This window comes from Porites lutea, chromosome 4 (assembly GCF_958299795.1).
Source record: "Porites lutea chromosome 4, jaPorLute2.1, whole genome shotgun sequence".
In the NCBI taxonomy this organism is placed as follows: Eukaryota; Metazoa; Cnidaria; class Anthozoa; order Scleractinia; family Poritidae; genus Porites; species Porites lutea.
The window spans coordinates 45,622,471-45,693,837 of record NC_133204.1 but is presented as its reverse complement, the minus strand read 5'-3'; the positions used below and the strand labels follow the sequence as shown (position 1 = coordinate 45,693,837).

General features: G+C 38.8%; 4 protein-coding genes and 1 non-coding gene across 9 annotated transcripts in view; 4 read left to right on the top strand and 1 right to left on the bottom strand.

Moving 5' to 3' along the window:
• The first annotated feature begins 10,169 nt into the window (after positions 1-10,169).
• LOC140933794 (beta-4C adrenergic receptor-like) lies at positions 10,170-11,261 on the top strand. The gene has a single exon (XM_073383444.1). The coding sequence runs from the start codon at positions 10,221-10,223 to the stop codon at positions 11,232-11,234; it is 1,014 nt and encodes a 337-aa protein (XP_073239545.1). The 5' UTR covers positions 10,170-10,220; the 3' UTR covers positions 11,235-11,261.
• An 11,489-nt stretch (positions 11,262-22,750) lies between these two features.
• LOC140933792 (histamine H2 receptor-like) lies at positions 22,751-46,933 on the top strand. 5 transcript variants are annotated; one of them, XM_073383441.1, is made up of 4 exons: positions 23,055-23,369; positions 25,587-25,763; positions 39,394-39,643; positions 45,253-46,933. In XM_073383441.1, the coding sequence occupies exons 3-4, from the start codon at positions 39,415-39,417 to the stop codon at positions 46,083-46,085; spliced, it is 1,062 nt and encodes a 353-aa protein (XP_073239542.1). In that variant the 5' UTR covers positions 23,055-23,369; positions 25,587-25,763; positions 39,394-39,414; the 3' UTR covers positions 46,086-46,933. The 5 variants fall into 5 exon arrangements, with proteins under 5 accessions (XP_073239543.1, XP_073239542.1, XP_073239541.1 ...); XM_073383442.1 differs by lacking the exons at positions 23,055-23,369; positions 25,587-25,763 and adding an exon at positions 22,751-22,889; XM_073383440.1 differs by lacking the exon at positions 25,587-25,763 and having other exon boundaries at positions 23,056-23,369; positions 45,253-46,932.
• A 2,634-nt stretch (positions 46,934-49,567) lies between these two features.
• Positions 49,568-55,344, bottom strand: LOC140933791 (metal transporter CNNM4-like). Its single transcript, XM_073383438.1, has 3 exons — positions 53,885-55,344; positions 51,730-51,864; positions 49,568-50,618 (listed from the first exon to the last, which is right to left on the bottom strand). The coding sequence occupies exons 1-3, from the start codon at positions 55,341-55,343 to the stop codon at positions 50,095-50,097; spliced, it is 2,118 nt and encodes a 705-aa protein (XP_073239539.1). The 5' UTR covers position 55,344; the 3' UTR covers positions 49,568-50,094.
• A 117-nt stretch (positions 55,345-55,461) lies between these two features.
• On the top strand, positions 55,462-55,559 carry Trnai-gau (transfer RNA isoleucine (anticodon GAU)). The gene is made up of 2 exons: positions 55,462-55,498; positions 55,524-55,559. It is a non-coding gene; the product is annotated as a tRNA-Ile (tRNA).
• An 8,962-nt stretch (positions 55,560-64,521) lies between these two features.
• LOC140933789 (catenin alpha-2-like) overlaps positions 64,522-71,367 on the top strand; it is a 21,476-nt gene continuing 14,630 nt past the window's right edge. The window contains exons 1-9 of the mRNA XM_073383436.1: positions 64,522-64,752; positions 67,232-67,421; positions 67,704-67,870; positions 68,163-68,282; positions 68,639-68,728; positions 69,544-69,717; positions 70,415-70,618; positions 71,032-71,121; positions 71,223-71,367. The exon at positions 71,223-71,367 is cut by the window's right edge and continues 8 nt beyond it. Of these exons, the coding sequence (XP_073239537.1) occupies positions 64,624-64,752; positions 67,232-67,421; positions 67,704-67,870; positions 68,163-68,282; positions 68,639-68,728; positions 69,544-69,717; positions 70,415-70,618; positions 71,032-71,121; positions 71,223-71,367 (1,309 nt within the window). The 5' untranslated portion in view covers positions 64,522-64,623. The remainder of the gene's footprint in view (positions 64,753-67,231; positions 67,422-67,703; positions 67,871-68,162; positions 68,283-68,638; positions 68,729-69,543; positions 69,718-70,414; positions 70,619-71,031; positions 71,122-71,222) is intronic.

Sequence of the window (71,367 nt, the reverse complement as noted above, 5' to 3'; positions counted from 1 at the left end):
TTTTAACGATTTTTTAGCTCAACAACTAATGACTTAGTGACACTGAGTAGGTTTTGGCGGATATCCATCAGCAAAAGGAAATTGAATTCTAATTGCTCATTCAACAAAACAGTCATTAAGTAAGTTTTAAAAAAGCGTACATAACAACTCAAACTTCCATTTTAACCCCACGACCACAAGGATAATTCAAGGACTGTAAATGGACTTGGATTGACGCTTGTCAAAGTTGGTCCAACTTTTTCAAGTTTTTTAAAATGCTCTGTCTGCAAATTATTATAGTTAGTTCTCCCTGATAACATTTGTTAGTTATCGTCTCCATATCTAGTGTATGGGTAAGGTTATATTAAAAGTAATGACTTCAGCACAGAATAGCGTTGTGCTCAGACAAACAAACTAAAATTAACATTGGCGAATTCCTCACTTTTGTCTGACTTTTGTCATTTAAATGTGATGTTTGTCTGTCGTTTTCCAGAAAAAACCCTGCAAATTAGTCACTCTGACGTCATTCGCGCGCTGACTTATATATCCTGGGTTCCAGAGGATATTTTTTTCTTAACGATATTAATGGTTCGCAGCGAAGCCGCGTCAACGAAGCGCGAAGCGCCGAGAGAAAAAAATAACGTCTTGTCTCCGTCTGGAGAGCCTTATCAAACGGTAAGCACGGTTTATTTCATATTAGGTATTTTGAGAACGGACCTCTGGAGCCAGAGTAGCACTGACCGTAGACCTGTCAGGAAAAAAACCGCCACAAAGGCTTGTGAAACAAAAACCGCCAAAAGGCGATTTTAACCGGGCGGTCAGTTTTCGTGGAGGAGAGGGTGGCTGCCCACACTCAGGCCACCAGGCTTGTCGCTGACCATTGCGTGGCATAGCATCTCATGTTAGAATGTATTTCTAAATTAAAGGTCTAAAAGTACTCTGGATAGCCTAAAAAGTGTTGTCAGTGCATTTAGGAGAAAACCGTCGTTGGGTGCCCCTGTTAGGTCATCGCTTTTGCACACGGTGCTTGAGCTGGTGAAATCCATTCCACCGTGATGACAAAAATCCAACCGATCCTGGCACTTTTTCTGCGCTGACCATCGAAAAGTTCCAAATAGTCCACAGAACGTTTGATCGTCGACTCTTTTCGAAGTGCATGCTTTCATGGGGAATATATGACGGCAAAAATCAAAACCACTCGCTGAATTGGGGCTATAAGATTTATATCTGTTCGGTAATTCTAGGGCAACTTGAGCCTTTTCGAAATTACCAGGGCATCAGTTAGTCTGCTACACAGCCGTTTTTAGTCTCGTCACGCAACGCTCCTCCCCACTAACGCCTCACTTATTTACTATTAAAACTCCTCCAACTCTTTTACAAAAGAATAAGAACCAAGAACAGAGGAGAAAGTTTCACATTGCGCCACTAACAAAGAAAGTATCCACTCCAATTTCAGAGGGAGTGTACGGAATCTTTGTGCGCACTTATTTACTAAACTCCTCCAACTCTTTTACAAAAGAAAGTGCTAAAATTTTCACAAAATGCTTTCCGAAAAAACACACTTCAAGCTTCAAGCAGAAGAGGATCGAAATGCACACTCCGTAATTGGCTGCGTTCAGTATAAACCAATAAGAAAGCTAGAATTTTTTTATCCCTCACGCGGGTACTTAGTGTACAAGGTCAAAGCTCAAGTAAAGAGAACAGCTTATCGTTCTCGCCACAGCACAGAAGAAGTAACTAGAGTTGCTCATGTTAAAGCAACTAAGCATAAAGCAAACCCGGCAACTGATGAGGTTCGCGTGGAGAATCGAAACCATGGTCTTGCCTGATTACAAAGTGGCAATAACAGAACAGTAGCAAGACTATCAAGGGAGGAAGTACGTGTTCCAGTCCAAAGACTCACATTAATAGAAAAACGAGCTGGAGTTAAAAATTCATTGTTTTAGAGTAATCATGACTGAGTCACATCGCGACTCTCCATAGCTGATGTAGCTTCAGTTTAAGCTGCAACCCATTCTTCGAGATTTGGATCTGTAAATCACCCCGGGGGGGGGGTACTCCCATACATTACCTATACGAGTATGTGCCGCCCAACGGGGTCGTGATTTTGAAGCTCCTGATTTAGAACGGTGTATTCATTTCAGAGGCGTTTTCTAGAACGGGGTATAAAAAATTGTGGATCACGGCTTTATCTTCTGCTTAAAATTGTTGCTGATTATGAAGAACCGTTTATTTGATGTATGAGTCGAACAAATAAAGAAATATCTTTTAAAAAAACAGGGCTATTTCAATTTACAAACTTTCCAGAACAGAGTATAAAAAATTGGCCCATTTCTAGAACGGGGTATCAGTTTTAGGGGAATTATTTTTTAGAACGAGGTGCCAATTTGGAGTCCCGGGCGGCACATACTCACCCAAAAACTACCCAAGTACCCCCCCGGGAAATCACCATCCTCGAGAATTTAATATCCTGCTAAAAACGCTAACGAGCTGGGCCCAGCGTGACAATGCATTGCAGGAAACCGTCACATTCACGGACAAAAAGAAAATCGCTTATAATTATTCAGATCCAGGAGGCACTTTGGAGAAATTAAGCAAACTAAAACCCTTAATTAGCTGCAATGAAACACTTTACATTTCAAAAGAGGTCAAAGAAAAAATGCTCTTGCATCAGAGGGCAAATCATGCCGACCAGAAACAATGACGGCAGAAAATCAATATGCGTGTCACGACCTCTCAGTGTGAAATAAGCTGGAAAAATCACATTTGATCAGTCAAAACGTTTTCCTCCAGAGCATAATCTACCCTAGTCTGCTACACAGCAAATCTACCCGTCAGAGAAAAAGAAAAAATATTGGAACAAGCAGCATTTTGGCATGAGGTAAAACTCGTGTGTTGCCTACCGACCCCCCTTTTTTACATTTTAAGCGGTTAACAAAATTCCAAGTGAAATAAGAAAAAAGGTTTGATAGGCCTACTGAAGACTCTTACTAGGATCGGTTGGTTCTTTTTAACGTGCATATGTATGATGAATTTCATGTGCCGGATGTGTTGTAGTACACGTCAGGGTATAGCTTGTGTCAGGCTCTCAGATAGTATAGCGCGGACGTATTAAAACGAGCAAAGCGAGCATTTCTTTTTACTGAACGACTTTTCACCACTATCTCGGAGCCTGGAACAGGCTAGTGAGGCTAAGACTGTGAAGAGTAAACTCCCAGGGGTACTGATTCAAACAAAAGCAATCTTATAAATTATCGATTAAAGATTTCCCGAAACTATACCCGGCAACTTTATAAGCACATCATATTTGCTCGACTTGCTTGCTGTTGCTACTTATCTCAAAAATTTTGAAAGGACTCGACTACGACAACACTACTCTAGTTGATTGCTTGTTTTCACGCGACGATTTTGATTGTTCTGTCATTTGCACATGGGGCAACGATAAAAGCAAAGCTGTGATTGGAGGAGTCACCGTACCGCAAACGTGGCGCGAATACCTTCCAGAAAATGTGAGCTGAATTCTAATTGGCTAATCGCGGGAAAAGAATGTGGTTCGGTTTTCAGCAGCCGTTAGTGGGGAGGAGCGTCGAGTGACGACACTAAAAACGGCTGTGTAGCAGACTAGGCATCAGTCTTATCTTCCCGAAAATCTTAGTGATGAGAGAATAAGAGAGAATTTTTCTGAGTCCTCTTTCCATCGCATTATCGAATCCCAAAATTTTACGTTTCCTTTTTCTGCGAAAAATAGCTTAAGGTGGAGGGTAAAATGCCAAAAATTATCTTCAGAAAATCGTACGGAATTTATTAGACAAGCTTCGAAAATTAACATAAATGGAACGGTCATCTAGAAATTCTTAGCCTTCGTCAAGGCAAAGAAAATTCTAGGCAATTTTTGCTTCTCCGAACAGATATTGCCGTACAGAAAACTGTCGTTGGGTGCCCCTGACCTAAGTAGCAACTAACGAGGAATGCTTTAGTTCCGAAATTGCAGTCTTCCTTTACAACTTGTATTACCATGAGCGTTGCCTGATAAAAACTGGCACTTCGAAAGTTGAACAGAACAGAAGAGTTGCTCGACGACCTCGACTGTGAAGCTAACCGAAAAGCAATTACCAACGGAGGACTTTATGACGTCGCGCTCCAGTCCAAAGACCCACTCATCTCAAGAAACAAAATGGATTGTATCTGCGCCTAAAGAATTATGACTGACTAACAGAACAATATTCTCAGCAGTTAGCGTAGCTCCAGTTTAAGCTACAAATTGTTTCCGCCGCATTTGTAGATCACTTTTCGTGAAAAAACAATGTTAAAGAGCTGGGCCCAGTGTTACAAAAAAACCCAGACGTAGTTAATCGATAGAAATCGATATCGGAAATCAATCGATTTAATCCGCCGATTGATATCGATTGATATCGGAAATCGATAGAAAGCGAAGTCAAAGAAAAAATAATTTATCGATTATTATAGATTAACAAAAATCGATAACAATCGATAGTAATCGATAGCAAGCAATAATCTTGAAGAAAATATTCTGAACATGCCGATGCTATTTGGCAAGCGACACCCATGAGACCGGCTTAAGCTTAACACATGTTCCTTTTGACTTCAGTAGCTACTCCAGTCGCACTTTTCATCACTTTCCATTTTTTGTTTCTTTCGTTTCCTGGTTTGTGTTAATAGATCTTTTCATGTCCATTTAATCCTGCGCCATAGACTGCATCTTACATTTCTTTCCTTACAATCTCGCTGACAATGGAATTCAATTGAATACAAGAGCATTGAAGTCCTCCAGATCGCTGCCATTTTTTTGGCAGGGGTCGTACTTGGTTCGGCGAAAGCTGTTTTTTCACTGTGCATACAAATAAGCGTAATTAACACGATGTTAATTGTCTTTTAGTTTTAGTACCTGGAAAAATAACTAAACCTTGAAATCAAATACAAAACCTGCAGCACAACATACCACGACTGAATGACTCAATGATACTGTACGGACGATAGAAATCAAAAACAATCGATAAATCAATCATTATCGATAATCGATATTAATCGCAGTCAAAACTTCTTTTTTTATCGATTTCTATCGATTGATATCGAAAATCGATATTCATTGATGATTGATATCGGTTACTATCGATTACTATCGACTATCGGTTTATCGATTAACTTGCGTGGAAAACAAGCACTTTTGAGATAAACGCATTTCGGAGAAAACCTTAAAAAAACTAAAACCTTGATTAATATAGAGGGTCATTAAGCAGAAATGAACAAACTGGCTGAAGAAAGCCGGTCCTAGAATCGAATCCTGCCAGAAATACAGACACTGAATAAACTGCAGGAAATGATTAATCAATATGCTTGAAACAGACCAGCTTCATGACCTCTTAATGTGAGACAAGCAGCCAAAATTAAGATTTACACAGTCAGAGTTTAAAATTCTCCACAATATAAACTATTTCCTTCTGTTTGATGAAGGACTATAACACTCTCATAACGTCGTTGCGATTGGCTCTTCCCACTGTCGGCGCGCAAAGCCTCCTCTGGGAACCGTGCGCGTTCTAATTATAAATCTACTCGGGAAAGGGTTGACTCCAAGGGCTTCTATGAGAGATATAGGCTCCGGGTCATGGGCCCCTGAGCTAACGATTTTTATGTTGCATGTCATTTCCGCCTCTCCCTTTTGAACAATTTTTATTGCGACATTCTCCATCGTTGTATATGATATTGTAATTCCTGTCGTAAATTCAATAACATCTATAAACCTGAAGAAGGCTGGTATGGTAGCCGTAATATTGTTCTAAACGAGCACTGAATACACGTTGTTATCAGCTTCCCAGTAGTCTTTGGACTTCTCGGTTTTTTGTTTTTAATATTGATTTTAGCTGATTAGATCTCTTTGCCGAGAGATCCAACTTTGACAACAAGCAGGATCTTCATCAACGGTTTTTGCAGTTAATTTAAATATGCTCACGTCGTTTCTGTCTGTTAAATAGTTACATGTAGGAGAAACTACACGGCGCCAGAAGCCGATAACCCGGATCGACTTCGATGTATTTTTGCCACGACGTTTTCGCCGACGAGTCTATTTTGGAACGATTTAGGAGCAAATTCAGTCAAAAATCTTTCAAGTCCCACAGACCAGTCTACAAAACCTACAGACCTAAAAATGGTATTTTTGACCTTTTAATGATGTTTAGTGTCCTTTAAAATATCCTATACAGCGCCCATAGACAAAGCTGAACAAAATAATCGTAAATGTATCTAACAGTGACCAGGTCCGTAAAAACGCCGTGACATAGGCTAAGCCTTAGTATGGGAGTTGATCACTCCAGGTTATGGGCTCCTGTCCATGAACCTTGTAGCCACCAATTAAGCAGCCACGCTCTATTAAATGGCTAGTAATCGAAGTCCCGAAATAGTTATAGAAAAGAATTGCAAATGAAACCTGGGCATCAAGTGCTCGAAAAATGTGATGCTTTAAAATAATTTCCAAGCCACTTAGTAGATGACGACTGCTTGTGGACCAGTAATGCCGCTCCCGTCGCGTGTTTGTTTCAAAATACAGCCTTTTTGCATGCTCCGCGTATAATGTTGTCTCCCTCCGCTCTAAAGACAATGGACTACTCCAGAAAACGTAGTTCGCTGTATCACAGAAGCGACTACTGTGACTGAAAACTGACATGTTTATATTGAAGTTGTGGAAGCCATGAGAAACTGCCTAATTGTGATCCTCTTTCGTCTTGCCACTCCCGTTCCTTCCTGACCTTAGCTATCTTGACACTGCCAATTCAGCTGATTTTCACCGACTTCTGGCTCCTGAAGAATCTCTCAACAGGAAGAACTAGTTCCCATGTTTTCAAAACACACAGACATTAAAACACCCTACAAACTTGGAAAAACACAACGGTTAATGGCGGAGCACCTCGCGCGTGCGAGCGGAGCACTAAGAAAATTTGGTAAACTATCCATCCGAGAAATTTTGGTGGTGACGTCAGCGTACGCCCATCCGTACATTCCTTGAGGGGGAGGGAAGGTAATCAGGTGTCAGCCCGTCAGATGGATAGGTATGTTATATTTTCTTGGCGGGAAATCGCGCAAGATGATGGCGTGGCCATTTTTGTTGCGTACAAAAACATGTTAACCGTTAATTTCAAGAAACCATAAGGATTTTGTGACCGTTGTGCTCAGCTTCTAGTGAGCTGTTCCTAAAAACTGTTACAGCAACAAACAATAGCGGAATTCAACCTATTTGCTTATAAGTGAAAAGCAAAGATGATGAGAAAGGAGAGAAAGGCAGGGAGCAACAATTAACAGGCGAAGAGCTAGCGAAGAGGATTCATGTAGAAAATTTAGGCAGCATCTGAGACTTTTTTTCTGATAGCTGATGCTGACAAAGTTTTGTGTCATTGGTGTCATCTTTTGATGCTTTTAACTGTCTTTCAGTTGCACTGCATCTACAAAATAAGATACAGCTGCTATCAACATTCTTTTGGTATTCTTGGCTGACTTGTTTATTGGGTTGTGGTTGAGAAATGCACCGTTCGACAAAAAGAAATCGGAAATCATCGTTTTCAAAAATAAGCTACTCTTAGTAAGCTTCATCGCCTTAAAGGATACCTTACGTGATGGGTTTTCGTTGAATTGGTTCGTTATAAACCCGTGAAAGGGTGATGATGAAGTTTTGAATATATGAAAATGTGAACTGCGGAGTGAAGAATTAAACGAAGGATGATCATCGCAGTTATAACTTTTATACGCAACTTTTATACGCAACTTTTATACGCAGTTGCGAAAAGAAAGCCCGAACAAAAAGTTGCGTGTATAACTGCAATGATCATCCTTCATTTAATTCTTCACCCCGCAGTTCACATATATGATTTTCATATATTCAAAACTTCATTATCATCCTTTCACGGGTTTACAACGAACCAATTCCACGACCTGCTCCCAGTTTGCTTGTTACTGAATTGGTAGTAAGAGCGCTGCACCGGATCGCAGAGGTCATGGGTTCGAATCCCGTACAAGCCTGAATTTTTTTTCAGGCTTTCTTTTCGCAAGTGCAAAAGTTGTGTATGTAACTGCGATGATCATCCTTCATTTAATTAGTTTAATTAGTTATCCTATTGGATGGTGGTGTAGGTGAGCAAAAAGGTCATTTTGATTGGAAAGAATTTGTTTTCCACGTCTAATCTACCGTGGCCAAAGGTGATTTCTAATTATTAGGTGTAAAAATAACTGTAAGACTATTAACTCGATGTAAGATTTTAGATGTTGTTCCATTCTTGCACTGTTTCGCCCAGCATCCCCACACTTAAACGTCATATTGATCTCCCCTGTTAACCAATTTGTGGATTACAAGTTTATTCTTTGATTCAAAATTATAAATTTATTAATTGGAGCTACGCTTTTAGCCCTGGCTAAATCTATATACTATTAATTCATAAATGTAGTCAATATTTACTTTAACTCTTGGAAAAAATTTCCAGTTAATAACCGTCAACCTTCAAAATTGGAAAAAGTTAACCGTCAAAGGTACCACCCCATTGAGACCCTCCAAGCCAATAGGCCTTTTGCAGTAGTCAGTCACATGATCAACTCTCTATATTACTTTTTCCTGAAGACGCAAAGGCAAAGGTGTCGCGCTACTCTCTTGCTTGACCTCAGTAAACGTTGATAATTTGCTTTCAGAGACCTGCCTTAGCGTCAGTTTTTTCATGGGTAACGGCAAGGTTTTTTGCCATTAAAAATTTACAGCCTCGCAGTTAAAAGCAAAAGATAGGTTCCTATACCCACTTGTGATGTGCTGCTGTTAGTTATTTGAACTCGAATCAATTAATTCATGTTTTAAAGGACGTAAATTAAAAGGTCTTAAAAGTGAAGCACTTCTTGACGAAAAACAATGTGGCGGTACAAAACAAAAATTCAAAAACCCTAACAACGCGATTGAAACTGCAAACACCTAACCACAAACTGCAGTTTGCGGTTTGCGGCTTCCTATGAAAAAGCGAATATAAGCACAGGGTGACCCACAATCTGTGTGTGTAAGCGATTGTTATTTTATTGTAAATGTATTGGATTTACTTTTTGCTGCACCCATAGCGATAAATCGCTAAGTATGTATATAAATCAGTGTTAAAAATTGTTGAATTAGCTTACCTGTGGTATATTGTCGCCCTTTTGCCTCAAAAGCGGTTTTTTGAGCGATTTTTGATTTTGAGTTCGCTGTTTACTGTTCCTAATAATAGAAGGAATATTAGAACGATAAAAGGCGAACTCAAAATCCTGCAAAATAGCTAAAAAAAAAACGCTTTTGAGGCAAAAGGACCACAATATACCACCACTAAGGTAATTCAAAGTTTATTTAACATTGATTTATATACACACTTAGCTTGGCGATATATCGCTATGGGTGAGGCAAACGGTAAATCCAATACGTTTACTATAAAATAACATCAGTTAAGACACATAGATTGTGTGGGATCCCTGTGCTTTAAAGGTCTTTACTATCCCATCATTGATGCTAGCCTGAAGCCAATCAGAGACAGAGAAATATTTTCATTTAAAAGTTATTTAATATAAGTACTTGAACTTAGCAGTTCGGTGACATTTTTGCAGTGTATGATTAGGTCTGTGGTCAGATGTAGTAAATTTTCCGGGCGCTTATTAAAATTAAGGCTATAAGGCCCTAATACTAGGTTTTCCATTCAGCGAAGTGCAACTTTTAATATTATAGTTTTAATATTATAGTCTTTCACTTGTTAAATTATTATTAATAGTAGTTAGTAATCATGCGTGACTAATGTATTGAACCATCCTCGTCAATGGTTTGCAGTTCTTCGCATTCCTTGTGTATGAAAGTTAAGGGTTAAGGGGGCGCCTATTCGAGAATGGCGTTTGTTTGATACTAAGGCCTTGAAGGGCGCTTCTAAGAACGTGGGCGCTTCTTCGAGGAAATACGGTATCTTTTTCACTACATTATATGTTAACTTCTTAATTTTTCGTTAAGACATGCTCACCTGACGAAAGGCATATCCAAATTTATGCTCCTGATGTGTGTTCTTATTATGTGGGTATATTGTGCTTTTTTTTCTTCAGTGGTAAGTGAAGCATTGTAATCTTTTGACCTTTTTTGAGCCCCGTGTTTACAATACCAGTTATATTGGCCTGTGTTTCAAAGTTAAAAGACAAAGGACGAATTGTATGTTTCATTATCTGACACGTTTTCTGTACCACCACAGATAACCATGGAGAACTCTACAGTAGAAATATCTGACTTCTATCTACGAATAATAGATGACTCTGTTTACTGGACGAGTTTAGCAGTTGTTGGATTTATTCTATCAGCCGTTATTACTGTCGCAAATTTCATCGTCTTAACTACGATCTACCGAGACCCGAAAAAGACACTTCGTACTTTGCCATGTTTGTTGATCGCAAATCTAAGCTTTTCTGATTTTCTGGTGGGTCTGTTTGTTGTATTACCGGTGGCAACCAGGGACGTGTATAGATCTCTGCACCTCGAAATTCCTGTACCCCGTGAGATGCTAATTGCTGGGTATTGTCTCCTTGGATCGACTCTGTTTAACAGTAGTGCTACCATAGTAGCAATGTCAGTAACTTGCTACTTTGCCATAAGCAGCCCCATCAAGTACAAGATCAAGATCACGAAAAAAAAGATATACCTTCTCATTGCTGCCATATGGGTTGTATCGATCACAATAAGCTTTCTACCAGCAATAGACATCACTGAAATGACCTATTTTCTGGTTTATATTCACACTCACATCTCGCTGCCAGCTTTGCTACTCGTAGTCATCTATTTCAAAGGGTACCGTGCCCTATTACGGCGGACCAGAGAACTCCAAGCGAATAGACAAGCTTCAACGCGTGCTTTGGAACGGGAACGAAATATGGCGGTCACAATAACGATTATCTTAGCTCTCTTCCTTCTAACCTACATCCCGGAGTTTATTACGATTCACCTGGCCTTCTTCTGCGATTCTTGTGAGATCAAAGAGGATTCAATTACGTTTCATAAAATTGACGTGGTTTTATCGCGATTCGTGTTTCTGAATTCGGCATTAAACCCATTTATTTATGCATGGAGAATGCCTACATATCGTCTCGCCTTGAAAGCCTGTTGCAAACTTGTCAAGAACAACAGAGTAAACTCGGCGGCCGGTCTTTGCTATCAATGCGGGCAGCAAGCACCGGTTATAACAGTTGCAACTGTTAACGCAGCTGCAAATCAAAGCTAAAGCAGGCCTGACGTTATTTTGAAACACTTCATGCCTTCTCCCTAGGAGCCGAATAGGAAGTGAAGCACAAGTCTTTTGACTAATCAGAGCTTGCCAAAGTCGGCCACGGGCCTGGTATGAGGACTCCGTATGAAGAAATAGTGATAAAAAGTGACCATCATCATCCCCCTCCATTTCCTCAAACTGACTACGTAGCTTCACTTTGTTAGTTATGTCCCTCGTTCAACCATTAAGTGACAATCAACATCCATCCCTTTTTGTGTACAAGTTGACCAACATCATTTTGTAACATTTTCTGTTAGAAATACTGTAGCCATTTATTATATTATGAGTCAAGAGTGCCAAAGAGTTATACAGTATAAATGGTCGAAAATAGACCGCTTGTTAAATATAGCTCATTTATTAAACGCGGTCATCCAGGCCGGACAAGCGTAATTTCGAAAGCTCGAGTAGTTAAGAGTAACAATTATTCTATGACGTTATTTCCTGCCGACGGTTGTTTTTGCAAAACATCAGCTAAAACGGAGCAGTTGTGAGGTAGTATCTTGAAATTCAGCGAAACCAACATGACCGATAAGCATTCCCAGAAGTGAAGAAAAATGCCTGGGGTGACGAAAGCAAAGAAACGCTTTTGCTTTCTTCCACCTGAAAAGATCTTAAAGAGTCCTTTATTTATAGCTCTCACTTCTCGCGAATAAGCCACCTTTGATGTCTATTGACCATGACCGTTAGGGTTAGTTTTGATTCAGTGATTAAAATCGAACGGCTTTACTCTTAATTTATGGGACTCAACACGGTATCATTATTCGTGATTATTATACGTGCAGCCATTTCTAACCAAAAACGTAAACAAGAGCGGATATGACTAGCTTACCCAGTGCTAAAATAGCCTAGTTTTTTTATTTTATTTTTACTTTCATCATTATTTATATTGACCAAGTGTTAACGAAATGGTGTGCTTTGTCTCTTTAATTAGATGCCACGGTAGATATAAGCAAAAATTCGGGAGTTGTCAAAGTTACCCTGCAGGCAATTAATGGATTTTCACACTCTACCGGAGAGCTTATCAGGGGCACCCAACGACAATTTTCGGAAAATATCTGTTCGGAAGACAATTTGAGATCTAGAATTTTCGGAACATTTGTTGTAAAATTTCTTGCTTGCCTGCCTCTCCTAGGATTTTCGAACATCTAAAACATGGTATAATTGCCCATTTTTAACCGATTTTTACCCTAGAAAGGTCACCTAGAATTTTGGGGAGTCTTTTTCCTGGCTGAAATTTTCGAAAAGGTAGGTTTTGATCCCTATAATTTTCGGATCATTAGACTTTCAGCTAGGAAATCCGAACAGATGAAAAATTTTTAGGGGATGAAAATATGCCTATATCTACCGTTTAAATACTAAAATACGTTCAACAATGCTATGTTTAAGTAGTTTTGAACTATATTCTCGTTGGGTGCCCCTGAGCTTATGTTTTCGCAGGCTACTTTTGTGCCGGCACGAAAATCATACTGGATAGGGCTTCTGTTCACACATAAAAGAGATGATTTCGGCGCGATTTCTGTGACAGATCGAAGCTGGGCCGCGCCGATCTCGAAAGTGGGACGTCACGTATCGGATAGGTTCTGTGCCACACTTTAGTGCAATGTAAACACCTGTTCGGACCGTCGCAAAAGGGAATAAACTGTGAGCCTGAAAACCAATGAAACGAAAGTAAATATTCAGGAGTAAGAAACGGAATTTAATGAACCAAACCATCTCGGCCAACCGCTCCGGCACGATTTTCAATGTGTGTGAAGACCACTTGCTCCAGTCCCCGGCCGTTGCTGTTCATGCCATACCAGATAGCGGATATTTCATTGTTTAGGCGCTTTCGTGTGGACGTGCGAAAATTATTCAAATACGCCACGTGTGGAAGCGTATTTTTCGAAAGCGGAGAAAAAATGTCCGTTTTCAAAAATATCCGAATACGTGTGGATAAGGCCCCGTTCACAAGTATCCGTTTTTGTTCGAAAAGGAGGTTTTTTATCTCTGGTTTCACCTACCATCCGCACGTATCCGGTGAAAACAGTCACCGAAAACTAATTTTCTAAAAAACGCTCTCCAGAGTGAAGATTTTTGAAAACGCTAGCTTCTCGTTTACATTGACGGACGAAAACGGAAGTTTTCGAGTACGATGATGTCATACATGATTTACTATGAGCATTACGCATGCTCTTTGAGGGATGCTATCGTATTTCCATTGGGCGAAAACAATTCGAATACGCTACGTGTAGACGCGTATATTTTTGGAAACGGAGGTAAAAAAAATCTCCGTCTTCAAAAATATCCGGATACGTGTGGTCGTGTGGAAAGGGCCTTAGATTAGCAAAACATGACTTGGCACGTGCATCACGCGTTTTGGACTACGACGAGCAATTGCCTCATTTCGCTTTCCACAAAAGAGTACAATTTCCCTAGCTTTATTTATTTAGCTTGGACCTCTTTCATAGAAATTCTACTGCAGGAGGGTTAACCTACATTTTTTTACAAAGTTCCTCGGGATTGCCACCTTGAAGTTTCAAAGAACGCAAAGTCACTTTTTAAGTGATGTTTTGACAACCATACGCCTTCTGTCGTAAGCTGTTTAATCAGATGTTGTACAGTGTGCTTTCTGTTGGTCAGAACTTGTCTCCAGGGCTTGGTGATTCAGCTGCATTTTGTTTGTTGCAGTTTGATCAATGATGCCTGTAATAACGCCTCTTGCACGAAACCCGGTGTTTATCAAACAATGGTTTTCATTCATGGTACTTGGCAACTTTTAACATTGCCTTTCTACCTAACTCTTATGATTAAAGCAAAAATAATTGCCTGAACCGCCTTTTTTGTGTAGTAACCTTAACTCCAAAAGAGGACGACTCAAGAGAGTTATCTGAAGAGCCCATGGCGCATTTTTTGAGATCTATTTTAGGATCTCGCTTATGCGGTTAAGGCTATTTTTTAAGTTCGTGGCTTCTAAGACCAGATATCACAAAGCCATCATCACTACCACCAAATATTTTTATATCACTTAGGTGTACCGGTTTCTGGGACAAATTCAATGCTTGATATACAAACTACAGAATACCACAATAAATGCATTCTCTCTCTTATTATGATATGTATTAACCTTAACTCCAAAAGAGGACGACTCAAGAGAGTTATCTGAAGAGCCCATGATGCATTTTTTGAGATCTATTTTAGGATCTCGCTTATGCGGTTAGGGCTATTTTTTAAGTTCGTGGTTTCAAAGACCAGATCATAAGCCATCATTACTAGCACCAAATATTTTTATATCACTTAGGTGTACGTTTCTGGGACAAATTCAATGCTTGATATACAAACTACAAAATACCACAATAAATGCATTCTCTCTCTTATTATGATCTAGTAAAATGTTATATTTAAAATGTGGTTGCAAGGAGCAATTTTTCCTGCTTCATGCGCGCGTGGTTTTAAAAGAATAATAAGGTTTTATAACTAGGAGCGACCGAAGAAATTCACATACGCCATAAAATAATCTTACCTCGCGAAGAGAGGTTTATATAAATATTTGTCATTCGTATCTCAAGTGGATCTGTTAAGGCGAGTTCAAATAAGCCTCAACTGCTGGCGTTTCCTTAGCGCGCGAATTTTTTTGTTCAGGTAACAGCCAATTTGAATTCTAAAAAAGTCGATTATTCCCCAATCAAAGATAGCAGCCGCGGCACTTCTAACATAAACAAGTTACTCCCCCTCCCCCTCCCCCGCCCCAAGGAAGACGCTTGCATTGCAGGCTAAGTTGAATTTTCGATTTCCCGATGTACGTCTTTTAGGTATCTCTACACCGTATATAACGGGTTAGTGACAGCAGTTGCCTAGCAACAAAAGGGACAAAACTACTTGAGCGGTTGTTTTGGCGGTCGTTTTAGCCATCAAAAAATACTCTTGGCGATAAGTCTTGAGGGCAGAAGTATTTAACAGAGAAATATTGAAGCGAACTGGACAATAAGCTTCAAAATAAGAGCGAAAACCGAGATAAAAGAACATTAGTATTGCCGACGTCTCATTTCGTAGATGAGTTTGCCTATTTTGGCTAATATGAATGTGTCAGATCTAGAAGTACTCTTCAGTTTGGCTTTTTACCGTCAAAACCTTGCTTATTTCACCCCTACAAACCCACAATTAGCCTTGCACTTTCTCCGCCAATAGATTAAAGACTGGTTTCAGTCATATCTGTTGTTTCAGCTACGTTCCTCAATGTGGCTTTCAACCCGAGTCAAGTTTGCATGCAAAGCAGCCATTTGCCTTTCATTCGCGGCCCCAAATAATGCTTCATGTCCTTTACTATACACGTATTTAAGAAGAAATTAGGACAACAGAAAAAAAGGAAAAGAAAGAGAGAAAGTAGAATTTTCACTTCAGGCCTAATCGAGGCTGCTTACCCGTCTAGTAACTAACCCGGCCCAGCAGGTACAAATAGGCGCTTAAAATCGTGATAAGCTATGGGAAAGTGAGAAAGGAGAGAGATTGTTGAGGTGGAGATTAATAGTAGCATAACAGAAAGTAATAGCTGGTTGTCGCTGAGAAAATCCTGTTGGGTTACTCAAAAAAATATTTTCGTCCACTTTTGATTTTGTAATCGGAGTTTAATCTGGGAAATCATCTATTTCGTTTTCAAAGATGATCCTCTTAAGAAGTGAAAGAATTCATTATTTTGATCCTTTTTTTTTTCATCGCTTCAAAAGGTTTATAAATTGGGGCTCTTCAACTTTTATTCCTAAATTCGTAAGTTAATCTGAAAACCCCTCCGCTACTTACTTAACTTGACCCAATATCCAGCTTCACAGTTGACTTATTTGCATTGAAGCGTCCAGTCATAAAACTAAAGCCACTGTTACGCTAGGTCATGAATCAATAGCGCGGATCAAACTGATACACTTGAGTACGTTATAGTCAATAAAATAAGAAGCCCGAGCAATAAAACACTTATTACCTCATAATACCGGCATCTACGGGTAACAACATTGTACCTGACCAATCATAGCATGTTATTCATCAAGGCGTGACCATTTGTTTTAGTTACCTCATCTCCCGGGAATACTCCTGCATTCCTTTCCGAGGAAGTAATCTCGTTCTGGTGAAATTTGTGGGTTGATAAACTCGAACGCCGCTCGAAAAGTTTATTCCTTTTCTCGTGGCAAACGTAATGAAAATCCCTTGTTTAGTGCTGGAGATTAACCTAACGAAGTTCTACGTATCTACATTGGGACAACACTGATTTCATTCTTGGGCTCTTGGAGCGGAAAGGTTAACGTTTTCTTGATTATTTCGAGGAATCTGAACTCAACGACGGTTTTGCGCACTTTTTAAGTGATTTAGATGGGTTCAAGCCCAGAACTTAATTTATATTATAACTAACTGACAATTTTTCCTGATTAACAATGCAGGTTGGAATCATAGGCGGTCATGTTAGTTGTATTCCTGTTCACCTAAGTATTTTTCTTGTGGGTTTGTATCAAGGCTTCGGGTAAATTCAAACACAGCTACAAAATTCTCATTCCTGAAAGGAAACCTTATATATAAGATCCATGATCTCTGAAAATTGGAGCTCTCAGTGGAATAAAAACCAAAGAGGACTAAGCCTGAAGATGATGATAGAAAGGGCATCGGCGAAGGAGCAACTTGTCAAAATTTGTAGCTGGCGATTCTTAAAGGTACAAGATCAGAAAAAAACCATCATTAACAGTCACTTCCTCTATTTTCGCTACTCCGCAAAATAATGTGCTATACCCGCTGGAATAGCTACGGTAGTGATTTTTGTTGTAGACTGATTGTCTATTTGTCATGCCATTTTCTCGTAATTTTTTCACTTTCTGGAATTTTAGGCAGATCATGATCTCACATTTATCTATTTTCCTATAAAAAATAATATAGTTCTACAGTATAGCCATGAGAAGTAGCAAACTTTCATTTAATTGTAATTTTTCATTTTTTTTTTTCCCGTTATCTATTACTTTCTATTTCATAACATATCGTCGTAGTTTCTCAATAAAACGTCTCAGTGACAGGGCGATGATAGGAGGCTAAATTCGTAGGCAAGACAGCGCGCGAAAAAAGGCGTTCCCAGTCCTCATTCGTTCTTTTTTTCAGCTCGCTTATCTTTTCGCTGATGGACTGGAACAGGCTATGGTAAGGCACTTATGTTTTTAACCATGTTACTTTATAACAAGATCCTGGCCAGCAAAACAGTGTCATTCCTAACCCTGAGATGGAATCATAACAGAATTTGTAATGTTGGGGGAAAAGATAATGTTTCCTACTGGATCCAACACGATCGTCGTTCATGTCACTTCATGCCCCAAGGAGTTTTCAAAAACTGACTACAACTGGTTTGCTGTTTCCAGTTAAGAAGAGGGTAAAAGCTTCAAGCAAGTGTTTACCATTTGCTAGTTGCTTTTGTCCCGTTTCTTTACTGGGTGTAAAAGCAATGCCTTCTAGAAATCAGCACATCTGTATCAATAAACTTGTGTGGACGAAGCCGAAGGCGACATCTAGGTCTGATCAAGTAAGAAAATTCAATATTTCTGATTGGCTAGATTGCGAGGTAATGACGTGAGTGTTGTAATCTGCACACGCGATTACAACGCTCACGCGTGTGCAATTCATTCTTTGCAAAGCCTTCAGTTTTGTTCAAAACGATATTTTTTAGGACTAGTTAGCTTTCCGTCTTAATATAGCTTTAACCCTTTGTATCTTATCTTAAAAACATTTTAAAATTTTCTCTAGGCATAAAGATAAAGACTTTTCAAAAGGGTATGGTAAAAATGTTGTCTCGTAGAAGTTGACGCTTACTGCTTTAAGATTTGAGCGCGCGGCTATAAATAAAATTAAACGAACTTCCACGTTGAATTCTCTTGATGGTACAGAAAACAACAACAACAACAACAACAACAAATTAGTTGGTTCATTCTTAAGCTGTGGGTATAAGCACGTTTTGTCAGAGGAAGCATACAGCTCTATGAAATTCGTCGTTTAACTTGGCCACCGCCATTTTGAGGATTTATTTCAAGCATGTGCTCTTTCATCGCCTGTGACATTCCATCCGTGACAGGCGATTACGTGAACAAATCGGATTTCACAAGTTGTTCAAAAGCAGACTTCGCCTTCGGCTTCGACGACAAGAGATCAGTGTTCGAGATTACTGTATCACTGAAAAGTTAGTTAAATTAGAAGGAAAGCAGCAATAAATCGTTTTCAGTCACGTGGTCAGCAGCTTTGCCAATTGCTTGGAATAAAAGGAAGTTTTAACATGTAAAAAGAGTTTAATTCCCAAAGGATTTTTTTTGTACACTAACATGGCCGCCGATTCATTGTTATGTACACAAATACGGCCGCCGTGACGTCATGTGAAAACGTTCTTTATATCTCTTCGAATCTCGGCTCAGTGCTGTTCGTTATATTTGCTGAATCGATTTCTTACGTTTCATTCCTGAGCGCCTCTCCTTGGTGTAGTTTAGTTCCGCATGTGCTTTCAGTCGGTTACGCCGTGACCTCACAAACGCGCAGTATAGTAAGTCAGTTAATGTGTCAAGTAGTCAGTTCTAGTAAGTCTTACAGACCGGCGGTTAGTCGACAGTCTGTTAGTCAATTTCACTGTCTATTGTCAGCTGGTTTGCAGTGAGTCATTGAGTCTGACAGTCACTAAGCTCGTCAGTTTGACTGTAGATCAATCAGTCAATCCGTGAACTCGGAACACTTAATAATTTCCAACAGTTCCACAGTTGTAAGTCGGTCAATCAGAAGATCAAACAATCAACCATCAATTTTTCAATCAATTTTATTTAAGCTCGATAGCGTGAGGAGTGGTTGCCCAATCTCCCGAGCCAGGGGCTCATGTATTAAACGCTCGAGCGTTCCGGATCGAATTGGAATTTAGAAATGTTGGTTTTTGCGGAGAGGGGAAAACCGGAGTACCCGGAGAAAAACTTCTCGGAGCCGAGAAGAGAACCAACAACAAACTCAACCCACATATGACGTCGAATCCGGGAATCGAACCCGGGCCACATTGGTGGAAGGGGAGTGCTCTCACCACTGCGCCATCCCTGCTCCCCCATGCAACAATTCGCTCTATCTATTCGACAAGAAACAAGTCGCTTATCACTTCTTTTCAAACGAAGCTGTAATTGCTTTCAATTGACTAAGCAGCTGACTAAGTGAAAGCGTGGGTGAGCGGTTAATGGGCTGGACTTGCAAATCAGAGTCCCCGAGTTCAAGTCCCGCCCTTACAGCTGTCAGTTGGGATTTTTAACCCTGTTAAGTTTGATTTGAATTATTTGTTTCAGGCATTTGCCCGGCCCTACTAGCATTATTGCTATACAAATACTGCCGAGGGCAAATAACGGAACTATTAGTAGTAGTAGTAGTAGTAGTAGTAGTAGTAGTAGTAGTAGTAGTAGTAGTAGTAGTAGTAGTAGTAGTAGTAGTAGTAGTAGTAGTAGTAGTAGTAGTAGTAGTAGTAGTAGTAGTAGTAGTAGTAGTAGTAGTAGTAGTAGTAGTAGTAGTAGTAGTAGTAGTAGTAGTAGTAGTAGTAGTAGTAGTAGTAGTAGTAGTAGTAGTAGTAGTAGTAGTAGTAGTAGTAGTAGTAGTAGTAGTAGTAGTAGTAGTAGTAGTAGTAGTAGTAGTAGTAGTAGTAGTAGTAGTAGTAGTAGTAGTAGTAGTAGTAGTAGTAGTAGTAGTAGTAGTAGTAGTAGTAGTAGTAGTAGTAGTAGTAGTAGTAGTAGTAGTAGTAGTAGTAGTAGTAGTAGTAGTAGTAGTAGTAGTAGTAGTAGTAGTAGTAGTAGTAGTAGTAGTAGTAGTAGTAGTAGTAGTAGTAGTAGTAGTAGTAGTAGTAGTAGTAGTAGTAGTAGTAGTAGTAGTAGTAGTAGTAGTAGTAGTAGTAGTAGTAGTAGTAGTAGTAGTAGTAGTAGTAGTAGTAGTAGTAGTAGTAGTAGTAGTAGTAGTAGTAGTAGTAGTAGTAGTAGTAGTAGTAGTAGTAGTAGTAGTAGTAGTAGTAGTAGTAGTAGTAGTAGTAGTAGTAGTAGTAGTAGTAGTAGTAGTAGTAGTAGTAGTAGTAGTAGTAGTAGTAGTAGTAGTAGTAGTAGTAGTAGTAGTAGTAGTAGTAGTAGTAGTAGTAGTAGTAGTAGTAGTAGTAGTAGTAGTAGTAGTAGTAGTAGTAGTAGTAGTAGTAGTAGTAGTAGTAGTAGTAGTAGTAGTAGTAGTAGTAGTAGTAGTAGTAGTAGTAGTAGTAGTAGTAGTAGTAGTAGTAGTAGTAGTAGTAGTAGTAGTAGTAGTAGTAGTAGTAGTAGTAGTAGTAGTAGTAGTAGTAGTAGTAGTAGTAGTAGTAGTAGTAGTAGTAGTAGTAGTAGTAGTAGTAGTAGTAGTAGTAGTAGTAGTAGTAGTAGTAGTAGTAGTAGTAGTAGTAGTAGTAGTAGTAGTAGTAGTAGTAGTAGTAGTAGTAGTAGTAGTAGTAGTAGTAGTAGTAGTAGTAGTAGTAGTAGTAGTAGTAGTAGTAGTAGTAGTAGTAGTAGTAGTAGTAGTAGTAGTAGTAGTAGTAGTAGTAGTAGTAGTAGTAGTAGTAGTAGTAGTAGTAGTAGTAGTAGTAGTAGTAGTAGTAGTAGTAGTAGTAGTAGTAGTAGTAGTAGTAGTAGTAGTAGTAGTAGTAGTAGTAGTAGTAGTAGTAGTAGTAGTAGTAGTAGTAGTAGTAGTAGTAGTAGTAGTAGTAGTAGTAGTAGTAGTAGTAGTAGTAGTAGTAGTAGTAGTAGTAGTAGTAGTAGTAGTAGTAGTAGTAGTAGTAGTAGTAGTAGTAGTAGTAGTAGTAGTAGTAGTAGTAGTAGTAGTAGTAGTAGTAGTAGTAGTAGTAGTAGTAGTAGTAGTAGTAGTAGTAGTAGTAGTAGTAGTAGTAGTAGTAGTAGTAGTAGTAGTAGTAGTAGTAGTAGTAGTAGTAGTAGTAGTAGTAGTAGTAGTAGTAGTAGTAGTAGTAGTAGTAGTAGTAGTAGTAGTAGTAGTAGTAGTAGTAGTAGTAGTAGTAGTAGTAGTAGTAGTAGTAGTAGTAGTAGTAGTAGTAGTAGTAGTAGTAGTAGTAGTAGTAGTAGTAGTAGTAGTAGTAGTAGTAGTAGTAGTAGTAGTAGTAGTAGTAGTAGTAGTAGTAGTAGTAGTAGTAGTAGTAGTAGTAGTAGTAGTAGTAGTAGTAGTAGTAGTAGTAGTAGTAGTAGTAGTAGTAGTAGTAGTAGTAGTAGTAGTAGTAGTAGTAGTAGTAGTAGTAGTAGTAGTAGTAGTAGTAGTAGTAGTAGTAGTAGTAGTAGTAGTAGTAGTAGTAGTAGTAGTAGTAGTAGTAGTAGTAGTAGTAGTAGTAGTAGTAGTAGTAGTAGTAGTAGTAGTAGTAGTAGTAGTAGTAGTAGTAGTAGTAGTAGTAGTAGTAGTAGTAGTAGTAGTAGTAGTAGTAGTAGTAGTAGTAGTAGTAGTAGTAGTAGTAGTAGTAGTAGTAGTAGTAGTAGTAGTAGTAGTAGTAGTAGTAGTAGTAGTAGTAGTAGTAGTAGTAGTAGTAGTAGTAGTAGTAGTAGTAGTAGTAGTAGTAGTAGTAGTAGTAGTAGTAGTAGTAGTAGTAGTAGTAGTAGTAGTAGTAGTAGTAGTAGTAGTAGTAGTAGTAGTAGTAGTAGTAGTAGTAGTAGTAGTAGTAGTAGTAGTAGTAGTAGTAGTAGTAGTAGTAGTAGTAGTAGTAGTAGTAGTAGTAGTAGTAGTAGTAGTAGTAGTAGTAGTAGTAGTAGTAGTAGTAGTAGTAGTAGTAGTAGTAGTAGTAGTAGTAGTAGTAGTAGTAGTAGTAGTAGTAGTAGTAGTAGTAGTAGTAGTAGTAGTAGTAGTAGTAGTAGTAGTAGTAGTAGTAGTAGTAGTAGTAGTAGTAGTAGTAGTATCACTATCATTACTAATACCATTATTACTGAAAATATAAAAAAGTGAAATTATTCTGAAAGATTAAATATCAAGTTCATCGATGTTGTTGTTGATTTTTCCTCTTTGTTTTCCGGTTGCTTTTTTAAAGACGTTTGAGATATTTTTTCTAAGGAAAGATATTGCTTTCTCCCTCGGTTGAGTAAGAATATCAGGTGATGAATTCGTTTTTGCAATACCAACAAACCAGAAAAACCAAACGTGCTGATATTCAGTTACACCCTCCACCCAGCTCGATCGGCCTCCACTATTCACCCCACCCTCACTTTTCTTAGCGGCACAAGTTATTTTTATGCGGATAGTGGTTGTGCGGGATATTGTTGTTTTTACAACCATGTCTACTACTGCAATACTACACCAACGTAATCTACTTGAGAAAATGATGACAGAGAATACAATATATGAGAATAATTAATCAAAGCACGTGTGCAAAGCACGCACTGTGAAGTAAGAAAACAAAGAAAATGACAAATACGTATGAGATCTCACCTCAGAAGAAAACAAAGAAAATGACAAATACGTATGAGATCTCACCTCAGCCTCGTGTACAATACAGTCGCCTACACTGTATGTTGTAATTGGATGGGCAACTGAAAAATTTAATTCTCAGATTGAATGCAAAGCTATCAAGTCAGCTAGGATTAGAAGGGGAAATCACCTGGCAATTTCCAGGTACAAGTTAACTTTAAGGCACATTGAAATGTTCCGCTAAAAAACTCCGAAAAGCTTGCCACGTTACTTGACTCAGATAAACAGAAAACACGCACTTACCTATATCGTTAAATGACCTGAATTTCTCCAGATCAAGGCAAATCGTAATTATAGACTAAAACTGATTTAACACAACTCCGGTGGCACGAGGGTATGTACACTTATCTTCAAGCAATTTAAATGCGCCATTTAAAAAACGTTCAGCTGGCCACGGAGTATTGTTATGTTGGACCCAGAACTAAACTCGATCATCAGCATCAACATTCAACAACAAACAGGAAATTACGTTGCTGAAATTTTCTTTCCTGGAAGGATAATTACGTGTTTTACGCCAAGCATAATTTGAGTCAGTACTGCATTTTTGGAATAATACACATCCAGTTCCTAATTAGACATTTCGCTGGAAACTTGATTTCTCCAAATCACTGCTCTTAAATTCAGGTAGGTTTAGTGAACCCAATATTGACTTTTGTAACGGCAACTTTAATAATTTAAACTCCATCGTACGAATGTATATGTTTGGTTAATATCGGTCTAAATGACCTACAAACTGAAATCACTCAGTTAAGATAAACAAGCTGGTATCCTACTTGCTTGGGGTAGAAGTCAGGGCCGAGTACACACCTATTTGTAGCAGTTAATTTATACTGTTTTGGTTTTTAAAATATATGAGCGTAACACATATTCAAGCTCCTTTGTCTAAAGCTGAACTTTCGGGACATTCGAAATTGTTCGTGTTCAGTCCTTGCAGAGAAAAGAGCTAAGCCCGCTGGGTGGATGGTCTTTCATGGCTACTGCTGTTCATTCTCTGTTTAAATTGCGTTCAGCCGTCGTTAGACTAAACGCCTCTCTTTATACACGAACGTCAAGTCACAAATTGTGTGAAAGACAAACCCTCAGATCGATCAAAAGAATAAAGAATTTTTAGGTTTGGTCTTATTAGATTCATCTAGCAGCGCCGGCTGCATGTACATATCCTGATAGCATATTTGGAGTCCGCGCAGTAAAACGAAAAATTGAACTGTTTAAGCTGTTTTAATATTTATGCCTTCATTTTTGTAAACTTTTATAAACTGCATCAATTAAGGAACAAGTTGTACTCGAAGCTGCTCTTTTAGAGTAATTCATCCTTCACCTCAACCAGACCTTGATTATTAATTTACCAAACAAAGCAGTTTAGGACAAAGCAAAGTAGCTCAACTGAAGTGATGGCCGTATAGTTTTAACACTGGAAATCCGTCTCGCAAATCTCGACACTTATTGTTAACGAAATCACTTACGTTTGTTTTTAACGCTTTGCGATTCATTTCGAGGTAAACCTCCAAACTTCTTGTTTTATACTCGACCTTTTATTGGTAGTTTGGGTGGCCGATTGTTTCTGTCTGTTGTTGTGATTGGTCAGTTGGTCAAGGCACCATCTCGGTATTATGACGCAGTGAGTTTGCCTTTGTCGGTTTGCACGCACGCGATCCTCCGGGGGGACTCTCACATGAACAATACGGGGATCCTCGGCGTCGAAAGCTTAGATTTAATTGCCTCCAAAGGAGACCCATCTGGGCATGACTTAGGTTTTATTTCAGCCCTAAAGGAGGGTGTCATTGGGGTTAACCGTCAGCCGTCAAAAAGTCTAGAATTTAACCGTCAACCGTCGAAATTGGAAAAATTTAACCGTCAAAGCTACCACCCCATTGAGACCCTCCTGAAAGGGGACTCTACTAGAAGACACCAAGGCTATTTTCACACAACACCGGACTTTATAGCTTTTGCGCCTGCGCGGAAACCACAGGGCTTCTGCTGGCACTGATATAAGAACGGTGATTTCGGTTCGATTTCTGTAACGGAGTGAAACTGCGTCGCCCCGATCTCTCTGAGTCGCATAAATCGTGGATAAGTGTTCACACCATACAGGATATTTGTTTGTGTATGCACGAAATGCTATATGGTATGGTATGAGCATAGCCTAAGATGGCAATCGTTATGTGGATTTTTATTGACAAACAACCCTAAGCAATACCAGTTTATAGGTAAAAACGCTGCCTTTCGGTCCCGACCACCTCAAACAAGATCAAACTCTGCAATTTCTAGCCACTATGAGTACACCTGTCAGATTCATATGGCAGAACTTCCCCCCCCCCCCCTCCTCGGGAGATACTGAGTATTTCATTTCCCACCCAGTACCTTGAATCGTGATTTCGTTTATTTCAATGGATAGTGCCAAAAACAATTATCAATTTGCTCTGCTGTGCTGAAAGGTCCTAAAATTATAACTGAACTCAATGGTTCAAGAAGACGTTTTTTACTTTGCCAAGATGATGGAGAAATGAGAAGAAATCAACATATTTGAAGCAGGCAATGATGGTATCAAAAACGCCTGTACCTTTCACATAATCGTGAAGACAAACTCGTTTCATTAAAATACCTTTCCGACGATACCATCTACCTCTGAGATTTGCCAGTCACGTATTTAGCACGCTTAAATTAGTTTTCAAACGCGTCGTCTTGCTGTTGAGAGATTTATACTGGGATTTATATTATAATAACGGTTCAAATTGTTTTCTTCGTATTCAATCTCTTGTTGGAGTTGGACCAATGTACAGGCGAAAAACAACATACGGGAAATTACCAACTGATTTACGTCCATTTATCATATTTTAACAGACTTCCACTAAAGTGATCCCTAAACAAAAGGTTTCATCCTTTACAAACTGAATATTACGAGTTTGTAATAGCAAGCCCGAAATTTCACTTGGCGAACTTCGTTCAACATTTTGGAGACGCTCCCTGTGGTCTACAAAGCATAGTACAAAGACACTATATTTATGCCCGGATAGTCAGGTTTGTATTTTATTTTTTGGAAAATGCAGTGCGATATAAACACAGACTATATATGGTGTTATCTCCAGACATTGTTGTTTGAATTTTGCGTGGCCAGAAAGATTTTATTTTCTCTTGTCACTTTATTACCTTACTAGTCATTTAGAGCGAGCCTCGAACAAAACAACGAAAATGACTAGAGCATACTGATTTTAAACCTTGAGGCATGAAAAATAGGTTTAAAATATTTTGCTACTTACGTGGTATTATATTAGCAAAACTTCATGGTACAATATTTCCTTCTTATCATCAACACCTATTTAACCCCATTTACATATTGGTTTTACAGACATTTTTTTTATCATCGTTTTCGCTCTGCCGAGTGGAAGGCACTAAAAAAAGATTCTTCTTTCTTGCGTCTTGCATGTGGAAGCCATTTACTTTGCCCCTCAAAATTTCACATGAACGATTGTTTTTATATTTTAATAAATGGCATTTCCGCAGCTCTTCAGTTCTGCAGGCGTAAATGTTTGTCCTAGTTGAAGTTTTTAACACCCTTGGTGTATTCGGTGATTTTTCTCAAAGAAGAAACATTTGAGCATTTTAACATCTTTTAACGATCGGTGGCGATGAACTTCTAAACAATTAGTGGTATATTATAATTCATTTCAAAAATCTCCTTGAAACCGAAGCGAAGATATCATTCAAGGTTTTAAGGAAGAAACATGATTCAACGTTTAGAACTTCAGTATCAAAATCGTCACATTTTCTAATATAAACTTATTTCAGGGTGCGTCACTTTCCGTGCCAGCGTCGAAAAACCGGACAACATCGGTTATTCTGATTTTCAATTTTTATTATTTAGTAGTCTTTCAGCTTCTCATGTTTATCAAAAGAGTTAAAAATAATGCATTAGAAGGGAATAAATTCTTTGTCTTTTGTTGCCAGGCTCATTTGTCTTGACCAATAAAATGCAAGCTATCGTCACTGTGTTAAACACTCAATTTATTCAATCATAGAAGATAGCCTAGAAATCTCTTTATCGTATGAAGGGGCGCTTTGCCTCCAGCTAAAATAGACAGTAGTGCGAACAACTTTAACAAGCCTGCTAAGTTCAAACCATTCTCTTTGAAACATAGCAGGAAACATGCAGTACTGAAGAGATAATAGTCAGGATATCAGCCTTAATAACTGAAAATAAATTGGCTAAAAAAAAACATGACTTGAAACACCTGTATTCTTTCACTCTCCCACCCCCTCCTCCTCCAAATATCCAGGTTATCTGGATATGGAATGAAGCGACCTTCCCTGTTTTTGAAATTTTCTCTCGCCGATACTCAGTGTTAACAGTCTATTTGAATAATCGCATTAGGGCAAGCAATACATGCCGCTTTTTCCCCGAAAAACAGACTCCAACAAAAACCGGGCCAATAGCCCGCGCGTGGAGAACTTTTTTCATAACTCATAACTGTTTTTTAAAACTTCAAGGAACGTCTTATTTTCCGACCGTAAAGAGAACGTTTGGAGATAGCTGGTGATATCAGGCTTTAAAAAGGTGACGTTGAGCTTTCAGTTTTGACGTTGGTTTTCTTTTCTTTTTTTTTTTTTCTAGTTTTTCATCATATTAAAAAACCAATCGCCTTTTGATTAAAACACTTCCTTATCAAACTGAATGTAGCTTTAAGAAGGAAATGGTTTCGACGCTAGATTGTTGCGATTTGGGGTTATTTGCATTTGCCAGATGGAAAACGAAGTTATAATTCCATTTTGATTTCAAGGAAGGAATCATCGTAAGAAGAAAATTTTACGGAATATTAATAATAAAGAGAAGCTAGTCAGAAAGAATTGACAAAAGTGCAGGTTAGTTAAACAATAACATAATGCATATAGGTAATCTTTAGTTCTCAAGCGCTCAAAATGTGATAATGCCGTCAAAACTCCCACGCTTTTTATATCAGGGCCGCACACCTTTTTTATTCCACTTGATAGAATTATACGGACCTCTGTATCATCCCAACTCATTTTGATAAATAAAAAGAAATAATTGAAGGCAGGTCACGTAGTAAACAAATAAGATTCGACCCCTTGATATCACTTTGACGTCGAGACTCTGCTTTGACGCACGAAAGTAACTCACTAGAACTTCTGCAAGGTTCGCACTTTTCTTATAAGCGGTTTTCTATAGAAAATAGTATCTGTAATCTCATGTTATAATGAAATGGATTAATACGCTGCCTTTACTAAAACCCTTCATATAACCCAGTATATAATCTTATTAGATACGTTAAGGCACATAATTTATCCTTATTACGTACATCCCAGCGAAGTCTCTTTTTTTCCTCGACCCCATTAAAAGTCTTTCTTATCAAATGCGTTGGTTTATCGCTAGCATTTTCAGTTATTATTGTTTGTTTCGTGCCGACCACGAAATTACGGAAAATCAAATGTGTTCTTTGGATCGTTTTTATTCTTTTTTACTGGCCAGTCGTGGTTGTAAACATAAACCGCTACATCATTAGCCGGAAAAAAAATGTTAAAAACATGTTCCGACGGTGCCAAATCAACTGCGTAGCGTAACGTAAATGGGACATTAAGAGCAAACAACTTCTTTTGTATTGTTTTCTCAATTGTATTAAAGCCACAATTCAAATTCTCTCGAACTGCGCACGGTCTTGTCCAATCCGTGAACAATCGCAGCTTTCTGAAATGCAAATGTAAACTCAAGCATTTTCTTCCCAAAGTGGAGCTGTTATCCCGCGTTCTTTATTCGCAAAAGAGATGATTGCAGGCATAACAATGATGATTGTGTACTCTTAAGTTCTAGGGTTATTGTCTGACGAACTAAAGAAAAGTGAAATTTTAATCAGACAGACTGTTGGATGTCCAAATTTGCATGTGTCGTATGATAGCTTTTCAGGTACTATTCCCTTTGTTTCTGGAGCTGACGACCAGATATAAACAAGGCCTTGAACTTGGGAGACTGTAAAAACAACATATTCCGCTCTTAAAAATCTTCAAACTTTTCTCTGTGTAACGGGCTCGACCTTCTGACTTCATGGGCCATAATCAAGGTATGTCTTAAAGCTGAGAAAAGACAAAAACAACCTATGTTTAGTGTACGTTGTTTTATAGGTTTTCTTTTTTACGTACACTTTAATACTACAACGAATTATTTGCAAGACACAAGTGAAACTACCGCTGCAACCGCAAATATCTTTTTTTCAGAGTTTTATAACTGCCTGAAACTTAGTGGTGAAATTTTAAAAAGTGAACTTCTTTCCTTAATACAGGTAGTATAAAGCCTTTAGAATTAGCCTTAAGGATTATAGCATCGTAGAGCGATTTGAATGTAAACCGTGGGAATAACGTTAGAAAACAGGTTGTCGGGCAAGATTGTTTTCATTTGATTTTGAAGCTGTAAGAAAAGTAGTAAGTAATCAAATCCTGGTCTTACTTAACCGATGAAATTTTTACCAAAAATCGGTTCATAGACTGCAACTGAACTAACTAGTCGTGGTAGGTATCGATCGGTATGAACCTAACAATTTAACTGATCGGTGCATGATAAACATCGAATTTCTCCTTAACTGTATTCATCGATGGGAAAACAGATAAGTTTTGACTAACACAAGCCACTACAGGCAACAAAACCGATCAACAGGAGGTACATGATCCTATCGCTAGGGTTTCTTTCGACAGACTTAAGTTCGTAAAGTTATTAGAAAACATGTAAACATTTTGTTTGATCAGCAGAGTTCGAATAGTAAATTGGTTAGTGTAAAAAGCCTTGGCTTTAAGTGTTCAGACGTCTTTCCAATAGTGGGGGTGATAGTACACGATAAACTCAGAACTCAACCAAAGTTCTGACGTACTTATCAGTTCCCTGTGTGCACCATTGCACGTATCCTACCAATACAAGAACAAAGAACAGTGAAGTAGAGTATTCCAGAAAGCTAAGTTTCTTCTATTATGTCTATGGCTGTTAATTCTGAGAGCCAAGTATACTCAGGGGCGACTCTAGAAAATTCAGAAATGGGTGGCCAGGACACTTTCCCACTTGCAAGCTATTTAGATGCTTTTTATTTTCTGAGAATTATATAAAAATAATACAAAATTTCCAACAAAAAGGGGTGACCGCGACCCCCTCGGCCAGCCCCTAAATCCGCCCTTGCTAGTGAGCAGTTCTTTCCTGTGGTACTGTTTATAACACTGAGTGCAAGGTGTTCTTGGCTATTCTTAATTCTGTGGCAAATTTCAAAACTGTGAACATGCAAAAATTTTCGCTGGTATAGAAGTATTTTTTTGGAGCGCACGTTTTAATAACTGGAGCTCGAGCAGCTGTACAGAGTTTCCAAGGGAGAACAACGCCCCCCCCCCCCCCCCCCCCCCGCTTCCACTCGGGAGAATTTTATACCGCTGACGTATTGTTGTAGCCCACGTCGCTGGTGGGGGGACCGGGGTACTTTTTCGGCGGCGGAGCTTCGCTAGCAGTGACTTGATCCTAATGTTCTCTCAGCTCCACGGCCCAAACGAAAGCACTCGCTCGATTCTTTGCAGTACTGGCCCGCTAATCCCAACAGCTAGGCAGGCTGGTATTAATGTAAATAAAAATAATTCAAAATGAATGTTGCTCCGCAAGTTTGTCAGCGGAACAACCCGCAAAAACCAAACCGACGGCTTAATTTTTAATGACCAGGTTTTTAAACACCTCAATTGTCATAAACAGTCCGAGTGTTTTCCAAAAGAGATAACGGGTATATATTTACGACAATGTATAACAACGAGGAAAAATCTCAAAAATAAAGAACGAAATGTCCTAGGGAAGGTTCGTAGAATGAACTTAGTAGGACGATATTGCCTCCATTCCATGCAATAAACACCAGCTCACTGAAAGTTGGAAGTGATTGCCCTAAACATCTATTGTCTGAAAGGAACGTTTTGACAGGTAACGTGGAAAACGTAAGTATAAACAATTGACTGTGGAAGCTCTTTCGTTTAGTCGTTTCCCTGTAACTACATTTAGTAGATCGAAGGAAGTTTGGGTTGGTACTGAAATTTGAGGTCATGTAACGAGTTCTCTGAAAATCCTTTAAACAATTTCATAAGTAAGGTTAAAAAACGGCTCTAAGTTGGTACAGTTTCCTAACACATTCATTTCGAGAAATGATCTCTACTTTACAGCAGTGTATTTAAGTCACTTTTCATTGTATACAATCCTTGACCATTCACTTACGTCATTTTCTACGAGTATATAAGATGTCAAACAACTGCTTCTCATCACTCACTTTTGTAGACTTGTAAAATCGATTTAATTTTGAAAAAAAAATGAAAATATTTGAAACCCAGATAACATGCAAACGGTTTTCCTTTCAAAGTAAATAAATCAAAGGAACTAGTTTAAAAGCAGCGAGCATAACGTAAAGATAACTGCTTTTCAATAGTTGAAACCTCAACTCATGATGAATTAGACATGCCCAAGGACTTATCAGTGCTAAACAAAACTCTTGGGCTCCAGCAGTTATCCGAAAATACAGTACCACAGTTTCCCTTTTGTGTTTGTCAACGTTTCTGCTCTTAATTTTTACTTCTTAACGTCATCAGTTATCGTATCATACAACACCAAGAGAGAGGGGAAAAAAATTTCTCTTCTTTGAAATTCTCAGAATTAAGTTCTGGTTTTCAAGACCCGATAAATTGATTTTTGCAAGCCTTATTCCTTAATAAACAGGACGAAGTAAGTGACTATAGTTTCGCTAGCTTGCTTACTTTAGAGGGGGGATTAAATATAAAGGAGGAGGTGGAAATTGATGAGTGTTGTACTGATGTATGCACCTATTAATAGTTATACTTAAAGTATCTTAAAATGATGATGACTTTTGTGGTTTCGTTTTCTGGAAAACTAATTTAAAACATAGATTACGTCTTTGACAAGACGTAATGAGATGTTATAAGCCGTATTAGATAACTACTATGACTGTCTCCTGCGACTGCGCAATGGACTAACATCAGGGCGTCAATGGGGTGGTGGAGTGGTAACTTTGACGGTTGGCGGTTACATTTTAGAGCTTTTGACGGTTGACGGTTATTTAATAACTAAAAATTTAGTTCAAGGAATTAACTTAATATTAATTTCAGTATAATTAATATTAACTTTTGTGTCTTAGAGGTTGTCTTGGCCTTTCGCTTTTAAAATTCTAAATATTTTCAGATATAAGCAGGTTGTAAGGTCTTGTAATGTCTAAAGAGTGTGTTTCTGAGAACATGGAAACTGAGTTTTTCAGTTAAGAGATTCTTCAGAAGGCTTGGAGTCCGTGAAGATCAGCTAAAATAGTGAAAATTAAGATACCTTAAAGCCTTTTGACGGTTAATACTAACCTGTGACGTTTGACGGTAAAATATAACCTTTTTTGTCGACTGACAGTTAAATTTTAGGCCGTTTGACGGCTGACGGTTAACCCCCTTGAGACCCTCTAACATGAAAACATAGGCTGACATGACTGACTACTAGTTAGGAGGCAGTGCATAACTCCCATTGTTATATAGCTGGAAATTTCTTCTCACAGCGAGCGTGGGGGCGGGGGGTACTTCCTTATAAGAGTCTAATGGGTATGTGCCGCTGGTTACTTCGAGGTCACATGACATCTAACAATGAAACTGTTTCCCGCCAAAATCTCTGAGAGGGCAAAATTGCAAAAAATGACGTCCGAGGGTAACAATGCAATGTTACCCGCGAATGTTGACTGATGACCGCCGTTACAGCGAGGTTTAATGAATTTTCAGCTTCAAAATTTCCAGCTATATAACAAATCACTTAAAGACTGGTCTCTCGGGAAACAGTAACCTCGTGACGTGACCAGTCATTAAGTGTTTATTGTTTCGACCCAAAACCTATGAAATTGTTCTGTTTCTTTTATGATTAAACATCGGCTTGTGGGCGACCTTTCTTTGACATATTACTGAATCCGATTCTAAGATCGTTTTCAACTGATAAATTTTCCGCAGTGAACTCATACATCACATCCTTTATTGTGGCAAGGAGTTTGGACGTCATACAAGCGCCAGTACTGTTTTCATGGTGCAACTGCCCTTAGGGGCTTTCCCATTTAGAGAGCATATCTCTGAATCGGCTAGTTTTTTATCGCCCGGTGTAATTAAGTAGGAACTAACAGCTTTAAAATCTTGACAATTATGATGTGTGATCAGTGACAGATAGAGCCATAAAATTGTCTTGAAGAGTTTAAAATGGATTAATAGCCATGATGTTTGCGACATTCGTAAATAAAAAAAGTACGCTAGAAGTTTCTAAGTCTATTTACTAATGGCTTATATGAGTAAATGACTGTTAGTTATGGCAGAAGGCCGGAGCCACTGAATTCAGTCATTTGTACGACGCCGCCGAAACTAAATTTTATCAATTAAAAAGGAAAACATTGTCAAACAACGAGTATCTTGATAGTCAGCTAGTTTTTCCTCTATAATAAATAGCAAGGGCCAACATACAAAAGAAAGGTGCCGGTTCCTGATGGATCTAGTCAGCAAAATGTTTTGTAAGCAAACATGTATTTTAAAACAGCAAGCCTGACTGTACAGCTACGAAATTAAAGAAATATAATCTCATAGCTGTACAGTCAACCTTCCTTTTCCACTCGGCTTTTTTCAACACCCGTTTTGGCTTTCAATTTTATGCAATTCTCAATTTTCGGAAATTAAATGGGTGCTCCCGGCGCCCTACTAGTAGCTTTCCTGCTCGGTAGCTTGATTTATTAAAATGATCATCCTCATTTCCAAACTTAAAACAACATGACCACAGGAAAGTACTCTGAGCTCAGTAGCCGGTATTGGTTTCAATGATAATTTGTTTTTAAGTCTCACGCCTTCTAATATACACCCACTGGGGACTAGAACATTCTATCAACCGTCGTACAACGTTTAATATTCACATATCAAACTTCTTATCCTCAAAGCCTATCACCACTCTAAAAGAACTATTATAATATAGCTGAAAACTCATTCATAACAATGGGAAACAGAACCTGATTTTAAAATTATTTATTATTATATGTCTCTTTATCTTTATTCATCGCATTCAGTTTACTTTAATAGCGATTTTTAATCTGATACTGCGTTTATCAATCTCTCTGGCAGTCGTTTTGGAGAAGGTTCTTTGTGAAATCAAAATTGAAGAAAAAGTGTAAAATATCTGATTAAATTTGAAATCATCGCAAGATTTTATTCCCTCACTATAAGTCTATCTCCACTATCCGTCTTTCTTCGTAACAAACCGGAAAAATCGTTTGACATGTAAATATTTTCGAAAGGCCTAGGGGTTATAGCCTCGACTGCACGCTAGTTCCAGCAGTTCGCTTGGCGAATATGACTTGGATTTATCTTTAAAAGCAATTACTTAAAGGTAAATAAATCGAGTTTAAAACCATTGCAGACTAAATATTGATATTCTCTCTTAATTATTTTATTACAATGAGCCGAATTAACAAAGAGTGTATTTATAGAGAGAGGAATGAAGAGTTTTATCCACAAGACAAAGATTTATTGTGATAAATACGTCAGATTATTGTCTGAATTTGTTCTTCTTCCTGGTGTTTGATTCTCCTTTTATGGTCATGTAAAACTGGCTTTTATGTTCCTTTCAAATTGGACACTTTGGTTCAGTCCAAATTTTGGGGACTATTTTCCCTACTCTGTTACATGTATGCAATTCAATCGATTATTAATAGTTCCATTTTTGGAATGTAAAAGAATAAAATGGAAGCTTATTACAAAAGTAACTCAGCAAAAATTTTCAAGCCTTTTAAAACGTTTACCTTTTTAATATATATTTTTAAACAAAAATACCTTCCTCATGAAAAATGTACACCTATCATTAAACAGTTTATTTTCCACAAATCACGTTTGCCTTTTTGCTATAAACACCACTGTTGCGGCGTCATTAGCCACGTTAGTTCAACACAATAAAACACAAAACGGTTGACAGCTAGAGCAATTAAGTTCCTATTTGCATATGTAAAATGCGAAATATTTTAGATATCAAGATAAAAAAAACTCACCTGCCTAACAAATGCTTTTATTGCATAAGGTTCTGTGTGTAGAGAGAAGTAAATTGTTGTGTACGCCGGGTGTTGATTTTCAACGGTAGTCTGGGGGCCTTTGAAACAGTAAGTATGTCTTAATACCAAGTTAACTGATTATAAACAGGTGCTTTCTTATCATGCAAACCTTCCAAGAAACAAGCCCAGAACATACACTTTTCACACCTTTTGAATAACTTGAAAAAATAACGAGATCAATAATCGTTGAGAATCATAGACTCCGTACTTAATTTAACGCCTTTATAATAACACTGACCTGTGTACGCTTCGCTACTTAACATACGAAACTTGTACGACTTCTTATGAAAGTAAGATCATACTACAGTTCATGACAGCTATACTCAAAAAGGCAAATTCTTGAATTAAATGAAAGATTATAGTGAGATCAGTTTTACTGTCCAAAATGGTCCTAACCTACTGAGTCATTGTTCAACTGCGTGCCGTATAGTGCGTTCTGATCTCACCCTTATGGTCTGCGAATTTCGGAGCAGTAACTCGGGGCTATCCTCAACACTATTTTACGAAATCAAATTTTGAAACTATCGGTGCAAACGTTTACCAAAGTGATCAATTTAATTAATTCAATGTAATTTTTCGTTAGCGACCTGGCTTTTCAGCCAATGACAGAGCTGCAAGTTAAGCAGGGACCTAATGCAACTCGACGGCAACAAGAACATTAAAAAGCGATATAGGTGAAAAAAGTGTGGTGCTCGTATTGTAGCACACTTTTTAGTACTTCTCTTTGCCGCCTTGGCACACGACTATACGAGGTGAAATTGTCCAGTTCCTAGTTTTATCGAGAACGTGAACAAACGACGGCGAATTTCTCTTTAGTTTATCTCCATCTTTTTGAACGTCGACGTTAGTCTCGGCTCTCCAAGTCAATGAAGCTCAACCAGTCAAGACTCTGTGTCAGCAAACATGAACTGTCTATGTTTATCATCACAAAAGAGAAAGTAGATACACTGCATGCGCTTTCCAAACAAGTTGGCGCAGCATTCGAGATCAAAAGAAATGCAACAATGTTGTGAGTTAAAACTATTGGTTCTCACTACACATGTCTCATCATCTCCAAAAAGTGAAAAATGATGTTGTAACTGTTTAAATGTTCACGAGTTTTTGCCCAATCAATAATTTTTATCAAGAAATTACATTGTTACACTTTCTGTTTCCAAGCACTGTTGAACATAGATAAATGGCCACCATGTTTCCTTTTCCCAGCAAGCTACCAGGCTGAAACACTCTCTAAATGTCAAGAAAATGGCCTCTTTAGTTTCTATCTCTAACGCTTTTCATGCTTTCACCCTCAATCAGGATAGCGCCAATACTATACTACTTCCGAGATTTACCTCGAAACCGATTTTATATGCCATGAAACGCGCAAACAAGCTCATGAAATTTCACCTGATGACTTGATTCCGGGCGTTCAGATGATGGGGTGACGCACGGTGCCGAGAAGACTATTCCGCGTAGCTCTCCTCTATCTGAGTACAGGCCACATTGAATTAATAGGCGTTCCTTCCTTTATGAACCCTCTATGGGATTGTAAAACCATTAAAATGTTTGAACCTAACGTATAAATCATGAGAATTGTAACGAGATGTTTTTAATACAAACTGGTGGCTGGTATTATTTGCTCCGGAATTTGTGCTGCGTGTGTGCCAAGGGATTGAAAGGGCGCGGTCCCCTGAGGTTATAGCCGAGGAAATTAGCTTGGGTGGCAGAAAAGAGAGTTTAATTTAGTAGATGTGTCACGAAATTCGTCGAAATTCAAACAGTCCAAACCGCCCTAAAACTGGGTTTAACACAAAAATAACTGGTCCAAACATGAAGAAAAGGCAGAGATGGCAAACAGTTTTTAACACCAGTCTGTCCTTAGGGTGCTAATGTTATATAATTTTGAACAGGAGCAGTCCTGGAGAGATTATAGAGAAAGCTTGCTTTTGCATGCCGCCAAGCGCTACAGGTAGTCGCTGAAGTACGGGGGAAGTGCGTGGTGGTATACACGCGCGGAATATTCTAGGACCGGTCAAACACACGTACTTCATGAAATCGATTGTATGTGTGTGGCATAACGTTCCTGTCTCGGGTCTCTATCGTGACTTCACCGGAAAGACAGATAAACAAACAAACAAAACAGTGAAAAAATGAAAAACAAATACTGATAATATTTTCGACTTCTTTAAAACACTGGACGATATGTTTGGGCAGTAGTTTTTCCTACTTAGTCATTATCACCTTGGAGTGAAATTAATATCCTCCTTTGCTGAGGCGCCAGTGTCAAATTAACGAGAATAGTATCTCATCCTGATTAAACTGACTTCGAGAGCAACATCCCGTCATGGTAGGAGCATCAATCAATGTCATTGAGTAAACAACTGGTTTCAGCTCCCGCTCCGGTTCCCGGCTAAGTTTCTGTATTCTTCCGATCTTACCTTAATAGCGATCGTCATTTCCTCTGTGACGGATGCCGTAAAACTACTTTCTTATAAACAACTCTCACTGCCAAGAGTTTGCCAATTGGTTCAACAACTCATTAAAAACCACAATAAGCCTTTTTTGGCCTTGCGGTAAAGGTAAGGTATCTGAGCAACGGAAAGAAGCAAGCTGGTAGGCTGGGTTCAAGTGTTTATATGCAGGAAATAACATGACGAAAACGAATGCTGTCACCTACGAAGGTTGAATAACGGGGTGAAACGCCAGTTTCTGCATAAAATAAGGATTAAACGGATAAACTCTTCCGCTGCCGTAAGCATTTAACATTCCAAAATCATAAAATAGCAAAGTTACACGGATTGGTTTCATTCACAGATTCCAGGGCTAGTGCCACTTAGTACCATTCACATACACAGTACCCGGCCGAATAACTGCCTCTCTAATGCAATCTGAAACCGAGCTAAAAACAGTCGCAATTTTTTCTTATGCAAGACCAAAAGACTGCTGCCTGCACTCTGTACCCAGAGGTGATCCCTGTAATGGCCTATATGGGGGGGGGTGGCTATTTGGGGGGGGGGGGCTCCGCTCGAAAGGCCGGGTACCATTTTCAGGCTCAGGCGCATAAAAAAGGGTAGAGATTTTATTAGTTGAAGTATACGAAGGGGAAGGGAAATCTTTCCTTTTGTCTGGAAAAAAGGCCCGGAAGGTCTTACAGATTCATTTCATGGCTTTGAAAAAGTCGAAAAAACGTTCTGGCTTTGTGATTTATTCATATTTTTTTTCAGACAGAGCATATTGAAAGTTAAGGGATACAAAGTTCTTAACTTTCTAGGTGTGTGAAAAGGGTACCATTTGTCAATGGAAGGTATACGACAGGGGTACCTTTTTTGTCAAATATGTTTGGACCCAGTCAGTCCCCAACCACCCCCGCGCCAAAAGGCGGCTGCATCAAATCAACCTGTTTTCTTTTTCGTACATTGAACATGTGCTTTAGGAAGCGAAATCTTGTGATCCTAAAAACAACGATTACTTGGCAATTTTTGGGTGAATATGCCATTTCAGGTCACAGATGTGTGATGTCACGATTTTAATCTTGACATCAAAACGCCGTAATTTAAAAATTACGGCGTTTTGGCCCACCTTCAAAATTTTAAAGTAGCGAAGGCTAATAAACTTCACTGCGTGGTGTCTCTTAAGATCCACATTTTTAATCTTTTGTCAGCTTAGCACCATGAGCACAGCGGGATTTGCCTTTTCTGTCGCTCTAGACATCAAACAAGTGTTTTATTAAAGTACATTGTCTTGATCACTTCTAATTTCTCGCCCCAATAGCTTCTCACCTCCGGTTGGCTGTGTGAAAAAAAAAAAAACACACCAGGATCACTTTGACGTTTATAAGGTGAAAAACAAAAACAACAGGTTTAGACAAGCGATTCAAAGGACACGGCTGCCGTATAAATGCTGGGTCGCTAGCGAGAAGATATAACGAAAAAAACGCAATCTTCTTGTTTGTTTTTCGCATAACACCCACGCGCTTTGTGAACATTTCCGGATTTTTTCTTTTTTAAATGCCTTGACCTTTAAAAAAATAAAATAGCGAATTCATTGACAGCGGAGGAAATAAAGGCCTAAAAGTGACGTAGGTGTGACAATTGAGTGATTTGTTGTAAGAATTTTAATATTGTATCAAACGATGACAACAAGGTTCAGTTGTTTACAACGCCTGTCAAATAATCTACAAGGTTTTCACCATAAAACTTCGTGCACCGAATGTTGGACAAGTATTAAATGAAGGTTTGTTTAGATTAGTTGGGTATATGATTCATGTTATTTTCTCTAGAGACCCTAAAACTTGACCCAAAGTAAGCATTTTAGACGGTTATCAGTTCAGATTGCATCTGGTTAAATGTTTTCTTTTTGACAAAAACAAAACAACTGGCCAACTGTCGTGGCCTTAGTCTGTCTTGTCTCTTGTAACGTGTTGTTATTATTTGGCTTCCTCTTAAAATACACCAATCAGTGTTTTCAAAAAACTTGACGAGACTTAATGCTAATTGTAGTAAAACTCACGCCAAAGTCTCAGGACATTTGTTTTTCTTTCAATGTAGGCTAGATGTTCCCAGCCCGCCATGCCAAACAACAGAACAGCAAATGCAGTGAGGCCTGGTCTGATCGTAGAATCTCTCTTCTTCGCTTTGCTAAGTCTTGTCATTTTGGCTGGAAATACTCTGGTTTGTACGGCGATTTACAGAAACCGAAAACTAAGGACTAAAACAAACTACTATTTGGTTTCTCTGGCTATTGCAGATATCCTGGTGGGAGTATTTTCAGTACCTTACTGGGTCTATTTTAGATTAGGTAAGTGACACCCATTATTTAACGCATGGTAGCAAGTAAAAGCAGAGAAAACAGTGGCCTTACTAATTTTTTTTGTACAAATGTTGCAACTATTCGGGTTTGTTAAATGGTCTGTCCAAATATAATAAAGAACGCTACTGATCGGCGATCAGTCTTATCACACGTGATATTTTCTTAGAGTTGATCCCGACTCGAAGACAGCGGCGATAAACACATTAAGAAATCAGTTAGATAGAATTACTAGCGTTAACAACTTCATGTGCTTTCTTTGCGTGCTGTAAAAATAACCGGCTTTGGTTGCAAATCTACATCATAAACTTCATATACAGATCTTAGTGATGCTCGATGGCCTGGCTCACCAGACCAGCGATAAATCTCTCATAATTAACTTAATAGTGCGGAAAAGATGCTTTTATTTCGTATAAAATTCGGAAAATTGCACCAATTTTCAGACTGAAAATCTGCTTGTCTTCACATTTGCTAGACTTTTGTGTTGTCAATATATCACTGATAAATATACGTAACAATAGATATTAAACAGCAGGGTCCAGTGTAATGCCAAAAATAATCTCCAGTTCACGTGCAGAATGCATGCACATAGGATATCTCCCTTTTCGCGTGACGTTTTGCTCCGTTAAGATCAATTAATTCCTAATCGCGTGACTTCCTTCGCCAAGAAATTTGTAACCAGAACATTGAAGTCTTTATATCTAGATTTGCAAATATCCCAAGTTTTGTGCTAAATATAAAACAAAGAATGAGAACTTGTTTGTCCAACGTATGGATCTCCCATTGCGCGGATCCTCAGTTCTAAAGTCTTGTTGTGATTAAGTATTTTAGTTCAAGTCAAGGCAATTGAAAATAATACTTTGTTGGTCCATAAAGAGATGATTGAAGCGAAAGGAACTTTCCAAAAAATTTGAGTTAAGATTTGCTAAAGCGGCAAGCGGACCAGTCTTTCCGTTTCGCCTTGAGCACTGATCCTGTCTCGGAAAAATATTTGCTCGGCTTCCCACAGGAAAGAAGGCGTTAATTACCTCTACAAACCTTTGACAATACAGAAATTTTCAATTCTAGAAAGTTACTTTTCCAAGAAAAGTGTCATTTTAAGGGGAAGGATTAAATTTGAAAAAAAAAAAAACAAAAATTATTACTGACTTTTTGGACGAGTGTAGTCATTGAATCAAGAGAATCAATTCGAATAGCACGGAGTATAAACAAGTCAGTATGAAAATCAATCTGATTACACAACATGTCACCATTGATATATTGAGAGAAAAAATTTTTCGTCCGATATGAAAAAGTAAATCACTGTTTAGCAGTGATTAGCATGGCCTTGTAAACTTTTTCAGAATACTCAATATACTGATTTCTCAGTATATTCTATTCAAAATGTTCCAGTAATTGAAAAACTCGCCATGGGCACAATGTTAAACAGAGAGCAGATGTTATGTTTGAAGGACTCCATTGTTGCTTAGTACCAGCAAACTGAGCGATTTTTCAGTTTTCCAATACAAGCTTTCAGATACGCAGAAAACGCTGACTGAGGTCCTAACTACAGGACGCTTCTAAGCACGTCAACTGTGTTCCAGAAAAATAACGCCGGAGAAAATGTCTTTTGTTACGCCATCAGTGTCTCCGTAAAGTTTACACTCAATGACGAAGCCCATTCGCGAAAAAATTCAAATAAATCTCTCTATTGATTTAACTCAGTGATGACACTGGCACCTATTGCAACAAAACAAGTCAAATGTAAACAAAACGGCCTTCTTTGTAACTTCGAAAATGGATACAACAACTTAAGAAATCGATTAGGGATCATCGCCATCGCAGTAGTCTACTAAGCGATTGATGAAAACGCCCGTAATGCCCGAGCGAATTTCTTACCTTTTCGCACAATCCTTACAACAGAGCCTGTCCGCCCAATGCTTTTTTCTTTATTATCTTGTTTTTGATTTAAGGTTTTTTTTAACTGGGAGGAAAGAGGAAAAAAAGGGAACGTATACCACGACTTTGTCTGCGAGTCCACGGGCGTTTTAGGGTGGATTTCCACTGCCGCGTGTTTTTTTCGCAACGCAAATTTTACGTGCGTAAATAAAATAGAGGCAATGTATGAAAGGTTATACGTACGACTTGAGGGGGGTTCAACTTTTACGTTTACGCGCGACGTTACAGCCTCTATTTTATTCACACGCATCTGAAAATTACGCGACAGTGGAAATCAACCCTTACTGGCATTCATCACATTTTCGGGGTCCAATTTGTAATTTACAAGGGGCTTACATGCAGAAATTTCGGCCCGTGTGGTTACAAGAAGAGAAGAAATTAAAAATGGCGGGCGACAGTAACAAAAATGCAATTTGGGCCCTTCTGGTCTTTTTAAGTATCTACATTAGCGAGGTTGACTTTCTCTGAGAATCTGTTGATTGGGCAAGAAACGAGTGTTCGTTGGCCGCATTAACGGCTGTCCGTATTAAGCGGGTTGAATCTAGAGAAAATGTAAGGGTTTCTTTCCCCAGGGACAAGGCAAACTGTCTGTAATAACGAGGTGTTCGTATTAAGCTGGTATCCTTAAAGCGGTGTTCGACTGTACCTTTCAGCAGAATTAAGAAGCTTGTCAGTGCTAACGCCAAACGAAACTTTTGGCCTTTATCAGTTGCCGTGGTTACCCTGACTCAACGACCCGCCGCCATTTTCCCCTGGTTTGTCCCTAGTACTCGGATAGCGAAAGCAGTTTACACGGCGCACAAACCTTCCTACCTCTCAGCATCGAATATCCTAGTAATAAGAAGATCATAGCTCTAGGGACAAGTACAACCCTAGGTCTTTGCATGTAAACTGAACGCAGGAAACATATGGCGCTAGGATGATCCGCCTTCTACGATCTTCCTGGTGCTAGGATCTTCCTCCCTCCACGTAAACAACCCCTAAATATGAAGCAGATTTTCAACCAATCAGAAGCACTACCCAGATATGAGTTTCTGGGCTGGTACCTCAGACGTCGTTGAGCGGGGAAAACAGCTAAAACAATTGCGTCGTAAAATATTGGCTGTTTTCTCAGGCTAGCTGCGTAGTAGACAAACTGGAAAGAGGCAGCTTGCTTGCTATTTGCAGCTAGAATCTGAACAGCCCTTCTCGCCGCGGCCAGTAGTGTAAATGTTAATGTCAGGCGTTTATCTGCTGCACTGTAAGTTGTGATTCTGTGTTTGAGTGGAGTTCAAGCGAAGAGCTTGATGAAGCTGAACGCCATGTATGTTATAGTTAGCTTTTAGCTGTCGTGACCACCAACATTGCGTTTTATACAACTTGACCCTGGCCTTTCCACCTAGGAAAGTGTACTTTTTAAAGCAACTTCACCCTCGGGCCTTCCCACCAGTTGTTGTTTAGTCTTGCGGCTTCCGCCATGAGAGGCTTTTAATATCAAGTGGTGTATATGAATGGTTTACAAATGTGCTCAGTTGTCTTCCAAAGCATTTTCATAAAATCAAACAACTTTAACTGCTTAGACTATAAGGATTGACAAATTCAATGATTCAGCGAAAGTAATTGAATTTGTGGTGAACTATGAATCCAGAGTCAACAACTTTTCTTTAATCTTGTGTTTCAATCGCCTTTCAAAGGCGGATGTTTTAGTAAGAAATGGAAGGGTTACTTAAGGATGTAAAGGTCGATAAAGATCATCTTTCTTCGTAAAAAACAAGCGGCCATTTGATAAATAATTTGATTAGGACGGATGTTGAGTTAGTAAATTTAGCATACGAATTTAGCTAGGAAGTTAATTTCATATGAGCTATTTCTTTACAAGCTTAGCCAGATCAGAAACAGCCTAATTGAACGCATTATCAATTATTCGTTAGTCTACCCTTTCACGTTGCAGATCACAATTATATCATGACCTGAAAACAGGCGTTCAGGTCTTCCAAGTGAAAAAAACCGTGCTTTTCTACAAGGAAAGACCTTAGGAATTACTTTCAACCTGCGTTTACCTATGTCTACAAGATAGATGCTCCTTCTAAAACTGTTTCGTCTACCAGTCACATTGATTAAGATCATAGTCATCTCAAAGTAAATCCAGCGGCTTTGATGGTCAACGGCAGGAGCTTGCACATAAACTACTTAGACAAAACTTGTTATCAAGTCGCCTACTATCTAATATTAGGGACCTTTAGATTAAATTGCAGGTATGAAGTAATAAAACCATTTTTGGCATCTCACTCAGATGAGCAGATACAAATCATAAATATTTCCATGTGTTGCAGGAGCAACAATTAGTCGTCTGTCATCTTTGAACTGAGCAGAAGTACGAGTTTTCGAAACAATGCAAGTTCAGGCGCCTTAGGTAATATTATTGTCACCGACAGCAATCTTGCCCCTAAAATTTCTTTAATCGTTATGTGGTGGACAGCAACTGAGTAAGGGGTGCGAGTGTCGTGGAAATAAAGTTCTTTGAAATTTTAAATCAGTCAGTGACTCGCAAATCAAACTGAGGTCGCTATTCTCTCTTGCGAAGGAGACTTTCTAAGGCCTATTGCAAACAATGGGCTATTGTAATGCCTACCTCAATTCATAAATTATAAATACATTAGAATACATTTAAAAGCTCACTAAACCGCCTTTTATTTTTAAGTTTCGTTTTCCGCAACAGCTATTTTATTCGACTGAGTTAAATTCAAAGCCTGAAACCACCTCTAGCTCCAGTCGCGCTATAGTTGCTGTAACACGACGGGCCACGAGAGGGGCCACGAATTCATCAGTGTTTTTACTACTGTCAAGTGTCACCCACCATAAATAAAGCCTTTACTACTACTACTACTACTACTACTACTACTACTACTACTACTACTACTACTACTACTACTACTACTACTACTACTACTACGACGACGACGACATTTGTAACAGGCCTAACTCGTTCCCGGCACCTTCTACAACTTCTTTCACACGGCCCGTCCTCTAGAATGTGTACACTTGCCTCGTCGTCAGTCGCCCGCCGGTTATCGTCTATTTGGGTGTCGATGTCCCGTTCTGAGTTCACTCTCCCCGCTTACTCTTGGAAAAGCCCGTGTAGGAGGCAGACAGGACATAGCTAGTAACGAAAGCTGTTCAGGACGTAAAGAATCCTCTTTCTGTATCTCGCTATTTGTGTGATTCGAGCAGGTAGTTTTTCTGTTAGCACTTAGCGTCAAACAAAAATAATAATCAAGTAAGCAGTTAAAGTGACTCAGTATTTTACGAGGGTGACACACGACAGTAACAGCAGTTACTGATAAACTTGTGGTCCTTTAAATTGTCGTTTCCATAAGGGACGGACTATTAGAAAAGTTAGGGGAAGGGAAGGGAATTTTCGAGGCCCATGATCTTTTTTTTAGGCCTTTGTATGGATATTTTTTAGGGTCATTTGGCGTGCATGAATTTTTTTCTTTTAATTTTCCCTTACGAGAATATTTTGTGTACTTCGCCCCCCACCTCCCCACCCATAAGCTTTCTACTAGTCCGTCTCTAAGCTTAGAACGCTCACTTTCCCTATAGAGGTAGAGTGAGGCAGGGTGCAAAGATGGAATTCATGATTACTAATGAATTTCTGTCTGTCTCTCTTTTTTAATGAACAGTCAATCCTGATATGAACACTGGCACAGATACAACGACCTACAAAGTTTACCTTGTTTACGACATTTTGTGCGGGACGGCGTCCGTCATTAATCTGGTCATGATCAGCCTAGAACGTTGTATTTCTGTCACACAACCCGCGATACACCGGAACTTGTCACGCACCACCATTGTCATAACTATCGTGGGTGCGTGGATATATGCCCTCGTGGTCGCATGCGTCAGTCAAGTGAATGGATCTTATCTTAAATGGTATCCACCGTTCGTCAGTACTGCTAGCTTTTTCTTCCCTTTGTTCATCATACTAATCGCTTACTCATTAATTTACAAAGTGGCTCAAACAAGAGAACGCGCGAGACGATCGCGATCTCTCGCGCGAGAAATCCGCATTGCAGTGACTTTGGCAGTGGTGATAGGAGCCTTTGTAGTTGCATGGTTGCCTTTCTTTGTCACGTTGATGGTAATTTATACTTGCAAGACGTGTGAAATAAACTTCTCCATTATCGTCCCCCTTACCAAGTGGATGCATTACAGCGGTTCAATGGTTAACCCGGTCATATACACGCATCGAAATAGAGATTTTAGGCAAGCTTTCACTAAAATCGTGCTTTCTTGTGGAAAAAAGCACATAAATAACTTGTCTCAACCTTCCAAAGCTGGCGCAGTGGCGACTGGAAATTTTGCGTCAATCGTCAAGGAAAGCTCGTTGTCAGGAAGTGATGACAACAAAGTTACGCTCGCGCGCACCAAACGATCAAGTAGCTACACGCTTGCGCAGGAAACAAACGGTCAAGTGATTCTTACTGGCTACCTCAACAACGAAACCATAGCTTAAAATGGCTATAAATTTCATGACCCGCTCAGAAAATGAGAGCGTTGTGGAAACAGAAACTTCATAGTAGCCCGCAGAACACGCGCTATTTTTTTCGCGTTTTTCAGGCAAGCGTCTTCCTCCCGTCGCGCGTGTCTCGCGCTCCACTTCCGCTTCATGCTCGCGAAAACGCTAAAAATAGCGCCTTTTCTGCGGGCATAGAACTTCACGGGACAACAGCTGCTAATGTAGAAGTGAGACACCTTCCAAAAACGAGGGAGAAAAAACCTTGCTTATTGAGAGCAATGATAAACTGAGTACCAGAAATAGGCTCCTGAACAAACGCATACAAAGGACCATGTGCGGTCTATAATTTGTGTGGTAGTACCCAGGAATTTTTTTAAAAAGCAATGACCGAACATTCACACTTGTTTTGAAAGTTTGGATCCTTATTAGGACTGGGAACGAAACTAAGCGGCGCGTAAATTCAAACATTCCTTTTTGATAGCCCATGTACGATATATTAAAATTCTAACATGACTCCGAGTCTCTCTGGTCACATATCTATGATTGGTTTGGTTTTGTGCTGAAGTCTCTTCTGGGAATTGTTCTGGAGTCGTGAAAAATTGGTAATTTTGTCCATAAAGCTTGGGAGTCATGATCGAGTTTTGATGTATCAAACGTGCGCAATACTCTTGAACACCAATGACGTAATTGTACGGGATTTAATTAGTTACAGTCTCGATTTGAGGTAAAATATTAGTATAAAATTCACAAATATCGGCAAGAAGATTATTATTTCGCAGGTTTCAGCCTGCCAGCCGAGAGGTGCCCTTTCCACAGCGCAAAACTTTCGAGAAAGTACCGGGATCAGGAGATAAGCAACGCTGGTTTTCGCGCAAATATATTGTCTGAAATCAAGGCTCGCACGGTGAGAACCTGAATTATCATTTTTTCCCATCTATAGCTATTCTCTTGTCAAGAGCCTCCTTTCCATCTTTGCAAGAGGGTTCCGTGTCGCACGAGGTCCTCGTGTGACGGCCCCGTTCCCCTCCCCGGCTAGTAGGCAAAGGACTCTCCTCCGCAGTATCCCAATAAAAATAGCAATAATCACGAGCCTGTGGAAGACTCATAGGCTCCTGAAACGCGCGCTTAAAAGGGGAGCTTAAGCAACGACGACGGCGACGGCAACGAGGACGGCAAAAAAGCAATAGGGTTAGATTGACAAAAGAACAATTTTGCTCGTGCATCACACATTTTTTTTACATTTCTTTGCCGTCCTTACACGACTAGTCTACGACTACATCACGAAACTGTCTAATTTCTCGTTTTGTGGAGGACGTGTGAACACAAGACAACGACCCTCTTTTTCTTTTCCTGAACTGTAATACAGTTCTTTAGAATTCAATGGTGAATAGAACGAGATGGAATAAGCACGATAAATATTAAAGAAGCGCGAACACTTTTTAACTGACGTTTTTGTAGCTGTCGTCGTCGTTGTGGCTTAAGCTCCCTAAAGAGGCCTCTGCTGTGGTGGAAAGAGCCTGGCAAAGAAAGCTTTGGATATTAGAAATCATAAACTCCTTTGTTTACTCGAATTTTTTGTAGTTAAACTAACTTTCTACCCTTGAGCAAATTAATAACACAGGACGTTCGGTCGTAAAGAATTCATCGTACTGACAGAAAGAACATAACAAACTCAAATGAATTTTTTTTTTTTTCAGACCAGATAAGGGCAGACAAAAATTGTTCAGAAAACCACGTACATCCAAGCCATCACGCCTAATTATTAGAACGTGCTTAATTTATTAATGCTAGTCTGATTAACTTTTATATTGTAAATAGGTAATGTTTTATGCTCCAAGTCAAGAAAAGCAATAAACCGATACGAGAAATCTCTGCTATTTATCTATGTGTAGTGACTTTGCGCTTGATTTTCTCGATCTCTGTAATGGATCTTGGTGGACAAGTCAAGCGAAAGAAAAAGTTATGGGCGAAAAATTACCTCCCGCGAGCAAGCGAGCGCATACTCACAAGAAAATAGTTTTCTTCCCTTGACGTGTACTCAACGTTCTCAAAAACGGAGCTCAGGCTTAAAGCTTTTAACAGAGCGTTTGGGTATTTTCTCCAAGTGTCTCTGTTACGCCGCACTGATGAGCCACAATACCGGGTGCCCGAACAGCTGTGGACAGTTACAGCCCCACTCTGTTTGAGTCCCAGCCTCATTCCCAGTCGTCCTCGGCGATTGCGGATGTGACGTCACCTGTCAAGCTTATCGGGAGGCTGTTTGGGTCCTACTAGTGTCGTGTTTATCGCTTGCAAAGATATTTTTTACGTAACCTCCCATGCAGAATCCAAAACACTTAGTACGATCAGGTTTGCAGATTTATGTTCAACTCATTGAGTCCACGTACAAGGGTCTGAAATGGTGCATTAGCCTGTTCTATCCCAGGCAGGCATTTAGATAGAGAAAATACAGCGAGCGAAACAACAACAACAAAACAAAAGCAGGGAAAAAAAGAGAGGAAGATAATACGGTGGCTCGTACGGACAAAACGTTTCCCGGGGTCCAAAAGCAATGTCCAGACTCCAAAACGCGTCCTAGAATCCAAAACACGTTCCATACAGATACACAAGGCCAACCTCGTTCCCAGGGTTCTCTCCTACCCGCCCCCTGGAGCGAGGTTGACACAAGGCTCGATTACCAGCCGCTGTACAGGATATGAGCCCGCGATCCTCCCCTGAAGATCGAGCTTGCCATAAACATTATCCTTCCACGTGTTTTGGATTCTGGCGTTATATAAAAATTGTAAGAAACTGTGCAACGCAATTAATCGTGTGAATGTAATTACTGTTTTAAAATATGAGTTGAGAGGGAGGAGGCCGGGTTTCAGTGGTTTAAAGCGACGGGGCGGTGAATATGCTGGGAAGTGTTTTGTCCCGGCTCTCCCAATCTTCCTTTTTTTTTCGCTCGCTGCATTTTTGCCGCGCTCCACCATCGGGCCAATGTTGCATTGGCATAGTGCCACATTCACAAGTGACGTCGTCAAGAGTTATATTCCCCCCTTTTCAGGGAAGCAATACCTATACCGAGGTCTATATCATACCTCAATCAAAGTCAATTTTCATTTAGCTTAGTTAGCGTCGGTTCCAAGACTAAGTTCTTCCCTTATCTCTATTCCAAAAGTAGTGATTGGAATGAGAACGTTGGTCCTTCCTTTCCACATTGTAACTAGCTCCTCTCTAACTGAATGAATGAATGAACACTTTATTTTAAGTGTCTATGTTGTTAGCTAAAGGCTAATGGGGCACACTGTAGTCTTGAGCTGGTAATGAGGAGACACAATTTTCCGAAACTTTTTGCTTCATTTTAGCCGGCTATTTTCCTGAATGTTCCCTCTCGTCATAGGGAAATTGAACCTCCCCCCCTCCCCCCAGCACCTTCCTCGGCACTATCACACACTCAACCGTTTATGAAAAAATGAAAGCACATGACACGCTTTTTAATCTCTCATTAAATTTTAATTGCCGAAGTTTTTTTTTACAATTTGTATTATTTAAAACCCTGGTAAACAATCAGGGATTAACTAACATGGTACATCTTGTACTCACAATTTGAACTTGCTATTAGCTGAATATTTGTTGTCATGTTTTCAAACTTCAATATATAATTTCTCGATTTGAAAAGTCTCTAATGTACACGTTAAATATTGAATTTTGTCAAATTACAAGTAAAGCATTCTTCACCAACAGATTAATAATATTATGATATTATAAATTACATAGAGATGTCACACAGTTTATTCTTAGGTAATTTTGTTCATTGATAATGTTCATCTTCCTTGTGGCAACATTAACTAAACAAAACAGAACTAATATTTCACTCTATATGAAATTAAAAAATATAAACATACAAATTTGCTTTTGAATGTTGCAAACATTCAGTCTACTTTCTATAATTTTGTGAATGCACGTCCCTAAACAGCAAGTCTATTTTTATTGTTATCAAATTTAAAACGAACCTAATTTAATACTAACAAGGTGTCTCATGAAAAACATCTGTTTTACGTGATGGACCATTGGCTGTCACGCCAGGGAGCTCCCGTTCCTGTCCAATCTCGGAAACAATGCCATCAGTGCTCTTAACTTCCTGCTCACGTTCGAGCAAGGTAGCACGCACTGCTTGCTTGTACAGACTTCTGGGTATTTTTAGATACATGATGTCGGTGACTACACGCACTGTGTAGTCAGGGATGTACTGAAGGTTCCCTTTCAAGTTAAAACTGGATCCACCGAGTGATGCCACTAATGCGTTAGTACCAAAGCTTGTAAAAGGCCCCTCCTCAAACGTCAACTGCTCTTGACCAACTGTGACTTCAACTTTGCCCTGAATGATTAAGGTGAAGAAGTCTGTGGCGACACCGTTCCTGTACAGGTACTTTTGACTTCCATTGTCATCAGCATCTTGGAGCTTGAGTTCAAGGATAACACGCGGTTGGTTTATTAAACGTTTGAGGACATTGAGCGAGATGACATCCTCGCTGAATGCATCAAAGGCTGTTAAAAAGACATAAGGTTGAATGATTTCACTGTAGGTATCGTATTTCCTCAAAAAAGGGGGTGATTATTGGGGGGAAGGTGATTATTTCAATTGTTCACTGGAAGTCGTGTCCTAAATATTTAGCCTGCGTGGTAGGCATTTGAAAGGAAAGGGAAAGGGGATTAGGGCATGAGACCAAATCCCCTTCCCCTTTTATCGCCTGCCATGCAGGCTATAAATATTTTGTTTAAAAAAATAAGAAGACGAAGAAGAAGAACAAAATGTTTACATAGCACCAGTATCCTTCAAGTTCAAAAGCGCTTAACAAGAGCAATAAAACAGTGAAAAAAGTTATGAAAAAGCTTTAAATCTTAAGACTAAAATAAAATTAATATGGCTAAAAAGTTACAAAAAAGTTATAAAAATGCTTTTTTAAAAAAGAACGTCTTAAGTTTGTTTTTAAAAACAGACACTGAGGAGCTGTTCTTAATGTCGGATGGCAGAGTATTCTAGAGTGTGGGGGCTGCCATGGAGAAATATCTTGCACCATATGTTCTCAAATTAAAATGTGGAATAGAAAGAAGATTTTTAGATGATGAACGCAGCTGACATCAAAAACATTGTGTGGTTCCAAAAATTATCCATACCTACCCCATGGAAGGGATTTTTCCTTAGATACCCCCACCTCTCTGGAAATTTCAGTCTAGCTTCATACATTTACTTAAATTTTTGGGCCTTTGAGAACCCCCCCAACCCCCAGGAATTTCCAATCCCTTCTGTGGAGGAGTATGGATACTTTCTGGCACTACACATTGTAAACTGAACATGGTCATGTTTTTACGAGGTCATGTTTTAGTGGGGAGATAAAAATGTGAGGGTTGTGATGAGTTTTACATCAGGGAGACAGCAGGAAGTTTTGGAGTCTAATTCAGGGAACATCTCAAGTATTCAGGCAAAACCCTGGATACTGTATCCTCCTTAATCCTTGTTAGGGTAGACGACATCAATCAAGGTGAAGGTGTCAGAGTACACCAGAAAAGGTGTAAGTGGGAATACTTTTTGCCACAGGGTTTTTTATAATCAACATGTAAAAGAGGTAGCTGTACAACTTCAGATCAGTCTGCTCACCTGTGTTAAGATACTGCAATATTGCAAGCTGCAGCTGAGGTGAGACTTTTGGCATGTCTTCCTCTTCAGAGAACAATGACAGTTCCCTCATTAATGTCTTGCGGCCTGGTATAACTTTTCCTGACTTGTTGTCCACTGCAAGGAAAATGTACATTGTATTCTAAGCATTTTACAGCTCCAAGCCCAAAATAATTTTTGGTCAATGGCTGGACATGATGACTGGCCAAACAGGTTTGAGCTCAGTCATGGCTCCTTTCTGACCGGTCAAAATGCTGAAAACAGGCAATTATAAACCATTAATAATAGTGGCATTCAAAAAGCTGCAGAACTAAACTGTCAGATGGCATCTCATCTGGATTCTCTGAATTTACAACTAAAACCAACTCAAATACCTCATCATTTAACTGTTTTTGTGATTTACAGAGATAATGTGAATATATTTTTTTCCCTATTATTTACATGTATTTGAAAGCCATGCACTTGACCAGCCAGAATGACCGGCCAGCTAAACATTTGGTCATCTTGGCTGGACATTGTCTGTTTTCTGGCCATCATTTTGAGCTCTGCAACTGCTTCTATCACACTGACAAGGAAAGCCATAGTTCTTTCTGAGAACATGAAATAACCACAGAACAGAAGAAAAACCAATTTCAGGATACAACATCATTGCTTACACCACATTTATAACTAGAAGCAAAGTTTGTTTTGCATAAAGCTTGACATCGGCTATGAAACAACAAGAGAGGAAAACAGCTTTATCTTTGAATTATCATTTAGTAATGTAACTTGGTATGGACGCCTTTCAAAAACAATATTATTTAAACCTTTTCAATCAAAAGAATTAATAAATATGTATATAACTGCACAACTGGTGTGAACTTATACAATAAATAAATAGCTTAAGCAGCAACTTGAGTACAATGTGTGTAATAAGACATGTACTTCCTGTAGCGTCAATAGTAAGTGCTTGTAGGGCAATAAAACAATAAACTATTTGTTGACAGTAATGGAATTGGACTGTGTGCCCACTTAAATATGAAGTTATTAATAATAATGGCCCTTCAAAACATCACTACTTCATCTAAAAAAAACTAAAAAATTTTACAGTTGACGTGAAAAAGCAGGTGTTGCTTTTACTTCAACATTGTACCTTCCATAGAGACAAAATATCAGAATCATAAAACAGAAAACACGGGAAACATTAAGCTGTTCCAGTGAATGAAATGCTACATAAATTTTTAAATTTAAAATCTGTATGAGGGGGTAGCATTTGGGAAGATGATAAATAAAAAGCATTCTGTTGTGATATTATACTGTACATTATAATATTGAAGAAATCCATGAACTTGTTTTACCTACATGACTCTATGTAAAATCTTAAAGATATCATAAAAGTATGCAACACAAACAACAAAGTGGATGTCACAAGCCATCTGACAATATATATTAAAAACCTAAACAGATACAAAAGAAGTGTACTTTTTGCCAGAAAACTGAAGAAGATTGTGCTTCTGTATAAAAACAATAGTAGCACGTCATTCAAGGCCACTTAACAGTGTTTGTAAATTAATATCTCTCTATCTCCTTCCATTTTCTAATATCTATTATTCATCTCAAGAAGCACACAGGACCTCCAGTTACTGAATTATTTAAAATAAGGCACAATGTGGTTTTCCACAGACTTCATGTGCTGAGAGTAAAAAGCATTTAAGCAAACAAACGCTAAAAATGCACTGCATCTTTGTAACCATATTAACATTGTAGTGTAGATAAAAACTAAGATGACAATGGAAAAAGGTGCACTTTTTTACCTCTATTCATCAACAAAGTTAATCTGGAGTGAAATAAGTCACAATATACAGCAGTACAAAAGAATGCAATAAATATAAGGACATTCCCTCACATACAGTGTAACGGACTTTTTGCAACTCATTTCACTTCAGCATGATAGTAGAATAGAGGTAAAACAGACCATGTACCATCCTCACTTTTTTTCTAATTGACACTTTCAGTCAGTCTAAAGATGCATCCTGTGGACTATGGTATTGTCACATCACCATGAAACACACACACACACACTATCCAAACTTAAAATACTGATGCTGTTCACATAACTATTACTTTCATGATGCTGATAATTCCAGACTATACTTACAATAGATGTCAGTCTCATCGACTATTTCAGACTGGATTATTTCTTCTAGGATGTCCTCCAAAGTAACAATGCCAATAGCTTCATAGAAAGGGTCGCCACTTCCCTCACTGTTAACGCGCTGCACCACTGCTAAATGTGAATGCCCCTTTTTAAAGTCTTCTAACATTGCATCCAAATGAACATCATCATAAACTCGCTGCACCTGATGATTGTAAAATTTTATAACTGTCCTCAAGGGAGTGCAGTCATCTGTATCAATGAAAGCCAAATCCTTTACAAGAAGCAAACCCACAATGTTATGTCTTTCACCATCATAGACCGGAATCCTACTATGTCCTGATTGCATAATACTTGCAATAGTTCTAAAATCAAGGACCGATGACAAGTCCAGCAGGTAACAATCTTCCAGCTTCGTCATCACCTCTTCCACAGTTTTACTTTTGTAGTTGAGCACCCCTGAAATGATATTCATTTCATCACCTTCCAAGTCATTAAACTCTGCAGTGACTTTCAGCATCTCCTGGAGCTGTTTCCTATTATACACTGTACCAATCTCGTCCCCTAGTATCCAATCCAAGATCCTGCTTATTGGAAAGGAGATAGGAAACGTCACTAGCATGAAAAATCTCGTGATCCAGATGGTCCTAGCCCCAACAGCCAAACCATGTCTTGAACAAAGGCTCTGTGGAATTATCTCACCAAATATTACAATACCAGCCGTGGAACCAAGAACCGCAGCGATTCCATCACCAATTATGCCGTCTAAGAGAACGGTAAACGAAGTATTCACTAAAACATTGCCAAGAAGCAGCGTACATAAGAGATAATTACCGTGTCTTCGAATCGGTTCGATGACTTTGGCGTAACCTTGCTCGCTTGTATTACCACAGTTCATAACAATTTTAAGCTCGGTTGGATCTAGTGCCATTAAGCCGAGGTTGAGCCCTGAAAACAAGCCTGATAAGCACATTAGAATCACGATGAATACTATTTGCAACCATGTAGGTAATGTTGGACTGGTGGTAGTATAAATCTGAAGCAGCTTGTCTGTATCGCCTTGGTGTAGCCATTGGCGTCCATTCCCTGCCTGTAGACAGACGTAATAAGGTCCTCCAGCTGGCAAGATTACTTCGCCTTCTGCTTTGTAGTCCTGAAAGTCATTTTGCTTGAAAAATACAGGAAATTTGGGATCACCATCGCAAACAGAGTTAACTTTTCCCGGGGTGGAAGTAAACGCAATGCGTGAATCCCGCGAAATGTTAACACTATAGAACCTCAACAACGTCGAAGTTTCGGCTTTTATTTCAACAGCGCCATTCTTGATCGCACCTGAACTATCGACGGGACTTATACCGGTCAGGCGCCCCTCACATTCTACGAAGGTAACGAACTTGTAAGCCGCTAAAAGACAAAACGTAAACACGTATACATAACACCTCCTGGCAAAGATGGCGGCCATTCGAGACTGAAGGTCTCGTGATGAAACAACCGTGAGAAATGTCATGCTTACCATATATGGAATCAAGCATTGTTAGTTTGTTTAAAATGCCCAATTTTTTTGCCCTCTATCAGCAGCTGGTCCGTTAGCTCAGTCGGCAGAGCGCGGTGCTGATACACCTGGATCTAGGATCCAACGGCTACGCCGAGGTCGAGAGTTCGAGCCTCTCACGGACCAGTAATTTTTGTTTTCTTTGTTTCAATGTGGTTAGATTTGTTTTTTCCATTTATTGTGGAAAAGACATTGCATTCAAATATTGTGGTAGAAATTGTGTTTTTTCTCTCCGGAGAGAAATCGAGATTTTTTTTATTAAATTGTAATGTAGATTTAATTTTAGTGTAATGATCTTTTTTCCAAGATTAGTATATTTTTACTTATTAATATTTTTTTTCTGTTTTTAAGCCGCTACTACATGAGATCCGTAGGGACAGACCGTGAGAGGGACACTGTAAAATTTACGGCCGGGTTTTATTCTATGGCGAGTGTGATCACTGAAATGTCTACATTCTCCCCTTTCTCTATTAGTCAGGTAGGGTTAAAAATACAAATGTATTTATCATGGGTTATGTAACCTTTTCTTTGGGGTGTTACATGGTATGCTGTTCTGTTGCTTCATTAGCGGTAGGCTATATATTTGAGTTGTTCTCATTTATATTCATTCGCGTCTTACGACCGTCCCTACGCCCTCAAAATTCAAATGAGTCACGAATTACGAATAGGTTTTCAGTGTAAGGGCTGGTGTAAGGGCCCTTACAACCTTACAGGCTGACACTCACACATAAAAGGAGCTTGGCTCCAAGTATTCGGAGAGAGTTAGAGCTGATCATAAAATGTTTGACTTCATCGTTTCTCGCTAAATATTACTACTTTTCACCCTGTTGCAAGGTTAGTTTAAAGTGTGGCTAACGTGTGACTGTACTCTTAACAGTTGAGTCTGCCGGTTTTTCCATGTTTCCATTAGTCGTCTCGATTCGTAAACAAGAAAAAACATCATATCACATTGCGTGCGAGGATTATTATTCCTCTTTCCATATAAAGCCAAACCGCGTTCAACGATGAGTAAACACAATATTTTTTTGGTTATTGAACAAGATGCAAATAAGTGGCCGGGGATTGTGAAGTTTAGCCAAGCCAACTGCGCGAAATTATTTACACGGGGGAGTAGTGAATCAACTTGTATATGACTATTGCAATCGATACGACTGGTAACCGTTTTGCGCCCGTTTTGCGCCAATTGTTCCGTGAAGCGACTTAGCATCTAATATTTTTAAGACCCAAAATTTAAAAGGTTATGAGTTAAACAGGATTTCGGTACATTAATTTTGGGGACCCTCGCTCCATCTAAACAAATCCAGTAAGTTCAACAACAAAGTGTCTCCATCTTACACAATAATATCCCGCCATACTGAAACTGTAACCTTCGAGTCGAGAATTCAGCGTCAAAATACAAATGTTACGTATCAACATGCAACTTCGGCAATCAACATTGGTATTGACCGTAAAGACGATTAAATTGGTCCTTTTTTAGCAAAACCGTTAACATTCTAGGCCAACATAAACAATGTTGAGTTGCACTGCGTGCCATTTCCACCAAAACAACACAGAACGATGGAAGAACGGAATGATGGAATGGTGGAATGGTGGAATGGTGGAATATCGCCCCAAATCCTAAAAGACGGAATATAAAGTACTGGTATGTATATAAAGTTCGATAAAAAATCTGTAAAAGAAATAAATATTGTTGTAACAGGTTAAACATGTGAGTGGTGAGTTCCTGTCTCTTTCCGTTAAGGGAGTAAGCCCGGGAAGTGGGAAAATGTAAGCTATATAGGTATGTGCCCTCTCCCCACCCCCCCCCCCCCTTTGGGGTAGGGTGTTTGCGCCTTGTTGGTCTGAAAACGGGTACAGATTATGCCCATTTTGGTCTGGAATCGGGTTTGGTTTTCGAGGGAACTACGGGAGTGTATGAACGTATTTATCGTTTCAATTCAAATGTGAAAGAAAGGGGGAGAAATATGCGAATTCTAAATGGATTGGAAGAATTTTTTTGTTTGCACTCCAATCTAAGTAATAATGACATAATGTCTGTCTACAGGCCAGGTCTGAAAACAGGTGTGGATTTTTGAGGTCTGGTCTAAAAACGGGCGGTGGAAAATGACATTTTTGGCCCCCACCAAGAATTCCCAGGAGTACCCACCCGGGGGGAGTAGGTTGCTTTCTGTCACACAACATGTCTAGTGAGTGCCTTTTCCTTTAACTCCTCTTTTTCGTATGTTTTTTTTTGTAAAAAAATCAAACATTTTCCTTTTTAAGGTTCAGTATTTAGGTCCCTGTGTAGTCTGCGATCACGCCCTCTCCCTTGATCTCTGTAATCTGTTTTATTTTTTCCCTCTCGAACCAAAGAAGCAGAGAAGCAGAAAAATAGATAGATAACGCCTGATCTCAGGTTAGTCCCTGTGTAACTGTATTCGACAACGTACGTGACAGTCATGAAGGTCCCTTTTTTCCAGACGAAACTGAAGGGAGTCTGTTGACCTCTTTAACATCTGGGTTCGGGTCTGGACAAATGTCTCAAATTTTAATTTGCGTTAACGATCATAAAAGTGGTGAAATATAGTCTCATTTATTTGAACTTAAAGTAAAATTAAGTAATTAAAATGAAAATTAAGTAGATGTGTCCAAGCTGTGCTGTTGTCTCTTGTGTTGTGACTTTCTATCAATGGGAAGTAATAAATGTTGGAGGTAAATATGTTTCAATTCTTTTTAAATATAAAATGAAAAAAAAAAAGAAAACCGATTTCATGCAAACAGTGAATTCAGCAAACAGTGATTCTCAATTGAGTTGCAATTGAGAGTCGAAGGATCAAACAATTTATCATCACTTTTTAAAAAAAAGTTTTAAAAAACCTTATCATTTCTTTAAAAACCCGCTTCTTTGGATGGCCGACATGGGCCAGGTTTTTTATTTTTCCCAGTTTTTCACGATTTAGATCTGCCGCCCTTTCAATATAACCTCAGTTCAACGTGTAGTTACTTCCCGGAGAAGCCAATAGCCAAATAAAAATCGAAATCGATAAAAATCGTTAGCGATCAGGTGATCTTATCGATTCTTAATGGAAGACGATAAAAAGCTATCCAGAGAAATCATTAAGTCTGAATTTCGGGCATCCCTTCGACTCTAAGGATGTCTGAAATTCAGGTTGGGAAATCTTTTATATAAAGTTGTATTTCTCGTGGTACTTGCCTGCGAGAACTGTGAATATAATTAAACCGAACCGTTTCTGTTATTATATACAAAAGGGTCACGGTTTTTAGAGAGAATCTTGTGTTTGTAATAGTTTCCGCATTTCTTCTTTTCATGTTTGTTGATCAGCTGTTACTCGTGGATCTGTTTTCTCAGCTGTACTATTTAATTAACTGATGCCAAAAAACAAAACAACAATGTCGGACTTACCGTTATAAATCGTTAAAATCATGAAAAATCGATAATATCGATTTGACACAGCAATTTAGTTTATCGATTTTCACCGATTTCCGTTATCAATCGATAAAAATCACTTGATTGCTATCGATTTTTATCGATACCGATTTTTATCGATTGACCACTCCGGGTAAATAAACGAGTTTTTTCCCTTCAAATGGGCATCAGACCAACAAAATTACTCTCCTGGCAAGTTTCTATCTCGTATTTTTCAAACATTTAGAATTTTTTTAGTAAAATTCCAAAATGTTCAGTCAATACCAAACTTTAAACAGTTCAGTCTTTGTTTTTTTTAGCTTTTTTCTGCAAGTGGCGACCACCCTTCAAACAAGGTGAAACACTGATATTTTTAGGTGTTCCGCATGGAAAGTTACTACACATCAATTTCATAAGCTAGGTTTTATGTATCGCATTATCCTTGTTATTTTTTAAATTCTATGTTGTTTGTCATTTTCATTTTATTTTTTTTTTCAAAATTAAGGGAGACATTCCGTCTTTTAGCATTTGGGGCTATTTTCCGCCTTTCCGGCATTCCGTGTTATGGGCATTCCGTCATTCCATGTTGTAGGTTCGCCACCAAAAATGCACGATTCTGTAAAAAGAGTAAACGGACGGCGGACGGCGAATGGGGGACGGAAAAAAATGATAAATAAATAAATTTATAAGGTAGGTATATAAGACTAAAATCGATGTCGGTTCCAACTCGTAGCCTATAAAGGAGAAAAGATCTCTAGTTTCTATCATTTCAGTTTCCGAAATTATTTTGCGGTAAGCTAGGTTTGTGCCTATGTCCCAGAGAATGTACAAGAGAAACTACGCTGATGTATTGTATTTGACCGGCTGGTACCCCAGTATGTTAAATTTTGCGATATCCATAATTTTTTTGTTTGCTACAGCGATGTCCACTGCCTTACATTTCTTCCGGTTCAACTGACTCCGATAACAAAAATACAGACAAAACTTTAAAACTAGTTGGAAGAGTGGGCTCAGCTTCTCCGTCCAGATTCAAGCCTTTTGAAGAGGGGTAAGAGGAGAGAGCTAAAAAAGATAGAGTTAGCTGAACTTTAAAAGATTATTTAGGTCTCAACAGTCAAGGTGTATACATTTGTTTCAGTAGTTATTTGTTTATTTTTTCATTTTTTATGTAATTTCAAAGATCAAGCCACGATGTGAGAGAAATAGTTCCCGGTGCCTCTCGCGGCACTCGTCAGCATCACACTTGGAGAACTTTTTAAGGTGGCCCGAACCTTAGTTTTTTTATGTGCGTGTTGGTTATGTTTTTGAATCGCGTTTTTCGGCAGTAACGATCGAGCCGATTTCTATGATTTCTGACGTCCTTGGGTTAAACTTTAAGGAAATGTGAGTTATTTTCTTGTAGGTATAAAAACGTTTGAGATATCGACATATGTTTAAAACCGCATTTTTACAAAAAATGACAATAACTTCGAAACCCTAAGACAGATTTGTCTCTAACTTCAGCAAATAAGCTTCAAAGCTCTTTTGTTTTATATCTGCAAGTTTGAAGTCAATCGTGACCGTAGAACTTGCCGCACAAATATATGGTCAAATTTAGCCTGAAAATGCAATTCAACGCTAGCTAACACATTTGTGAACGTTGACGCACAAATAGAGAAAAACTGCCAACGGACTATTTCCTATCTGCAAGAGTATCTTGCCCAAAGCTTCAGTTGCAAGAAACTGAGTAATGAGAAACTCACGGTGAATACAGTTCGCAATACAAGAAGAACAACTTTATGCTAAATGCGGGGCAAGATTAAAGAACCTCCATTCATCAAACTTACTTTGTGTTTATCCCTCTCCTTTCGAAACCTATCTTAACAAGGTAAAATATACATAGCATCTACGAAAAACTCTCAAGAGTTTTTAGCCTCGCAGGTTTCCATTATGGGGAGAAATAAAGGCAACAACTCCAGTACCTTCTAACCATCCATTTTTCAGGTGCACTTAAAGCCCTTGTATTTGGTAATTTATTCAGGCTTTTTAGACTTGACATCAAATTCGCACGGGATATTCAATCGCATCTTCAATACTGGCAAAAACCTTATTCGCTGGATCGAGTTTTGGCCTCATTGTACCCATATACAAAAAAAGTTGATCAATCTAAAGTAGAAAACTATCAGGATACTCCTTAATATCAGATTGTACTCCTACATGATGTAAAAAGGAATTTTAAAAGCAGAACAAGGCGGCTTCTGACAAATGCATGGTACAGTTGATTGCATCTTTTAGTTTAAAAACGTTGAAGGGCGTTTCTTAGAAGTACTGATCGATTTCTATACTCGAACGATAAATCGGCAGTCAAAATTGACAATTCTTTTCTTGCCACTCCGGGGTAAAGCAAGGTCGCATGTTATCACCCACTCTCTTTAACTTTTACCTAAGTGATCTATCCAAACTGCTGAATTCTACAGCGAGCTCAGAGGACATAACTCAAGGAGAAAAATCTATAAATTGCCCCTTACATCCAACATGACGACCTAAAATAGTGATGTTTTCTAGATCAGCAAAAGTCCTGCAAAAGATTTTGAAAAAACTGGAATCATTCTGTGATTTTGCCGATTAAGATGCCAACTTCTATAAAACAAAAGTTATGATTTTTAATAACTGTAGCACTCAAATTCTTAAACAGCTATTCGTTAACATATGGCGCAAATAAATTAGAAAACTTCAAATCATACAAATACCTCGGACAAATATTGAGCTAATATGGAAATTATAATCTCGCTAGCCAGGAGCCGGAAAAACTGCAATCAATGCTCTATATTAATTGCGAATAGAGATGGGAGACCACTACAGAGAAAATATTGCAAATGTAAATTAACGATAAAGTTATTTGACACACTTGTATCCCCGAAACTTTTCTATGGAAACGAAAAATGAGGCATTGACTGCAATGGAAAAATAGATAAGGATTCCACAAAACTAGTGCAGAGCAAATTCTTAAAATGGTTACTGGGTGTAAATACATACTGTAATAATAATGTGTGCAGGGTGGAGACGGGAAGGTTCCCAATGAAAATTGATGCCCAGTGTAGGAATTTAAAGTTGTGGCTATCTCTGATGAAGAAAGAAAATAAATTTTCGCAAATAACAAACGATGATATATAATGGAATGAAAATAAAGGTTTCTGCAGCAAAAAAATCAGAAGCACATTAAGACTGATCAGATATATAGGACTAGGAGAATTTTGGATAAAAGCACATTATATGTGGACTCAACATTAATCGTAGGCATAAAAAGGCAAAGGTTTAATTAAGGATATAGAATTGCAAAAATGGATAAGTGAAATGAATAACGACATACGTAGAAGAGATGCTGACCATAATAACAAAATGAGCCGCCAAAGAATAACGTTAACAAAAAATCGCGATTTTTTTAAAGCAGCCACAAACTCACCAACTCGAAACGGGGCTATACTTAAGACCTTAAGGTGATGTGATAAACGAGACGATTTGCAACGACGATTTTTAGCGCAACACAGCGTTGCAATATTGCTGCGACATTGTCTCGAATTGTTACAACATTCTCTAACATTGCAACGCTGTGTTGCACTAAAAATTGTCCTTGCGAATCGTCCCGTGTAACATCACCTTAATAAAAAACCTGAAGAAATAATAATATGTCCAATTTGTAAACTAGAGTAATTCCAAGCGCCTGCTATGCAGGCTAGGAAAATCATGGTTTCGGGGCTGCACCTGTAAAATTTGAACTCCCATAAGTCGAGTTTTACGTCTCATAGCAAAAAACGGTCTACTGTGTTTTACCGGCGGGCTCCTTCAAAACTCTTTCAGATGATACAAATATTGACGTTAACAAAACAACGTACAACAATTCAAACCATTTTGGTGAGGTCAGCAGTTAGGACTTTGTGTTTCAAAAAATAAATCATAAATAAAAAGCACTCGGTAAATAATCGTAGTATGTCTGACAAGTGAACGTTTACCCTTGATGACCCCTTCAGCTTTGAGAGTTGGTTTGAAGAACTTACCTAATAATTGTTTCAGTGTTAACATCTTTCACAACCACCGTCCTATCTCAACAGTCTGAAAGGATATAAGGTTTGCTAGGCTGTAAGGTATGCTAGGCTGTAAGGGTGTAAGAGCTGTAACGGCTGTAACGGCTGTAAAGGCGTAAGGGCTGTAAGGGTGTAAGGGCTGTAACGGCTGTAAGGGTGTAAGGGCTGTAAGGGTGTGAGGGCTGTAAGGGCTGTAAGGGTGTAAGGGCTGTAAGGGTGTAAGGGCTGTAAGGGCTGTAAGGGTGTAAGGGCTGTAAGGGCTGTAAGGGCTGTAAGGGCTGTAAGGGTGTAAGGGCTGTAAGGGTGTAAGGGCTGTAAGGGCTGTAAGGGCTGTAAGGGCTGTAAGGGCTGTAAGGGCTGTAAGGGCTGTAAGGGTGTAAGGGTGTAAGGGCTGTAAGGGCTGTAAGGGCTGTAAGGCTGTAAGGGCTGTAAGGGCTGTAAGGGCTGTAAGGGCTGTAAGGGCTGTAAGGGCTGTAAGGGCTGTAAGGGTGTAAGGGCTGTAAGGGCTGTAAGGGCTGTAACGGCTGTAAGGGCTGTAACGGCTGTAAGGGCTGTAAGGGCTGTAACGGTTGTAAGGGCAAAAGGGCTGTATGCTATCCTTTCAACTGCAGCCTCTCGAAATCGCTTAAAAAGAGCCAATAGTAAATAGGGGAAACTGTGTTTGGTAGGCCAGATGACTGGTGCCTTATGGGCGACGTAAGCGATTTGCATTTTTGTAGCAAAGCAAAGCGGAAAAACAACAAACAAAAAACAAAAAAAAAAAAACAAAATCATAAAAGGCTAAAAAACAACTTGGTTTTTGCACTTAAAAATACATTGCGGTATGGCTGTTGTGCATTTCACGCAAAATGTCCTGTTCAGGTGCCCTTCTTGGCTAATAAACCACCTAGCGTAATCAATGTGATGAAGACTATAATAAACAAAAAATGCTGTTACCATGACAACAGCATGAGCCTTCAAGAAGTCATAGGCTGCTGCAAACGGGTTACATACGCCATTTTGTCTATTGTCATTGTTGCGTTGATAAAAAAAGAGTAAAGCGTCACATTATACCTCGCATTATAATCTGAAACTGCTGTAATGGTGTAAGGGCCCTTACACGAGCCCTTACACCGAAAATCTATTCGTAATTCATGACTGGTATATCAAAATTAAATACCCAGTGACCAGGGGTTTCTCTTAGACGTAGTTTTTTGCATGCTGCTATATGAAAAGTTTAGCACGTTTTGTATGAATCATTTTTATACGAGCATAGTTTAGATCATTTTGTTGGGTTGTTTTTCTTGCTGTAATTTTTTACATTTCCGAGTTTTCATTCTGTTTGTTGTATTATTTCCATCCATTCTGTTGATGAAGGCATAATAAAGAGGGTCGCACACGGCTCGTGTTGACACACCCCAATTGAGGTTGCTTGTTACATGATAAATGTTTTATATTCGTTTGAGCGGGGTAGCGAATTAGAATATAAGTGAATTTTACACAAAATTGTGATTCCGCAAAAATATCACAAACTAAATTTCTCAAACTACTTTCAAAGAACATTGCGATTGGCCAGGACTGGGAGGGCGTCGCATTCCAGAGAAGTCGACGAGGGCTAGTCACGTGACGAAAATAAGCGACAATTTCCGTTTGTCGCTTGGAGAGAAATATTTTCAGCACATTGCCAAGTTTCTGGTGAAAGTTGTCGTGTGCTGTTCTTGTTAGAGGACTGAATTTTGGCACGATGAGTCGAGGAACAACGACATTAAGCGGCGACATTAAGGTGGAAAAGCACCAGATGAAATGGGATCCCAAAACCTTAGAAATCCGTACGCATTCGGTGGAGAAAACGCTCGAACCTCTTGTTCATCAAGTAAGCTTAAAATTCTCAATGTTGTTTATGTCAGATAATTCCTAACAACCCAGCACTGATTCGGCATGATTTTACGATATGACTCAGGCAAGAGGCTGTTTGTTAAATTGTGGTTGTTTGTGGAGAAAAACTGCTGGATCTTAAAGTTCGATCAGCCGCTATCGCTACTCATACACTCTGCATATATATCGCGGCATGAGATTTTTTAACTAAACGAGGTATAAATTATTCGTGAAAACAACAGTTACAGCTAAATTTTCTTTTGCAATGCGCCGTGAAGTCCGTCCAAGTAAGCATTTTCCATCAAAAACACCATCTTGTGCGCAGATTTTTTTCAAGTGACAAATGGAGAGCGTTGGCCTTGAAAATTCGTCCCTTAAGCTTGTGATGGTTGACTTTAACACATTTTACGATTACGGAGTTTTATTAATAAATTGACATTGTCTCCAATTTAATGACAGTCAAAGGAAATTTTTGCTTTACTGTTTCGCCTTTTCATGATCGCCAGATTTTGTTTATGCCGAAAATGTAAGCTGTAAACGGTTGATAAGCTGTTTATAAGAAAGTTATAACAACCGGTGTCTCATTGCACACAAATTTATAAAGCATTTGCGCCATTTTCTGGAGGGCGCGACCCCTTGAGAGCTTTCGAATTAGCTCAATAAAGAGCTATAAGAGGATCTTTTTAATTTTCAAGAACAGAACTTTATGAGAATGTCACTCTTGCTTTCTGTGGGAATTATTTTTGCCCAACCTCAATGATTTTGCAGTCATAAAAGGCTTATTCAAGTGTGACTTTACCTTTCGTTCCCATAATTATAAAAACATAAGATTCCGTATGGGGTACGTAGCAATGTCTGATGAGATTTGTGAAAATTCCTTTTTCAAGCCTTTATTGTGACTGTTTGTAACTGTTTTAAACGGTGGGAAAATTTATACTTTAGGAGAGCCTGGTACTAGAAAATCTCAGATTTTTCATACAAATCATATGCTGGGCACCCTAGATTTTACAGTTTCAGAGCACTGGGCTCCCTTCAATTTTCCTTAGAGCACAGCCTTGTGTATTAGTTAAGTCTTGCATCCTTCAGGCATTGCAATGTTGAAGGGTGTCTGTTGCCAATGTTTGAGGCAACTTGCTTGAATACTTCAGTTGGGGATTTTGGGGGATAAGATGCGGCCAACAATGCATAAAGGTACTCACTTTTAGCCTTGCATCCTGCATCCATGTACCTTTAATTAAAAATTATTGTACCATGCCAAGTATGATATGAAGAATTATGCAGATTTAGGAAAGTGATATTTGCTGAGGCCAAAGGGAGAGGCAGATAACAGCATCCAAGAAGTGCATAATTCTTCATATTATACAAAAGCAGAATTCAATATTGTTTTTTTGTTCATTCAAAATATTTTCAACATGCTTTAACCTCTACACTGTATGTGAAGTTCCCATCTTCAAAGCATTTGCTTGATGCTGATAAAGAGATGTTTATTCTCCCGATATTATTTACATAGGAATCACATGATGTAGTTGTCTGTTCTTGCTATGTTTTTGAGGTGCAAGTGGCTTGGCTATTTTTTCTTTGCATTTATACACAGTGACTTGTTATCTCTGCATCCCCCGTCCCTGACGCATAATAATTCCCAAAGACACCCAAAAGTTCGTGGCACGCATCCTGCAGGATGCAAAAAACAACTGATTGATTGATTGATCTGAAGATGTTTTTGTAGAATGTCATGTTCGTGTGATTTCTGTGGCTGTCCTTGTGGCTGTTTTTTAAAGACGCATATTTCTTTTAGTCTTTGTTGTGCCTTACAAAAAAATTTATTTTATCTGTCTGGTCACATAAAGGCCCAAGCATGATTTTTCAATTTAGGGATTTTTGTTTTTCTTGAAGTGGGACTCATTATTAATTTTGTTCACATGCAAGATGAGTCCCAGGACTACTCACCACAACTACTAAATACTTATGGTGAGTAGTCCTTGTGCCATTTTCTCTATTTCTGCTATGCCTAAACAGCTGAGCCAAGGCTCCAGGTGTCTCTCTGGATTGTATTGATGTCGGCAAACTTCTTCCAAATTTATGGTCAATGGTAACTGGTTATAAAGAATTTTGAGCCAATCAGAAACAGAGAAACTTTTTGAAAAAATACTGTAATAACATGTTTTAATGCCTTTTTATATGAGATTGTAGGAAAATGAAAATTTATTTTAAAGTATTACTGACAAATCAAAATCCAATTTAAAAACAAAATTTTTTGTCAACAATATCACACACAAGTGCATGTTACATGGAGTGCTTGCTTTGCGGCCATGTTTATACACTGTTATGAACTGGTTCTGACTTCATTCTTGCATTGCTCATTAAACATTTTAGTGGTAATTAAAGATTATTGAGTAGGTAAATACTTTGTTGTTTTACTCCTGCATATAGTATAGTCAATCTTTTTGACATCTGATTATATTTTCGCTGTATTTCAGGTAACAACTTTAGTAAATCATCCCAAGAAAAAAGGTAGTAAGCTTGGAAAATCCAAAAATGCACACAAACTTGCGCAGGATATTGAAGATGCAAATGTGCGACTTATCAAAACAGGGGAAGACATTGCTCAAGAGTTTGCTGAAATCAGGGAAGAAATGCTAGCTGCATGCAAGGACTGCAGAGGGGCAGGTAAAGGATTTATTGTTGTTTTTTCTACATCCTTCCAACACCTCCCAAAATATTGTTGACACTAGATCACTTCTCAAGGTTTTCATGACCTAACACCCCTCACTAAAACCTTATGGGAAAAGGATTAGATGCTTGGAAGATTAGAAGAACTGGGCTTGGGCAAAATTATTACAACAGAGACAAAAGACAGAGCATTGATCATAGGTTTTTTCTCATGATATATGTAAAATTCTCATCAAATTATGTAAAGAAGTTAGTGATTTATTTTTGTCTTTCTTGTAGGTGACTCAATGCGTGTAGCTGCTAAAGAGTTTGCCGATGATCCTTGTACTTCAACCAAGAGAGCCACCATGGTGAGGGCAGCTCGAGCCTTGTTATCCTCTGTGACAAGGCTTCTATGTGTTGCAGATATGGCTGATGTATACCGGCTCCTGGCATCACTTAAACTGGTCAGTTTGTCTTTTCTCATTGTATATTCATTACTGTCAAACTACTTGACACTTGTGTACATGTTTCAGGTCAAATTGTTTAAACCTAGGTTTATTCTCTATTTACTTTGTCTTCTTGCTCTGATTATTCATGAATTAGGGCTAGGAAACAAAGGAAATTGGGAATCAATGTAGGTTAAAAAATTTTGATCTGAAATATAATTTTGACCTGTAACATATACATACATGTGGATTACGAAGAAAATACAGTATCATATACTTCAGTGTACAATGTACTTCTGTAATTTTGCAGGTAGAGAAAAGACTGAAGGAACTTGAGAAAGCTAGTAACACTGCAGATCTGCTGAATTCTTTTAAAAATCTTGGAAATGACCTGATGGACTTAGCCAAGCTGTCTGGAAAAAGACAAGCAGTGAGTCCAATCATGCAATAAAATAATTAATAACTATAATAATAATCTACATTTTTTTTTACTAATATGTTTTGAACAAAGCTTACAGTATTTATGTCTTTTATTTGTGCCCTAATGCTCCAAATTTTAGAAAAGAATTTGCATTCTCTAACCGAGCAAAAAATCTGTATGAACCCTTTACAATGTACGGTGTGCTTGTATTGTTTCAAAGAATTAAATCTGGCTCATATGACTTCAACCTAGCCTTGCCTTTCCATTTTTTAGTACAGTTTTTTGTAACATGCCAGAAAATTCCACTATGCTGTAGCCAAGACTCCTGGAATTGATATCAACTGACATTGTAACTAAAATTTCAGGATTTGAAAGACCCACAGAGAAAGGATGATATGGCAGCTGCAAGAGCTACACTAAAGGAATCAAGTAAAATGCTGCTGTCCTCATCCAAGGTCAGTTCATTTAGATTCAAACTCTTTACCCTTGGCAATAGTTTAGTCAGAGCAGCGGTTGTGCTTGGGCAACAAATTATAAGAGAATCTTAGGATTTGCACAAAAACTTAATGCTCATGGGCACAGGAATCTCATAGGGTTGCGCACATCAAACTCATCAAAATGAATCCAAATCATCAGCGAGCTAGCTGTGTTTTTGATCCACAAAGATCAGCTGATAACACTTCACCAGTGATTTTGTTACCCCTGCATCCTGCATCCTTGACGCATAAAAATTCTCAAGGACGCAGAATAATTGAAGGCTTGTGCTGGTCAATCTAAAAAGTTGTTTTTGAAGAATTCCCTGTTTGCATGATCTCATTTGGTGGGGGGAGGGGGGGGGGAGGGATGTGGGCACAGCTGAATTTGACTGATGGATAATATTATTACAGAGATAAGCGCATTGCTATTGAAAGTAGACTACAGTGTGAACGTGATTGTCTGGTTTCATGAGAGTTCTGGCATCTTTTAATGTAGGAAGGATTCATTGGGTTTTGAATTGGGACTCATGATTTTTCATGAGATCTCACGATAGCAAATTGAAACAAAATCACTTCTGCACATGTAAAGCAATGGAACTTGAAACCCTACCAACCCCTGATGGCTACTCTGCAGGTCATGTACTGTGGATAGAGAAGACAGCTGGCTGCACTGGCTCAAGCTTAACTTTGCCTAAATGATATTTAGCCCATCAAAATACCTTTTGGGAGACTGTCCCTTAAGGGAAAAAATGATAACTTCTCTTACATCACACTTCTTGTTCGTTTGTTTTCAGGCGTATGTACGTCACCCTGAAGTTGCTTCAGCAAAGGCCAACAGAGACTTTGTGATGAAGCAGATGTCAGAGGCTGTGAATGCCATCTCAGGTGCTACCCAGGCCACTGGTACAAGTGGACCACACCCGTTGGAGGCTCCAGGGGCTCTGGCCACAGCTTTAGATGATTTTGATGTAAGTAAGAGTAATAGAAGAGCTGCCCAGGAAAACACAGTTCATTTGCTGTTATCCTATGAGTTGCCTAACTTCTCTAATGGTTTTCATTGATTTTTTGGATAGCTAACAGTCTGGACCATTCAACGGAATATCGTTAGTGTACATTTTTCCAAAGAAGTCACAAATGTGTAAATTAGGTCAGACACAAATTATGTGGTGTTAAGGTTATTGGAGCTCAAACATGTAGGTTGTTGTTCCAATGTCAAGTTCCTTCTGTAGCAGCTTTTCCCTAGACTAAAGGTTATTTCTCCCAATGCAATGGAAGAAAAAAAAGCAAATTACTGGAAATGTATTTCCAATTTCCTTTCATCTTGATTGGCAAATCCACAATGTTTTTTTTAACAGGCTAATCATGGCGCATACTGAAATCCTGGTATGCAGGTGGGGGCACAGAACAAGGATTTTGGCACTGTTTTGCAAACAGACCTAACCAGAGTTTAGTTTCATCTATGACACAAGCTATGTATATAGTTACTTTTAGTGAAAAAACTTCGCCTATTTTTAGCCATGTGGGCTTCAAGTTGCCAACAGCATTGGGCTACCAGTGCCAACGTACATTGTAAGACACTAGTGTAGAATGTTATTCATAGTACATGTAAAATTTGTAGAAAGGGATAAAACTCTTTTGACTTAACTTACACTTTTACCTTTTCAGTCTCAAATTTCAATGGATCCCAGTGCTTATTCAGAGAAACGCACCCGTCCAACCTTGGAACAGCGTCTTGAAAGCATTATCAGCGGAGCAGCACAGTTAGCAGATTCCATTTCAACTAGAGATGACACACGTGACAAGATTATTGCTAGTTGTAATGGGGTGCGACAAGCCCTCCAAGATCTACTCTCAGAGTACATGAATCATGTGAGTAAAAATATCATTCTTATTGTTTTGCACTTTTAGCATTCATTTTTCAATCTCCTGGACCACCTGGGGTTGTGAATTTTTAGGATTCTCTTGAATAGAAGAAGGCATATAGTTTAGACACAATACACCTGGCTCTTTTCATGTACAGTGTACATGTGCATGTGGAAACAAATTCTTTAGATCAAGAACAAAAATCAAAATCTACATGTAAATCAAAACACATCTTGTATGGCCCCAAGGACATAAACTCAGCCTGCATTAAAGGCAGGGAAGTTACAAATTGTACATGTAACACATGTTCTATCTTTCTCTTCATGAGGGTTTCTGTAAGTTCATCACCTGTACTCTAGGAAGAGAGAAACATCACAAACAGATGGTGGGTGATTCTTACTTTTTTCCTTCTGTCACAGGCCACGGGGAAGAAGAAAGTCACTCCTGGCGGCTCTTTAGATCAAGCACTAGAAAGGATGTGTAACAGGACACGAGAACTCAGAGGACAGGTAAAAGAGAAATTTGAAATTCAGTGATAAAAAATTCTTTTAGTTGTGGTTAGAATCTTGATAATTATGGTTTAACAACATTGAGATGTCCTTTCCTCCAGTTGCGTCGTGCAGTTGTGGACCACGTTTCCGATTCATTCTTGGAAACAACAGTGCCATTGTTGATGTTAATTGAAGCAGCTCAAGCAGGGAATGAGAGAGAAGTAGAGGAATGTGCTAAGTTGTTCATTGATCATGCTGCTAAAC

Excerpts from the sequence above, each read along its gene's own strand:
- LOC140933794 (XM_073383444.1), top strand. The coding sequence starts at position 10,221 with ATGGAGAACTCTACAGTAGAAATATCTGACTTCTATCTACGAATAATA.
- LOC140933792 (XM_073383439.1), top strand. Across the intron at positions 39,644-45,252 it reads CTGGGTCTATTTTAGATTAG|TCAATCCTGATATGAACACT; the intron begins GTAAGTGACACC and ends TTTAATGAACAG.
- LOC140933791 (XM_073383438.1), bottom strand. The coding sequence starts at position 55,343 with ATGGCCGCCATCTTTGCCAGGAGGTGTTATGTATACGTGTTTACGTTT. Across the intron at positions 51,865-53,884 it reads CGATGAGACTGACATCTATT|TGGACAACAAGTCAGGAAAA; the intron begins GTAAGTATAGTC and ends TTTTCCTTGCAG. Across the intron at positions 50,619-51,729 it reads ATTGCAGTATCTTAACACAG|CCTTTGATGCATTCAGCGAG; the intron begins GTGAGCAGACTG and ends TCTTTTTAACAG.